General features: G+C 43.9%; 6 protein-coding genes across 13 annotated transcripts in view; 1 reads left to right on the top strand and 5 right to left on the bottom strand.

Moving 5' to 3' along the window:
- ralgps2 (Ral GEF with PH domain and SH3 binding motif 2) overlaps positions 1-12,862 on the bottom strand; it is a 96,491-nt gene extending 83,629 nt beyond the window's left edge. For all 4 annotated transcript variants that reach the window (XM_034293658.1, XM_010872025.5, XM_020048953.3 and 1 more), the window contains exon 1: positions 12,705-12,862. The gene's annotated coding sequence lies outside the window, so the exon portion shown is untranslated. The remainder of the gene's footprint in view (positions 1-12,704) is intronic.
- Positions 12,863-15,173: 2,311 nt separating this feature from the next.
- Positions 15,174-17,949, bottom strand: LOC105011741 (cytochrome c oxidase assembly factor 7). 2 transcript variants are annotated; one of them, XM_010872030.4, is made up of 4 exons: positions 17,882-17,949; positions 17,560-17,697; positions 17,218-17,358; positions 15,174-16,378 (listed from the first exon to the last, which is right to left on the bottom strand). In XM_010872030.4, exons 2-4 carry the CDS (start codon positions 17,663-17,665, stop codon positions 15,936-15,938), a joined length of 690 nt encoding a protein of 229 aa, XP_010870332.1. In that variant the 5' UTR covers positions 17,666-17,697; positions 17,882-17,949; the 3' UTR covers positions 15,174-15,935. The 2 variants fall into 2 exon arrangements, with proteins under 2 accessions (XP_010870332.1, XP_034149551.1); XM_034293660.1 differs by having other exon boundaries at positions 17,560-17,913.
- A 45-nt stretch (positions 17,950-17,994) lies between these two features.
- On the top strand, positions 17,995-25,970 carry zyg11 (zyg-11 homolog (C. elegans)). Its single transcript, XM_010872027.4, has 18 exons — positions 17,995-18,413; positions 18,588-18,753; positions 18,917-19,128; positions 19,235-19,552; positions 19,737-19,850; positions 19,965-20,081; positions 21,025-21,165; positions 21,440-21,616; positions 22,582-22,646; positions 22,726-22,825; positions 22,931-22,981; positions 23,083-23,244; positions 23,567-23,614; positions 24,189-24,386; positions 25,038-25,090; positions 25,205-25,302; positions 25,579-25,782; positions 25,864-25,970. Exons 1-18 carry the CDS (start codon positions 18,390-18,392, stop codon positions 25,878-25,880), a joined length of 2,265 nt encoding a protein of 754 aa, XP_010870329.2. The 5' UTR covers positions 17,995-18,389; the 3' UTR covers positions 25,881-25,970.
- Positions 25,971-28,952: 2,982 nt separating this feature from the next.
- Positions 28,953-41,939, bottom strand: echdc2 (enoyl CoA hydratase domain containing 2). Its single transcript, XM_010872032.3, has 10 exons — positions 41,504-41,939; positions 40,936-41,003; positions 37,336-37,423; positions 35,977-36,063; positions 35,600-35,692; positions 31,381-31,437; positions 31,093-31,280; positions 30,233-30,283; positions 30,105-30,152; positions 28,953-30,030 (listed from the first exon to the last, which is right to left on the bottom strand). Exons 1-10 carry the CDS (start codon positions 41,739-41,741, stop codon positions 29,953-29,955), a joined length of 996 nt encoding a protein of 331 aa, XP_010870334.2. The 5' UTR covers positions 41,742-41,939; the 3' UTR covers positions 28,953-29,952.
- Positions 41,940-42,433: 494 nt separating this feature from the next.
- On the bottom strand, positions 42,434-52,368 carry LOC105011743 (coiled-coil domain-containing protein 190). 3 transcript variants are annotated; one of them, XM_013134956.4, is made up of 5 exons: positions 52,001-52,368; positions 49,629-50,154; positions 49,186-49,382; positions 48,971-49,103; positions 42,434-43,534 (listed from the first exon to the last, which is right to left on the bottom strand). In XM_013134956.4, exons 2-5 carry the CDS (start codon positions 49,715-49,717, stop codon positions 43,000-43,002), a joined length of 954 nt encoding a protein of 317 aa, XP_012990410.2. In that variant the 5' UTR covers positions 49,718-50,154; positions 52,001-52,368; the 3' UTR covers positions 42,434-42,999. The 3 variants fall into 3 exon arrangements, with proteins under 3 accessions (XP_012990410.2, XP_010870339.2, XP_010870338.2); XM_010872037.3 differs by lacking the exon at positions 49,629-50,154 and having other exon boundaries at positions 49,186-49,385; positions 52,001-52,367; XM_010872036.3 differs by lacking the exon at positions 49,629-50,154 and having other exon boundaries at positions 52,001-52,367.
- Positions 52,369-69,253: 16,885 nt separating this feature from the next.
- The window catches only part of LOC105011744 (leucine-rich repeat-containing protein 52), a 24,279-nt gene continuing 22,953 nt past the window's right edge, over positions 69,254-70,579 (bottom strand). For both annotated transcript variants that reach the window (XM_013134899.4, XM_010872038.5), the window contains one exon: positions 69,254-70,579. This exon is cut by the window's right edge. The gene's annotated coding sequence lies outside the window, so the exon portion shown is untranslated.

The raw sequence follows: 70,579 nt of genomic DNA, 5'->3' as shown, positions 1-70,579 counted from the left end.
GCCACATGTCTCCGTTCACAACCTCACTGACACCATCCTCACTGCCATCTTCCAGTGGCTGGGCCCGGGAGAACCACACCCCCGCCACGTCTCCGTTCACAACCTCACTGCCATCTTCCCTCCACAGGCAGAGATAGTAAGGCAGGGAATGAAAGGAGCGTCTGTAACATCACACGACTCCAGTACACTTCAGATCTCAAAGGAGATAAGGATGCTGTGTTGAGTAGAACTCTGTCCCCTCTCGCTCTCCTCCTACATCATGTGGCTATCTGGGCGTGTGTGTGTGTGTGTGTATTGATTAGTCTGTCCTCTCTCTCCCCTTCTTCGTCACGTGGTTAAATCTGTGTGTATATTGATTAGTTTGTCCTCTCTCCCCTTCTACTTCAACGTGGTTATATCTTCCTGTGTGTGTGTGTGTATATTTAGAGTCTCCTCTCTCTCTCCTCCTACATCATGTGGTTTTCTCTGTGTGTGTGTGTGTGTGTGTGTGTGTGTGTGTGTGTGTGTGTGTGTGTGTGTGTGTGTGTGTATTCATTACACGGTCCTCTCTCTAGGTGCTCTGGATCTCACGTGCTCCAGCGCTCTATTAGGGCAGACAGTGAGCCGAGCATTTACCTCCTCAGGACTCTGGACCAACATGAATGATATCCATTTTATTTCTCGGTCTCACAGCACAATGTGCAAGTAGAAAGGGTGAACAGTAACGCACCGCCTTTAATATTTTTGGATGTTTTTTACTCCCAATTCTGTGTTGTGGGGGGGGGGGGGTTTCCTAGTTATTTTCACTCCCAATTTTATCTAATTGAAATCCACTCCATATGCCAATTTTACAGTGATGACTTTGTCATGTCACAACAACTTCACGGTAGGTTATAGGGGACTCAAGTAAGCAATAACATGGTATCATGAGGTCTCGGGAATTTCCCTGTCAGTCTTCAGTGTGTATGTCGACGGCTCAGCTGAGTCACACGCTCATAGTCTAATGAGGGAAAAACAACAGGTTGGAATATATGGGGAGATCAATGTAGAAGGGTGCGTGAGCAAAAACACACACACACACACACACACACACACACACACACACACACACACACACACCCCCCCCCAGGGTACGGAAACGGGACACATTAAACAGAACTTATCCAAGCCAGAACAACTACCGAAACACACAGACATGCATGCAAACACAGCGAAACCGTGGATCCTCTAAGCCAAGGTTGGAACTGCTGTTTGAAATAGCAGAACCAGACCATTTCTGGGGCATCGCAGACTTCCTGATCAGATACCCGAGTGGCAGGCAGTCACTGTTGAGACCCATGCCCAAAGATCCAGATAGTGAGATGTGGAATCAGAGCCTAGAAAGGGGGACCCAAAACAAGCCCCTCATAGCTGACATTCTGCATACCTTGAAAGCCAGGGTTTATTAGACAGGAAATGAAAGGTTCCCCTGAGAGAGCTGGATTTGAAAAGTCTACCCTGACGTCAGTAGGCCATCGTCTCTGTCCCCCCGTGGTCTACCCTGAGGTCAGTAGGCCATCGTCCCCGTCCCCCCGTGGTCTACCCTGAGGTCAGTAGGCCATCGTCCCCGTCCCCCCGTGGTCTACCCTGAGGTCAGTAGGCCATCGTCCCCGTCCCCCCGTGGTCTACCCTGACGTCAGTAGGCCATCGTCTCTGTCCCCCCGTGGTCTACCCTGAGGTCAGTAGGCCATCGTCCCCGTCCCCCCGTGGTCTACCCTGAGGTCAGTAGGCCATCGTCCCCGTCCCCCCGTGGTCTACCCTGAGGTCAGTAGGCCATCGTCCCCGTCCCCCCGTGGTCTACCCTGAGGTCAGTAGGCCATCGTCCCCGTCCCCCCGTGGTCTACCCTGAGGTCAGTAGGCCATCGTCTCTGTCCCCCCGTGGTCTACCCTGAGGTCAGTAGGCCATCGTCCCCGTCCCCCCGTGGTCTACCCTGAGGTCAGTAGGCCATCGTCCCCGTCCCCCCGTGGTCTACCCTGACGTCAGTAGGCCATCGTCCCCGTCCCCCCGTGGTCTACCCTGAGGTCAGTAGGCCATCGTCCCCGTCCCCCCGTGGTCTACCCTGAGGTCAGTAGGCCGTCGTCCCCGTCCCCCCGTGGTCTACCCTGAGGTCAGTAGGCCGTCGTCCCCGTCCCCCCGTGGTCTACCCTGAGGTCAGTAGGCCGTTATCCCCACATCAAGTAACAATTACAGATACACACCTAATAGAGGTTCCACAAGGCCTGCTGACACAGATCAATAGAACCAATCAACGCAAAAATTGTTTAGGCAACAGAATCAATCCATCATCAGACTTAAATTCACTGTTCCAGCTTGCCTCTGGTTGTGGTACCTGTAGCTCATTCCGATAACTCAAATAACAGATTTTTGTTAACAGATTGAGTGAAAAGGAATGTGGTCCATCTAATTGGCCACAATGCAAAATCACAGACATCAAACCACAGTGACAGTAGAAAACAGTACAAGATTTTGCCCATTGGGTTGGTGAACCTTTTCCACTTTGAGAGCATTTTGATTTGAGGTGCAAACAGCAACATTGAAAAATGGACCTTCTGAGTTCCATACCTCAAATTTCAATGACACATAATGAACATCTGTAAGTCTGTAAACAAAGAACAGATCAGTCAATATCGAAAATTGTCCGTATGTCTCAGACAAGGAAACAGAGACATCTTAAGCAGAGACATTGTACATGCCACCAGTTAAACATGTTTTCATCCATCTCAGTAACCCAAACAGGAGCACTGGTCATTAGTAGAGGGACCTTGAGAGAGAGAGAGAGAATAATTGCAAAGCTTGGCTTCTTTTTTGTGTACCACTAATGCACGTGTACAAATAAACCGTGAGTCAACATAAATGAATGTTTCACGCCACAAAGCACATTCCGTCTGCCTGGCTGTTCAGTTTACTTGGCCTGGGCAGCCGTTAGGCTTTTATCAATAGACTCTACTGGGTTTGACTAACAGAACAACGAGAAGTCGTCTCATTAATTAGCCGGCGATGTATTTTTGGACCACACACACAGATACACACAGACTGGAGGGCCCGTGGCAACGACTACTTGAGATGGCTACTGTCCACACACACAGCAAATATTCATCTCCTTACTCGTCTGCTCATAGACACAGAATTACCAAATGGTATTTTTCAGGACGATAAGGGCAGAGGAATCACTCACTCCATCTCAACGTAACTATTATAACATAAATAATAAAGCTCCATACAGCAGCCAACTGTTTACACTGCAGAGAGACAGACACACAGAGACAGAACATAAGAGGGCAAACCCAAGCGACCCCAACAGGCCTCGGGTCAGAAACACAATTAAACCCAAGCAAATGAGGACAAACCAAAATAAAACAGACAAGGAATGCCCACAGCAACATGCACAGACATTAAGTGTTCTCCACATGATGTGGCACAGCAGGAGAGAGACCGAGCTCCTGGTGGTTGGCTGAGCCACTCCCAGCATAAGTACAGGCTGACACGTCCCATCGCAGCCCAGCGTGGTCCAGGGAGGTCAGGCTGCTTTGGCGGTCTGGGTAGCCTGCCTGTTTGTTGTGGTGGGGGAGTAAGTCCGATCCAACCGTGCATGCGCACCTACACCCCCTCCAACACACAACCCAAGGACGCTAAGCAGAGAAGCAACATGAAAATCTGGGCTACCAGTTCACTCCAAAAAGTCAGCAGCCACCCATACAGAGTCTGTGCCTACGAACTGGACAATGAGGAGAAATAGCATTGAGGGAATCGGCTCTTTTAGGCAAAATAATCAGGTTTAAAAAGTCACGTTTTTTTCTTCCTTTTTTAACACACATGGAAAGGATGGTTTTGGTCCAGCATCCCAGGCTACTTTCAAGGTCACAACTCGGGTTTACTAGCTTTGACAGCAACATAATTTTGACCTTTAACTCATTTAGCACATAGTAGTGATTGTTCACACTTTCCCCACACTGCCCTCCCTCAACCTGACAACCAGCGTTTAAGTGCCATGCTCCACCAACTACGCCAGAAGAGGGAACCCATGAGTGGGCTGTCACCGAACCAAGTAAAACACGTGACAGACCCGCCCTACTTTGTGTCTCGGCATGTACAAGTCGATATGGACATCATCCGGGCAGAGTTAGCAGACGGAGGTCGGCAAAGGGAGCGCGGGCACAGCTGGCACACCCAGCCACGGGCGTACTGCCATCACAGGGACACGTTCTGGTCCACACGTGCAAGAACACACAGACCCTCCTTCAGCCAGGCACTGCTGTAGATACAGACACCCCATTCAGAGACACCTCACCCAGACGCCATCCTCTCATCACACACACCTAAACCTTGACACGCACTCACCCAGTCTTCCACAGATACGAGAGGTTCAAAACTAAAGAGGGGGCGGTTAGAGTGAGTTGATGCAGGACGATCAAAACATAAGAGCTGCATATCTGTTCTCTGTTGGCTTTGCAAGGTAGCAGCACATCACCCCGGGCAACAAGACGATGAACATGGTACCGGAGCCGAGAGTGAGACCGACACCTTTTGCTGCTGGAACACTGAGTGTAGTTAGCCTCAGTAACACAGGCCAGATAGAAAAAAGTGTGGGACGAATTAAGACACCCCAAATGTAGCGAAATGTGTCAGACAGCAGACGTTTCCCGGGGCAACGGGATAAACTGACAGGCTCGGAAAGAGAGAAAACCATTTCGCTGTTGGAAAGCTGAGCCTAGTCAGCCTGAATAACAACAGGCCAGATGGAACAGAGTGGGCAGGATGAAGACGTTCTTAACATCAAGTCCGTGGCATTGTTATCGGTAAGGTCTGATCGGCCAAAGCTTCGCTACATATTTTGTTAACAACATCGATCAGCTAGCTTACAATCACCATTTCCAAGGAGAGACCAAACTAGACCAGTGTAACTAAAGGGCTTGCTAACATTACAATACATTTTCCGAGACATATCAATGAAGACTGCAGACGCTAGATTATTTAGTTGAGTAAGCTTGCAGATTTCGAAAACTCGAGATGCCACCTTCCGAGGTAGCGTGCGCCACATTTCCAATAGATCCCCCAGGTGTTTTCCAACTGTGAAGGAAATAGTGTCATAACTACATTAAGTGTCTGTGCAGTACGCATGCATTTCGACTGATTTGACAAACACAATCCACCCTGGTATGTCTGGAAAATGCCGGTGGAAATTAAATCGCTATTGAAATTATTCCACAAACTAAGACAAGTCCGTCCAGCGATTACCTCTCACACACATGCAACGTAAACAAGCCCTAAGCATGAGACAGACCAAGGCGCTGACAAGCATGTCCCATAACACAGTCATTTCACAGATTTAATCTAGAGCTAATCACATTCCAGGCAATGGAAACAGATCAACAACAAAACAGACATAGCGGTGTCAACATGCCGCAGCCTTACGGCTCAGATTAACAGGTCACTAGGCTACTACAAGCCAGTAACTAACCAGCTACTAACCTAAAGCAACTTTCAATGGGCACCTACATTTGTACGTGCACACCAACATTATTCAACATAGATTCACAAGTAGGCTGTGTTAGGAGCCATGGGTCATGCTAAGGAATGTTTCAGCTGCCCCTTGAAGGCTGGAAGGTTGCTGTGGTAATGTCAGGAGCCACTCGATTAGAATGCTTGTGTCATATGCCTCTATTAGTTGCAGAGAAAGCCAAACACTGAACTCTCGTAGGTTTGATAGATTTTTTAATTAACCTTTAACAACACACACTGGAAACTGGTAATTTAACTCCTGTAGACAACTATGGGGGACCATACACCATGGGTGACATCGTTCCAACGAAAATTGCGGGACTTATCAATATAAACGTTTGCGTGAGAAATGGTTAAAATGACATTTTCTGAAAAAATATTTAAATATTGTTTTGTTTGCGTTGTTTTTCCTTTGAACAGGTCATCTTAAAACACCACAATATTTCATGTAATTTCATGTAATTTGACCACATCAGTTTATTTGTAATAATCAGAAACCATATAAAGCAAAATCAGCCATTTTCTTCTTTTATTATACATGCCTCATGTAAAACCATCATTTAATTTTTATAAACAACCAAGAAAAAAGGAAATCGAATTGGAAACTGATAATCAGATGTAAGAGGCACCATATTCATGGGGGCAGTTAGAGACGGATGGGCCATATTTTTTCAGAAAGCAGTGTTTCAGCAGATTTCGTTCGCAATTGTCGTTCTTTTACACACATTTTAGAAGCTAAAGAAGATGAATATGCACTGGAATGGCATTTAACAGCCGTGTTCCTTGGGTTTAGAGCAATGGGTACATTTCAATAGTACCTTGTCAGTCGACTAATTTACGCAAAACTAATAATTTGATAGACTTTCCAACCCTGTCGCTCAACAGCTTTAAGTAGTAGTCATGCGAGTGACAAATAATGAGGTCGTATTCAACATGCAGACTTTAGCACTATGTACTTTCTCATTTTGTTATTGTGTTCAATTTCATGCTGCATCATTTTGTTTCCTACAGGCTTAAAGGAATAATGTTGACCATATTGGGTTAACTCGAAGCTTTTCAACATGCGAATAGATATGGTCCATTCGTAGGTACATATTAAGGCCCTAATTCACAGACACAGATCAAGCTTAGTCTAGGACTAAAGGCACAACTTTATTATATATATTTTTTTAAAGAGGTCATTGGAGAATTTCACAGACCCAGTTCAAAACAGGACCTCTCCTTTTTTGCTCTGCCTAACAGCTTCCAAAGCTTTCTACCAGGGGACACCGGATGCTAAATTATCAGCACACAATAAAATGACTTTATCATTAGCAAAATAAATAGCAAATTCAATGTCACATTCAAAGAAAATCACCCCCTGCATTCACAGATCTACGCCCATGTGCATTTTGTTACATAAGAACACATTCATTTCAAATGGAATGCTGCATTTGCAGTAGGGCTGCATGTAATTTACTCCAATTTATGTAATTTACTCCAATTTATGGGTTATTGGATACACAGTTTATTATAATTATTATTATTATTATAATAAACACAATCAATCAATCAAATCAATCACATTTATTTATAAAGCCCTTTTTACAACAGCAGTTGTCACAAAGTGCTTTACAGAGACACCTGGCCTTAAACCCCAAGGAGCAAACAACAGTAGTGTTGAATTTCAGTGAATAGGAAAAACTCCCTAAGGTCGAATTTTAGGAAGAAACCTAGAGAGGACCCAGGCTCAGAGGGGTGACCAGTCCTCTTCTGGCTGTGCTGGGTGAGATATTAAGAGTCCAATTAGAATAATAAATACATTTCTCTGGGCTAAATCCAGAGTCTATTTGAATTTAGACTAGGTCAGAAGTATGACCAGGTGGACAAGGACAGGGACAGCAACGGGCCCCCCAAACCAGGTAATCCGCAGGTGTGGACCAGGACCTCATCTCCTTCTAAAATGTAAAACTGGAGGAAACTGAGAAAAGTTAGTAGTACATCCCTCATATCCCCCAGCACAATAATATAGCAGCGTAACACCTTGGAACTGAGACGGGGGGGTCCAGTGACACTGTGGCCCTACCCGGTAGAGGCCCCGGACAGGGCCCAACAGGCAGGAAATCAATCCAACCACATTGCCAGGCATCAACCAAAGGGACACCCACCAACCGCAACCCCCCTGAATGAGGGCCGAGTATTGCTAGCGGCGTACAGCCCAATTGCACAAGCGCGCAACAGAGAGTCAACAACAAGCCAGTGACTCTTCCCCCGAAAGGCATTGGAGGGAGGGCATCCCAGTGGCGACGAGAGCCCACCTGGCAAGACAGCAAGGGTGGACAGTATCAAGCCTACTGGTCACCTTCACGCCCCCGGGCCAGGCTACACCTAATTATAAACCGTGCTGTAGAGATGAGTTTTTAGTAGACACTTGAAAGTTTGCACTGAGTTTGCATTTCTAACCTTAATTGGCAGATCATTCCACAGGAGTGGAGCTCTATGAGAAAAGGCCCTGCCGCCAACTGTTTGTTTAGAAATTCTAGGTACAATTAAAAGGCCTGCATCTTGCGATCTAAGGTTACGTGTAGGTATGTATGGCTGGATCATTTCAGCAAGGTAAGTAGGAGCAAGTCCATGTATTGATTTATAGGTTAAGAGTAAAACCTTAAAATCAGCCCTAACCCTAACAGGCAGCCAATGTAAGGATGCCAGGAGAGGAGTAATGTGTTCAAATTTTTTTGTTCTAGTTAGGATTCTAGCAGCCGTGTGCAGCACTAATTGAAGTTTATTTATTAATTTGTCTGGATAACCAGAGAGAAGAGCATTGCAGTAATCTAATCTAGAAGTAACGAAAGCGTGGATTAATTTTTCTGCATCAGTTTTTGATAGAAAGTTTCTAATTTTTGCGATGTTTCGAAGATGAAAATAAGCAACTCTTGAGACATATTTTATATATTCTTCAAAGGAGAGGTCAGGGTCAAGGGTAACGCCAAGGTTTTTTACAGTTTTTTGGGATACGACCATGCAGCCGTCGAGGTTCACAGTGAGATCTGCTAGCAACGCTCTTTGTTTTTTGGGTCCTAAAAGGAGCATTTCGGTTTTATTTGAGTTTAAGAACAAGAAATTCTCTGTCATCCACTTCCTAATATCTGAAACGTATGCTTCCAAAATAGCTAATTTAGGGGCTTCTCCATGCTTCATTGCACACAGAGTTCATTGGTGCATTTAGTTGACATGCAGGCTCTACATGTGAGTGACGAAATGATCGAGGAACAGGCAAAAAAAGGCCAAAATGGAGAATTTGGTTGCAAAAAGAAATGCCTCGTCAAGTATATGGAAATACGTCGGCTACAGACAGGATGATGTTGACCAAAACACAACACGAGGCAACACGACCAATTTGTTTGAACATTTTTGGCGACACCACAAATCTTCATATGACGAGTGCAAAGCATCTCAATGCCGTCCAAAGCAAAAACACCAATTAACACAGACTCAATAACATTTCACATCGCCAAAGACATGGTACCAAAGAGGGTTTTGAAAACATGATCCGTTTGCTTGACAAGCGCTATGTAATGCCATCCCGCAACTATTTTTCTCAAGTTGCCATCCCAGAGCAGTACGAGAAATGCAAGACAATTTAGAGCGGTCAGAAGTGGAATATTATACAGCAACAACAGACTAGTGGTCCAGCCGGACAACGGAGCCCTACATAAGTCTGACCGTACACTTTATTAATGAGGACTTCCACCTGAAAGGTCGCTGTTTGCAAACTGCATTTTTCCCAAAGGGATCATACAAGCGAGAACATTGCAAAAGGGATGACTTAGCAGACTGGGACCTAGATGAGAGTTGTCTAGTCTGTATTACAACAGACAATGCAGCGAACATGGTGAAGGCTGCACCTGAACAAGGGGACCAGATTGCAGTGCTTTGGCCACAGACTGCATATTGGAGTTGGTAAGTTCTGCCCAATTGCACATTCTATTTTACTACTGTTGCTACATTATTACTGTTACATATTATTACCTAGCAACCTGTTCTGAAATATAACAAGTTTCATACATTTTAATTGTAGAGGATGCGGCTGGGGAAGAATGAAGGATACAGACTGTCAGGTTGAGAGCCAAAGCTCTTTCCGAAGACACCCCCTGTTTTTTCATATCGCAATATATATTGCAGAAAAACTCAAATATAGCAATGTCAGTCATTTCCAGTATCGTGCAACCCTAATTTGCAGTACATGAAAACTGTGCAAAACAACCATGGGAGCCAGTTATGCTTTAAAAATGGTTTGTACTGTAGAACCCTGCTGTACTGTTCCGACTCACCATTGGTCAGCACGACTGGGGAAATAGATGTTCTATCCACCAAAGCATAAATCGACCCACATATGGCTGCCGTTAACATGAGGCCTGGCCGCTCACTAGCCAGCAGTGGTGTGGGTGAGGACAGTGTGGGTGAGGACAGTCAGGGAGACACGGCGACAGACTAGTTAGGGTGGAACGGCACGCGTTGCTGTTATTGGTTTAAGAGTATCCCCTGCGTGAGACTGAAAACCACTTGAGACGAGGGAGCAGGACAATGTAAGCAAACCGTTGCGTTCAAAAGATGAGACACGGATCCAAGACTAAATGCATTCTGGTAATAACGCCATAATCAAGTAAATGTTGACTGTTGTGTGGCTGGAGTGTCTGCAGCTCTGCTCCATCCACCAGCTACCTTCTGCATAGGACCAGCAACGGCCAGCATAACAGACACATCTTTGAGCTATAGAAACCTGACGGAAGATTCTTTTTTCCTGTTATAATTAGAGATTTAAATAGCAGCTTGGAAGACGACCACAAACGTACTGCAGGCAGCAGCACGGTGGATTAAAGTAATGTGCCAGACGCTCACTCTGTGTTTGTAAACTGTCCTAACCGGGAGTGGAAAGAACAGGACATTTAAACGCTCTCCGATTGTCACTCAGATACAAGACCTGTAATCTGCTTTCTCTGTAAACAGCCATCTCACATTGTCTTTGATGACGACACAAACTGTTGATGCTCAAATGTCCAAGAGATCATACAGCAGTCCACAAACCAAAGAAGCTACTTTTTTGCTCAGGGAGTGGTGCACGCGGCACTGTATTTTAGCTAATCAAAATGGCTTTGTTCTTTTGTGTAACACATCTAACAAGTTTGCAGGTGGGCTTTTTCACAAGGTGCTGCCAGAGGACATTAGCAAGTCTTTGAACAAACCCACCTCCTCTTGTCTTTGGCATCACTTCTACTGTGTGAAACACACAGCCACTCCCACCTTTCCTCCTTCCACCAAACACACAATGCTAGATGGTGCTACACCCAGTCCCACTACTCACATCCTGTGCAACAGTTCAGAATGTACATTAAAACACCTCTTGAACCGTGTGGTTAATGCATGAGGCCTCATTCACCTACACCAGGGCTGCCAGGCGAGGGGCTTGGCGTCTGTGTTCTCCTATTAGGAATAAAATCTACAACCTGACATAACACATTATCAGACCGGTAAATGCATCTTTAACCAATTGGTGGTGACAACAGTTTCAGTACATAGGAGCACCTAAACCAAATCTATTATGATTTGTTGAGACAACAAAGGCTATTAAAGCTTGGTGGTCCAAGTCTAAGCACTAGTTTAGTAAACTCCTCTCTGTTCGTTCCATTCCCAGCGTGTATGGCATGACAACAAAGGAGGTGCTGGCTACAGTACAGAATGTCCCATCCAGGCTGAAGAGGCTACAAGCCCTAACGCAGCTAGCTAGAATGCTTCTCAGTTATAGATTTGAACCCATGCCCTGCAGGTCATATGTCAAGTGTTGAAACTGAAGCTCCCCAGAGCCATCCTAAATATCAAAACTGAACATTCCCCATGGTACTTAACAACTGGGTCAAAGAGCCAAGCAGTGCCAACGTCACATAATAGGCACTCAAAGACTCTGTTTGAAAAGAGGCGTGAGGAGAAACGGGCATTTATATCAGCGAGCCATAATGCACATGGGCTAACGCTGTTTGACAGTTTTTTACTGAGTTAACGGAAATCTTCCTGTGTGGGCATGACTAAAATGTGTTGCTATGTAGCCTCACTGGCGTTGCCCAGACAGCAGATATTTGGCTAGCAATATGTCAAGACATTGAAGAGAGCAATGAAAGATGCATCAACTATCTGCTAAACATCGATTGCCTAGCTAATGGTGTTGGAGATGTGCTTGATATTACAAAAAATTGATTCATTACCTACTGAACAGTACACGTTTTGAAATCAATTATATCGACCCACTCTCATGCTTTTAAACTGGTACCAAGCCCAAGGCTAGCTAGCCTATGCAGCATACGCCATTGGCATTGATGCTGACATATCATGATTTCAAAAAGCAGGCACCACAATGTTGATGCCAACCTGTCATGAAAGATTAATCAACTCCGATTGCAACCGCTGGCTAGCTTACGGGTGTATAAACTACAAGCCGTTCGAGTTCCATAAACAAGGTGATCCGATTTTATCCTATCATTACACTAGTGAATTATAACTATTGGTAGTTCGTGTTTAATGTTTGCATCTAATGCAATTTAAAGATAAACCCTCATGCATCACACGAGACACTCCTCGGAGCTGGGCGGGACGGGGGAGGGGGGGTCTGAGTCAGAAACATCCTTTGCCAAGCTCCGAGGCCGTTTTACTGGTCATTAGCTTAGCTGTAACGCCGGCATGCTCAGGACAACACACGCGCACAAAGCGCGCAAACAACGGTTAGCATGCTAGCTAGCTGAATAACACAAAAATAATCACCAAATAGATTTCTGATTAAAAGTACAGTTGATTGTCCGTTTTCAAATTAGACAACTTTGTAAACAGGAGTTGACTGACCTGACAAGAAAACTGTTACAATAAACAATCTACTGTACAGTATAACGAGCATAGCCATGTAATGCTAGTTCGCTGGTAACATCGTTGGTTAGCTACCAGTACTACAATGACAAAGAACACTAACGTCAGTTATTCAACTATTTCTTCCAACCGTCAAATGGGAAGGCTTAGCCAGACATCTAGGTTAGAATGGATTAGTACTGTACAGCAGTGGCTAACATTAGCTAATCTTCCGATCAAATGGATTTAGCATCAAGGGATGCAGCCAAACAAATCTGCAAACGTTACATCTTAACTTGAGAAAATAGATATTCACCAAACTGAGAAGAGTGCGAAGTTCCTCTTTTCGGGTGAAACACTTGTTTTTTTCGTTGTGGCAACTCGAGTGCATCAAATTGCAGACGCTCCTACAAAGGCGGTGTGCTCTGCAACAGCTGTGTTCTATTTTGAATGAGGGTAGAGCAAACACGAGCTAAAAAGGGGCGGTGTTTAGCTTGTTCACCCGCCCTCGCCTTTTTTGGAGTCGCAGCTGATCTAAAATCAGATTTACCTCTTCTTTCAGATTTACTGCAAGTTTGAGCTGATCCTGGATCTGGGACTATAGATACCACCCTGTGCCTTGTGTAGTGTGTGTACCAGAGAAGGCTGCCCGTCTGTCGCGTGGACTGGACAGCTGCTTGGCCCATCCGGGGGTGATATTAGTTTAAACAATCCCACATAAAAAAATCATCATTTTTTTAAATCGTTAATTGAAGGGTAGGTATTAGGGTAGTCGTTTGGTTAAGGTTCTTTCTCCCTGTGCTGCGTTGCTGAATTCAGAAATAAGCAAACAATAAATTAAATAAATATACATCAGTGTTGTCTTACTGTCCAGTTTTTATCTGTCTGGAGATTTAACTGATAATGTGACCAAACCTGCAAACACGCAGTGTTCTCTCCAACTCGTAACAGTGAAAGCAGTCATGTGTGAATGTCCCTGGTAGTTGTAGAATTTTACATTGCATCCATGACCTGAGTGAGTAAAACTGACCATATGAAAAAGCAGAAGAGTGTAAATTCGGCAAAGCGGGTTAGATTGAATTTAGTACTGAAACTTTGACCTGCTCTGATGAACACCTTGGGTGGATTTGCTACACCACTCGTTGACTTTGACTCCATCTTGTGGCAGAACAAATGAAAGTCACTGGCAGCAGTAATTTTACTCCATGGTTTATTATAATTTATTAACCACCTCTTTCTATTTAATTTAAAAATGTAAATCTGTATGCTTTAAATTAATGAAGAACAGTATGAAAGATGCTTGCTCACCTTAACTTGTTGCATGGCTCATTGACAAATTGTCTCAGTGTACCTCAGCACAACAGAAGTACTTATGATTGGGTCCCAGTTAACTTTTGAATCAGAATCAGTGCTTGACTTGGGCACTGATGATTTCAATTTTAGGCAAACAGTGTTCCAGTTCCTTTTTTAGGAAAAAGAGCCCTCTGGGATGTCTGGGATAGGCTACTTAATGGAACATATTAACACATTCATTTTGATGAACATACTTCTATCAGTTCCTGCACTTCTTTTATCCCAAGTCAAGCACTAATCAGAATATAGTTGGAAGTACATATGCTCACAGCCCAAACAGCAATAACCTCCTTGGGCAATAATCCTCCTTTTGAGCACATATACTCATGTTGTCCAAAGCAGTTGCAAGAGACCAGTTGATTCAGGGGACAACCCCACCAGGATAAGACTGTTATATGATCATAGGGACATCATACTTCTTTGTCTGACTAATTTTCCATGTTAGAGACTCATACAACAAAAATAGGATAGCTAATCCATCTATAGATTCAGAAACCTGGCAGAAAAATTGGTCATTACTTGAGCCTTTTATGTACCTCATATAAGGGTTCTACTACAACACAGTTCTACATAACACATCACTTTTTATGTGATTGCTGTAACACTGTCATGAAATAATTACATTTGTTGTGATATATGCTGCATAGTGTTATGTCTGGTTGTATCAATGCTTGCAGAATTGCAATGTTAACATAAATTGACAATTTCAGGAGTATTACGCAATAAACATAATAATTACAAACAGGCTGCAGTATGCTGGCATGATTTGCCTTGTGTTATACGTTTTGACAATCCTATAAAGCTGCCATGACCACTCGACATTCATAAAATCATACAATGTGTTACAATATAAATATCTTGACAGGTTATGACAACTTATCCCAGCTATGACATGACATGGCTATAACCACGTTTTATGATATGATAGTATGATTTAAAGAAAGTGTTACCATCCTTGTGTTTTATTCCGCAGCCCCTGAGCAGAAGAGGCAGCCTCTGCCTGCTGAAAATGTCACTGTTACCGCATATCAATGCTCACTTTGAGGACCCACAAAACTCAGGTGAAAGGGATTGGATAAAAGATAGTGTGCCTCGGCGAGCATTCACTGCTAGTCCAACAACAATGTTTAAATAGTGTTCCTTGTATACAGGATGCATATGGTTTTGTGTTTTTATATTTATGTAATGTTAACCTCTGCTTTTTTATTGTTGCCAGACATTACTTTATGGTCTAGAAAGTAGGGGCCAGTATCGTTACATCTGATACTGATGTGGATCACCATTCTCCCAAGTTGTGCAATAGTGTGGATACATAGATCGTTGCTCCCAGCAGGACCAGTTATTAAGGAAAAATGAACACTTGGTCTGAGTGGCTGTAATTACAGTAGAACCACTCGAATATAGCCAAAACATTTTCATTGCACTTCAAAAATCTAGTCTGTCAACTTTAATGTTTGGCACAAACCCAGCCATTCACAATGTTTTCATTTGATTAGGTAACTTTAAAAAGCCCATCAGCATTCGGGATACTAATGAGGCCTTATTGCTTAAATATAGCATCAGAAGGTTGGATATTGCATTTCGTCTTGGTGATCATTATCTGCAGCTGGCTCTGATCCTAGTTTAATAAAAAAGGCAGGAGAGTTAGCTCATCCTTGGTGGTCAAATCCTCAACCTTCTGGCCTGTAACCCTTAATGGCATACTCAAGTAGTGAAGTCAAGAACAGGGGGTCACGTGGGGGAAAAAAAACATTTACATTGGATAGGGTTGTGTTAAAACAAAAAAAGACATCTGGACTTGGACAAGACCTCCCCCAGGTAATAATAAGCTGTCCATAAGGTGTTATTCTAAACAGATTTTTATTCAATCTAGTTCTTCTCAATGCTTCGGCAGATATGCCTACTAAAAATGTCATCCATATTTAGATCAACAATCTCATAAGGATTGACAAAATAAGTAAGTCCTCCATCGAGAAGAAATAACAATGTATAACAGGATAAACCAATCATAGAAAAGTTAGAGAATCATTCTTCAAACATTTACCAGCACTAAGCAGACATGTCTATGTATTGTGTCAGGCTCACACCCAAACAATACAAAGGCATGCCCTACTGAACCTGCTCATCTCATAAACACATTAACCATTTGGTACGATATAGATTAATTTCACTGACTTTCCTCTGAGCGACCCATTCATTCCCCAAACTTGAGCTGCCTTTCTTTCTCTTGAAAGTGCAACTCTTTGGCTCTGTTCTTCAGTTCCTCTGCCTTCTTTTCATCTACCGGCGCCCCGTCCCCTAGTTTATACATTCGGCTGGCATTGGCACAGCCCCAGACATGACCCAGCTCACACGCCCTTGTAGCATACCTCAGTGCCTGGCCCATGTCCTTACTCAGGCCGGGAAAGCCCTCGATAAACATGGCACTGAGGTTGAAGCAGGACGGAGCGAATCCCCCCATACAGGCCTTCTCATAGTACTGCCGGGCCATCTTCGGGTCAGGGCCCTTCTCCATGGCTCGACCGTCATGGGCAAGGAGACCCACATTGTGACAGGCGTCAACTGACTTCTTACCGCCAGCGCTGCAGGCCGTCATAAAGCAGGAGTAGGCCATCTTCAGATCCTCTGCAACACCCCCTGGTGGAGAGATTTAGAACATTGTGAGCTTGAGCACTTGGACATTGAATGAGCTCCAGTTTTTAAGATCTTGATTATTGTGACACTTCTCCACAGTCCTTCAGCCAACACACTTTATTAACAATTTGCCTTCTAAACTAAATACCATGATTCATTGTTTATTGGAGTCAAGTGTGTTGGCTGAGGCTGGGGAAAATGTGTGCCACCAATGAGGCCCTCGGGAACTGGTGTTGCCAATCCATGATATTAAATTAATTCAATGTTTGTGTGTGTTTCTGTTATGACAATCCAAATAGTATTTTATAAACATAATTTGGAATTCAGCTTTAGCACAACAAAATCATCTTTCAAGTTGACCTTCCTGCCTCTAAGAAATGTGAATTTTCATTGGCTTTCCCAATACATCAGACTGTTACCGTGGCTATTTCATGGATAATAAATCCACCTACAAAAAAAAGTCAGAATGTTGAATAAAACAAAATGTACCAGTTATCCATCCACTGGAATGTACTAATAACACACAGTTTTGGGGCAATGGTCTGTTCACGGCACTATCTGCTTATATACCTGGTCTGAAGATATACCATAGGCTACATTACTCTCCCAGTTAGAGGGTAGTACTTGAGGTACATTTCACTCAGCATTGGGATTCATTCTGATATACATACAAAATCAACAGTCCTCAGTCCAAGTGTGGATGAAGTTCATTAATGCACAAGTACTTTTCATGAAGTGTCCATACATGTTGCACTCTCAGATTCTGAAAGGGCCTATCTCAGGCTTTACTTCTGTAAACTGCTCGTGAATGTGATTACGTTGAGATTAAAGGAGTTATTTACCTTTGCCTTGGATGTGGTAAGCCCCAAGCTTGTAGCAGCTTTCACCATGTTTATTCACCTCACAGTTGTATTTGAGAATCTGCGCGGTAGATTCAAAGTTTTTCTTAACTCCCTCCATGTAGTCAGCAAGTCGTTGACACCCTGACAACAGATTACATTAATGCATAATGTGGTAGACACAAGGTGGAGTATAAAGCTTACGAAGCTTCTAGGCAAAATTGTATTTTGTTGTTGCGAAATGAATACACCCCTGCGCCGAACAGCTCTGACATGGAGCAACCCCAACAACAGCCTATATGTACTTCAGCACCCCTACATGGGACAGCTCACAACGTGCCTTACCTTCAGGGTCCTTCTCTCTGTAACACTGGTAGCTGAATTCAACACCGATATTATCCAAATACTGTTTCACCTCCTTTTCATCCTCAAAGTTTATGAGCCCAGCCATGATTCGAACGGAGCAGTGTCTTCAAAATCAGTCCGAAAAACACACGTGTTGAAAAGTACCCAACTGACCTTGATGTTGAACTGGTGAGGTAGCTAATAATTTCAGAAATATGCTATGGTCCGAATTAATAACAATGTTCGAGTATTTAGAGATACCATAAACGGACAAGCAGTCTAACATGCATAAAAAACTGTTTTATTAAAAATGAGCTTTTACATTTGCTATAGCATGAATGGTTTTAGCTGCCTCCTTCCTGCTTTTAAATTCTGAACTGAAAGGCTTCCGTAATCCCGCCCCCTCGGACGGCGAAGAACATCCTGTGTGATGACCTTTGTTTACTGTCTGTCAACAAAACATTTTTTTCGTTCCCACGGGCTAATTTTCACCTTTGCACAGGTTATATGTTGATTCGGGAAAGTGTCAGCCTTGTTAATTAACAGATATGGTTTGAAAATGAAATCGGAAAATGATCTCAACAATCTTTCGTTATTCTTTTGCCGGAACATTCATTTTCTAGTTTCTTCGGTAACGCGTTAGCTAACTAATTTAGCAACCTACCGCTACCGCTAGGTTATTGACTGTCGCAATAACAATTTTCAGCAAGATTAGCTAGATACGGTGAGTAGGCAAGTTAAGCAAGACTAGTCGTCTTAAGTAGACAGCGATACTTTTCTTTGCTCGGGATTCAAGCCTTTCTGTCTGTTTTACCTGACACTGTGTGAAAATGGCCTGCTATTTCTTGAACATGGTGAGTTGTATGTAAATTTATAAATGTAACTACAATACAGGTACCTACCTCCTTCTGGATGTAACTATCTGCTGTGTATTTCAGATTTAGTTAGTGACCATGCATGGTATGGCTACTTTTGCGTTTGTAAGTGTTTAATGCCGATCTATGATTGTGCATGTGTGTGTATTCCAGGACGAGGCATCCCCTGCCTCTCTGACGGACCTGTGTCTGTCATACGTCAGTGGGAACCTGGAGAGGTTCTGTGTGAAGCATGCTGACGGATCTCTCTGTCTCAGAGATTCCCTGCTGTTCCCCCAAGAACTAGCTGACCAGCTGCTGGCTAAGATGGCCTCTGAAGGTGAGTAAGGAGAATGATGTAGTCGGCAGTCACATATCCAATCATAGCTGGATCATTATTAGAACCCAAAACTCTCATATTAGAGTCTTCAGCAGATTGGGGCAAATTGAAATCCTTGAGTGATTCCTCCCCTAACCCCAGTTAAAAAGTGTGTTGTTTTCAGGTCTGCTGAATGACAGTACAGTGGGGGTGTTCCGTAGCTGTGAGTACCTGCGCTTGCGCCGTGCCCGTATCCGAACAGCTCGTATCTCTGCCGAGGCGTTCCAGAGAGCTTTGTGTCCTCACCGCCTGCTGGAGTTAGATGCTGCCAGGGTCAATGCTGACCTTACCATCTCTGACATACTGCAGGGACTTGCTACCAACAAACACTGCCAGGTAGAAACACATACACACACACAAACACTTGCTAAATGTTCCCCAATAACAGAGAGTCAATCCGGGACAGACACCCACCAACCCTCTCCCCTTTCCCCCTGCCCAGGAGAGCTTGCAGAGGCTGGTCCTTACAGGCCTTACCATGTCCACTCTGGAAGAACCACTGCGTCACCGCTTGAGCTCTCTCCGCGGTCTCCGCTCTCTCTCCCTGGCCAACGTCGACTTCTACGACTCCGGCCTGGCTGATGTATGCTCCCTGCCCCGTCTGGAGAGCCTGGACTTGTCCAACACCTCAGTGACCAACCTGAACCCTCTACTGGGCCTCCGGGAGAGACTGAAGGCACTGACACTACACCAGCTGAAGAGGCTGGAGATGAGCACCACACAGGTTCTGGCGGTCATCGGACAACTGGAGGCTCTGCAGGTGGGTTAGGACTTCTGTAAAGCTGAGCTTCCGTATTCATTTCCTCAACTGTGGAGAGCGTGGTTACTTTATTGTGGAGTCAAGTTTCCGGAAATGTTTTTGATTTGGGTTTAATTATAAACCCAAACTTGTGTGTGTGTGTGTGTGTATGCGTGTGTGTGCTTGCGTCTCTGAACTCATGCAGCACCTGGACATTAGTGATGATAAACAGTTCACTTCAGACGTGGCTTGTCAGCTGCTGTGCCAGCCTGGGATCCTGCCTGCTCTGATCTCTCTGGATGTGTCCGGACGCAAACAGGTACCTGACAGATCAGTGGACCTTCAGACTACAGTTATGGGTAGATTTATTTTATTGCAGAAGTTCCTGTGAGTGTAGAGTGTATACGTGGTGTGTGTTTGTGTGTTACTTCAGGTGACCGATGTAGCGGTCAAAGCGTTTGTAGAGGAGCGTCCGGGGATGACCTTCGTTGGACTGCTTGCTACAGACGCTGGCTTTTCCGACTTCCTCAGTGGGGAGGGTAGCCTCAAGGTGAGTTTGGCAACCCCCCCCCCCCCCCCCCCCCCCCCCACACTCACTCTCTTTCTCGGGCCTGTTGTTTTGTTTGTAAAGGAAGCAGCATACTGAGAGACATGTATATCTGATACTCTGTTTTTCTTCTTGTTGTTTACTGATTAATGTACCGTAGAGGGAGATAGCGTAGGTGTGGGCGATATGGATGGTTGAATTAGTATGCCGGTTTAAATATGGATAGGCCCATACCATATGTGCCATGGTTGGCTAGAGCATGGATTTTGTAGTCAAAGAAAATCGTGAGGTTGTTGCAGAAATGTTGGATAAACCTTGATCAATAAGAGATGCTATATAATACTATATACTATAGTGTATATATACTAGATTCTATATAATCCGGCTAAGGATTACACACGATTCTCTTTCAATGCAAAGAAACTCATGCACCATAAACAGCAATGATAAGTGGAAAAATAGTGGGCAGTGCGGAGGAGGACTGTCCCCTGTTCCCCAAAGACATGGTCAAGAATTGGTTAGAAATAAGTGGCCTTCCTCTATCATTTGGAGATGGTTCCAATTCAAAACGTCAGATTATGAGAAGTACTGCAAAGTATGTGGTAATACATGCAACGTCTATCACCACAAGAATCAGGGAAGTGGTGGTGTCGGTATTGTTTTAGTGAAATATGGCCTGATATACAAAAGAACTGCACAGAAGAAACCCAATAGTTCACTCTTAGTAGTTGCCATCCTAGAGTCTTGAACCCTTTTATTGTAATTAAAGGAAGAAAATGACTTGAATGTACTGGGATATGCAACATTTATAATATACCGTCATATGACTTCCAGGCTGTATCTCCCAGTCCCCCTAACTAGCACTCAAGGATTATTTGGCTCTTCCTTTCATACCTGCTACATTCCAGTGCATTTTGACTTGATTTGTGTCGTCTGTTTATGGCAGGTGACAGGAGAGGCCAATGAAACTCAGATTTGTGAGGCGCTACGTCGCTACAGTGAGCGGGAGGGCTTCGTCAGGGAGGCTCTGTTTCACCTCTTCAGTCTTACACACATCATGGAGAAACCTCGGCCTGACATACTCAAGGTACAGTATACACACACACACATACACACACACACATACACACACACACATACACACACACACACACACAGGGGATTCTGCAATTACCTCCATTCTCCACCCTCACACTAATGATTTCCAGAGTTTTCAATCGTCCACTGACAACTCATTTGTTTCAACGCTTTATTTCACAATCCATCTGACTCTTCTCCCTCTTCTTTCCTATCTCCCCCCTCTCTTCTCTCTCCCCTGTCTCTTCTCCTTCCCACCTCCCTCCTCCCTCCCTGCCTTGAAGTTGGTTGTCCTGGGGATGAAGAACCACCCTGCCACCCTTAACGTCCAGCTGGCAGCCAGTGCTTGTGTGTTTAACCTGACCAAGCAGGACTTGGCAGCGGGCATGCCTGTAAGACTACTGGGCACCGTTACTCAACTGCTGCTGGAGGCCATGAGGACCTTCCCTAACCACCAACAGGTACAGACACACACACACACACACACATTTATCCCTTATCAATGTAGGTGGCACAAAGATTGCCTTGACTCTTCAGTGCTTGAAACTCACTGAACTGTGTAGAATTTTAACAACCAAGAAATGACAGAAGATTATGTTTGACCCTGAAAAGGGAAAGGGAGGGTGCAGTTTTTCCATTTGACCTCGAAAGCCGGGATGACTTCTGTTGACCAATAGAAATGTTCTCATGGACCTATAATCGTTTCTGTTAAATTACTATTGTGAAACTTTATCATTCCACTTTTACTGCAGTTATATTATGGACAATGCAAAAAGTAAACACAATATCCCGTTTAAATAATTTATTTGAATGTGCAAATAAAATTAGCATTGAAATAGAAATCAAACATTACAAGAGTTGTTTTGTGCATCGACATTCATTAATATAAACAGTACTTCAATCTCCACACAGCAAGGCCGACCTTGACCTCTGACACACAGCAAGGCCGACCTTGACCTCTGACACACAGCAAGGCCGACCTTGACCTCTGACACACAGCAAGGCCGACCTTGACCTCTGACACACAGCAAGGCCGACCTTGACCTCTGACACACAGCAAGGCCGACCTTGACCTCTGACACACAGCAGTATCTCACTAGCTTCTTTTGTTCTTGGTCGGTCTGAAATCTGACGGCCGTGGACATCCAAACTATGTACATTTCCTAGCTGGAAGTCCCTTTGAAAAAAATAATCTGTTAAATTACTAAAATATGTGTACGAATATAAGTACCGCAATTGTCATGAGGGGGTGGTATTTCAGCACCTTTTCTGCTCTGTGTAACCATCACACACTACATAACCAGGTTCTATACCTGTCTCTACAGACATCCAGTTCATTGACTTACAAACACAGAATGGCTTAGAGCTGCTTGGTTGTGTGCTGTTTTGTTTGTTCTCTGACCTCAATCTTGGATCCTCTCTCCAGTTGCAGAAGAACTGCCTGCTCTCTCTGTGCAGTGATCGCATCCTGCAGGAGGTCCCCTTCAACAGGTACCCACAATACAGTTATTTTGACTGGATGACTGTGTGTGTATGTTTGTTTGTGTACCATTTGTACCATTTGTTGCAGGTTCGAGGCAGCTAAGCTAGTGATGCAGTGGCTTTGTAACCATGAGGACCAAAACATGCAGAGGATGGCTGTGGCTATCATCTCTATACTGGCTGCCAAGGTAGTGGATGTGTGTGTGTGTGTGCGTGTGTTGTTGCCAACTAAAGCAGTATGATAAGTGTGTGTGAGGTTTGGTCCTTACTAACGTTTGTGTGTTTGCGGTCAGCTGTCAACAGAACAAACAGCCCAGCTGGGTGCGGAGCTGTTCATTGTGAAGGTAAAACAGTGTTCCCCCAACACGTGCTGTTCCTCCTTCACTGACCCTGCTGGTCATGGGCTCATACACTTTGGCCTTCCTCTGTTCCACCCCCTCTGCAGCAACTCCTTCACATCGTGCATCAGAAAGCGACTCAAGGCATGGTGGACGCCACCCTTAAGTTCACACTGAGCGCGCTCTGGAACCTCACTGACGAATCACCAACAACCTGCCGTCATTTCATAGAGAACCAGGGACTGGACCTGTTCATTAAAGTACTGGAGGTAATTCATGACAATCACATTCTCTCTGACCCCAAGGCATTAGGAACCTCATTTCTGAATGGGTTGAGGGTTAGTTTAATTTGGGATCTTTAAGATGCCCATGTCCTAATCATAATACCTACTCTAACTCGTTTGAAATATCAGCTTCAGAGAGGGGATGTCTGTAGGATTTCCCAAGGATCCTTTAGATGTTTCCCTGTCTGAATTACAAGCTGGGGCCCTTCACGCCTCTCTTAGGGCTGTGGGTGTGTCTATCTGTGGACTATGGGCTATCCTGAGTCTTATTCAGCCTCTGTCCTTGTTTTCTTTTCTCCATTTGCAGTCATTTCCCTCTGAGTCTTCCATCCAGCAGAAGGTGTTGGGTCTGCTGGTAAGTCATATTGAACCTTTGACTGAACAACTGTCTGACAGACTGATCTCCCTCACTGATTATTTTCTATCATGACTTATGGTCCTTTTAGTTCTAACTTTTAAGAACAGCAAAATCAGCAACAATTATAGATGCATTTGAATTCAATGTCTTTAAGGGATTGATAAAAGACTGAACTAGAATAGATAATTCAGTGATCAATATAGTGTTGTACCTTGACCCAAATAGCCTTACACAATAAACAGCTCTTCCAGAAGCAAAATACAAAGACTGTGAGTCTTTCTCTTTAATCAATCCATCCATGTTAGTGAGATAATATTTAACATTTTCATTAATGAAGAAATAAAGGAGTTGTTCACTTTTTCTTTTTTATTCTTTAAAATATTCCCCAGAACAGGTTTAGGAGAGTCAAACATCAAGATGCGACCTCCTATGCATATCTAGCCAATCACACCACAGCAGGACCAAAGGCACTGAAAAAATACCTAGTTTACTTTGCTTTTGAATGGTCCCTTTTGAAGTGCTTAGGAACCGTAGAGGACATGGTTGTGATTTGTTTGGCTCTTTTCTCTAGAATAACATAGCGGAGGTGGGAGAGCTTCACGTGGAGCTGATGGTGCAGGGCTTCCTGGATCACATCCGCTCTCTGCTTCACAGCCCTGAGGTGGAGGTGTCCTACTTTGCTGCTGGTATACTGGCCCACCTGACCTCCAGAGGAGAGGCTGCTTGGACGCTAAGCAACACACTGAGGTCTGACCTGTTAGAACAACTGGTACGTGGGGCGTGTGTAAATATGTGGGCGTGTTAGGATGTGTTCCCATACAGTGCATTACAATATTCATTCCTCTCAGACCTCCCATGTTTGGCTTTACAAAAGTGATTGAAATCACTTCAATTGAGCTGCCTTTTTTGTAGTGGATAGAGACAAAAAACTGTTGAAGATATTAAAGTTGAATCTTACAAATGAATAACAAAAAATATCGATGCTGAGTAAGTATTTTACCTTTCTGCAATGCACATTAAATGCAAATAAAGGCCCACAACGGACTCACATTTGGGCCTAAGATTGTTCGGTTTAGCAGTGATAAATTCCTGAGGAGCACAGAAAATGTGTGTACTGTTCAGGCGTAGCAGACATGAAAACCTTCCAAACTGCTGTTTTCAAGCAGAAAGATAAAAATGAAATGTTAAAGGGAGTTATGAAATCTGGACAAGTCGAGCATGTATACTGTTTTATTTTGAAACATGAACTTCCAGTCCTCGTGTAAGAGGTCACTGTTATGGCGTATCAGCCTGCTTTTCAACTCTTCATACTTTTAACAATCTAAGTTCACCCTCTGAGCTGTCCTGGAGTCAGTTAACTGTTATGCCACCTGTTTGTGTGGGGTGATAAGTTTGTCATGTTGGTCCTCTCCCCCATCAGCACTCTGCCATCCTGAAGTGGCCGACACCAGAATGTGAGATGGTGGCCTACAGGTGAGACCCAGGGAACGTGGCGCTACGCGGCCATGCACCAGGAGACAGTAAACCAACCAAATGTAGCCACCGTGTTAATTCTCTCCTCCCCTTCTCCTCCACCTGTCACCGTAGGTCGTTTAACCCTTTCTTTCCCCTGCTGGAGTGTTTCCACACCCCGGGAGTTCAGCTGTGGGCAGCTTGGGCCATGCAACATGTCTGCAGCAAAAACGGTGAGAGACATCCACACATTTGTTTTTACTGTTTTGGTGGGGACCAGAAAAGCAGTTCTCATTTTCTCATTTCCTTTTCCTAAATCTAAATAGAAATGTCTTTCTTAGTTGAACGATCATTGTAGGGACTTCAGTTCCTATGTATTGTTAGGCCTGGAGTGTACACACACAAACACTCCTAATAGAGCCTAACATAGTTATTTCTGCCTGTTGTAAGTCTGACCTGTTCTGCACTGTGTTCGTGAATGCAAGTGTAATCCTTGTACACGCCTGCAGCCCCTCGATACTGCAGCATGTTGCTGGAGGAGGGAGGGCTGCAGCAGCTGGAGAAGGTCCAGACACACCCCGACACCCACGCCGATGTTATGCGATTGGCCGAGAGCATCCTGGAGAGCCTGCAGCGCCATCAGGCTCGTAGTGGCCGGACCACGCTGTCACAGACGCACGTCAGCCGTCCACCGCAACCACACACACACAAAGGTCAGACGGACACACACTCACACTATTCTGGTTTCAGAACATGTGAAATGTCATTTTAAATGTTGTGTTGTTCTCCTCCAGAGAGCGATGCGCCCTGATCAGCCTCGGCTGCCGACAGGACTCCTGGGAAAGCGTTTGAGCGAGTGGGTGTGGCAATAAAGGTGAATGTCAGAAATTCCTTTTTTGCACATGCACTAATGTTATTTATTTTTTTCATTTCATTTTGGTTCCCACGTAATAAGGAAATTAAGATTTAATAAGAAACTAAGAAAGGCAAGATTGGTTGGGTAACAGAGTCTATAGGATTAGAAGAACTAGTGAAATTAGTGTGGCTCTACAGAGTTTGTTTACTTGTGGCTGTTATTTGTATTTTGCTGTTGGACTCTGGAAGGGCCTATCCTACTTCACACACGTCTTTAACAGTCCGACTACTTGACATCGATTAACCCCATCAACATCATTTTGTTTTACCAGACACTTGGATTTATGCCTGGCGCATAATGTTTGAATTCAGACCCTTAAGCTGGAGAGTCCAACCCCTGTGATTGGCTAATTAGCCCAGATATGCGTTTGGTAGAGTGATTTTCTAGCATGCTAAAGTTTGTCGGATTGTTTTGATTGTTCCTGACTGTTATTATCAGGACACAAGTATGTTTATATTAGGATTATTCATATTCATAGATGGAGGTCCATAGTACTGTCTATATAATAATTATTTAGTGCATTTACAATAATTACAGACCTCACTCACATTGCAAAACTCTTAGTACTATGAGCCTCCAGGACAGGATTTGAGTTCCATCCATCCATCTTCTACCGCTTATCCGGGGCCGGGTCGCGGGGGCAGCAGTCTAAGCAGGGATGCCCAGACTTCCCTCTCCCCAGACACTTCCTCTAGCTCTTCCGGGGGGACACCGAGGCGTTCCCAGGCCAGCCGGGAGACATAGTCCCTCCAGCGTGTCCTAGGTCTTCCCCGGGGTCTCCTCCCGGTGGGATGGGACCGGAACACCTTCCCAGGAAGGCGTTCCGGAGGCATCCGAAAAAGATGCCCAAGCCACCTCAGCTGACCCCTCTCGATGTGGAGGAGCAACGGCTCTACTCTGAGCTCCTCCCGGGTGACCGAGCTTCTCACCCTATCTCTAAGGGATCGCCCAGCCACCCTGCGGAGAAAACTCATTTCGGCCGCCTGTATCCGGGATCTTGTCCTTTCGGTCATGACCCAAAGCTCATGACCATAGGTGAGAGTAGGAACGTAGATTGACTGGTAAATCGAGAGCTTCGCCTTGCGGCTCAGCTCTTTCTTCACCACGACAGACCGATACATCGACTGCATTACTGCAGAAGCTGCACCGATCCGTCTGTCAATCTCCCGTTCCATCCTTCCCTCACTCGTGAACAAGACCCCTAGATACTTAAACTCCTCCACTTGAGGCAGGCACTCTCCACCAACCTGAAGTGGGCAAGCCACCCTTTTCCGACTGAGGACCATGGCCTCGGATTTGGAGGTACTGATTTTCATCCCCACCGCTTCACACTCGGCTGCAAACCGTCCCAGTGCATGCTGAAGGTCCTGGTTAGAAGGGGCCAACACGACAACATCATCTGCAAAGAGCAGAGACGAAATCGTGTGGTCCCCAAACCTGACACCCTCCGGCCCCTGGCTGCGCCTAGAAATTCTGTCCATAAAAATTACAAACAGAACCGGTGACAAAGGGCAGCCCTGCCGGAGTCCAACATGCACTGGGAACAAGTCTGACTTACTGCCGGCAATGCGGACCAAGCTCCTGCTTCGGTTGTATAGGGACCTGACAGCCCTTAGCAAAGGACCCAGGACCCCATATTCCCCAAGCACCCTCCACAAGATGCCGCGAGGGACACAGTCGAATGCCTTCTCCAAATCCACAAAACACATGTGGATTGGTTGGGCAAACTCCCATGAACCCTCCAACACCCCGTAGAGGGTATAGAGCTGGTCCAGTGTTCCACGGCCCGGACGAAAACCACACTGTTCCTCCTGAATCCGAGGTTCTACTATCGGCCGTATTCTCCTCTCCAGAACCCTGGCATAGACTTTCCCGGGGAGGCTGAGAAGTGTGATCCCCCTATAGTTGGAACACACCCTCCGGTCCCCCTTCTTAAAAAGAGGGACCACCACCCCGGTCTGCCATCCCAGAGGCACTGTCCCCGACCGCCACGCGATGTTGCACAGGCGTGTCAACCAAGACAGCCCCACAACATCCAGAGACTTGAGGTACTCAGGGCGGATCTCATCCACCCCCGGTGCCTTGCCACCGAGGAGTTTCTTGACCACCTCTGTGACTTCAGCCCGGGTGATGGACGAGTCCACCACTGAGCCCTCATCCTCTGCTTCCTCAATGGAAGACATGTCAGCGGGATTGAGGAGATCCTCGAAGTACTCCTTCCACCGCCCGACGACATCCTCAGTTGAGGTCAACAGCTGCCCACCTCTACTGTAAACAGCGTTGGTAGGGCACTGTTTCCCTCTCCTGAGGCGCCGGATGGTTTGCCAGAATCTCTTCGAGGCCAGCCGATAGTCCTTCTCCATGGCCTCACCGAACTCCTCCCAGGCCCGAGTTTTTGCCTCCACAACCACCCGGGCTGCAGCCCGCTTGGCCTGTCGGTACCCGTCAGCTGCCTCAGGAGTCCCACAAGCCAACCAGGCCTGATAGGACTCCTTCTTCAGCTTGACGGCATCCCTTACTTCCGGTGTCCACCACCGGGTTCGGGGATTGCCGCCTCGACAGGCACCGGAGACCTTACGGCCACAGCTCCGAGCGGCTTTGAGTTCTCTCTGAAAATAGGAATTATGTTGGGAAAGTATTTCCCCTGTGGACACAATGGCAATAAATCTACTGGTCATTATAACAATAGAAAACATTTATAACTTTGTACGGTATGAAGATTTATTTCTTGAGTATGTTTCTGTTTTGCTAATGTGTGTGACTCACACATTAGCAGTATGGTAGACTGTGTGTGAGTGTGTTTTATTGCTAGGTTGTGTGTTTGTACTAGTGTTAGTACAAGGAGCATGTAAGGGGCTGTGAGGAATATACAGTATTGTATAGATTTTGTATATATCTGGATGTGGGTATATGAAAAATGAGTCGTTTTGACGACGGGTAAAAATGTTTTGCACGGAAACCATTTAATACATTTTGTTATTTTGTTTATTACAAATTTAGTTACAAAAGTAATAAGACTGATTGGGCAATTATGTAAAACAGTGGTTCTCAAACCATTTTGGGACTCCCAAATATATGTATTTTAACTATTCCAGATTGAACACTAATAATCAAACTCTTGATTGGTGAATTTGGTGTGCCGGTTCAGGGCTACAACCAAATATGTTGGGTCCCTGAAGAGGTTTGAGGTCCACTGGTATAGACATGTCTGATGAGGACATGGTTGTGGTGATTTATATTAATGCTATAGGCTACTGCTCCCAACTACTCTACATTCTCTATGCAATTGAGGCATGACACTACAATTTCTTGGACTGCTGTCAAATTTCCATATGCTAGATTTCATAAAGCCTACACATTGTGTGCTTGCTACTGCTGCATGGTTCAAACTACCCTTTTCTGGCATCCAGGGAAACAAAGAACAAACTAAACTTTAAAGTTAGCATTTTCTACATTTTACTGGTACCCATTGGCACAGTGTCTGAAATGAGATCAGCATCTGGGTTTTATGCCTCACAGGTAGAACTCTAAGGTGCAAAACATTGGTTCTGCCTCTCTTCCTTGCCCCCCTGAGCAGTTGCTGAACTCAATTTCTGCCACTAGGTGCCACTGGCTACAGTAAAAAAAAATGTCTTCACTATGATGTAAGCTGTGAAAGTTTAGTGTTACGTCTGTATATTCATTTATTGTGAAAGAAGGTGTCCTCTTTTGATATGGGTATTCTAACTGGTAATAGGCTGGATCAGTCCACTTGCATCTGCTAGGCTGAAAAGGCTATTTTGCTGCTGCTGAGGGAAATCTTTCTTTCCAATGTTTCTGAAATAAAGAATGGATACCCCCCAATCACCATAGCCCTGTATGGTTTCAACTTAATCTCACACACACACACAATCATATTTCTAATATAAGATATTAGAAGAAAAAAAAAAAAACACACAGCATCAAAAGAGGTAGAAACACATTCCGGTTACTCTCCAATGTAGCGCGGGGGTCTCTTCTCTAAAAACGCAGCCATCCCCTCCTGTCTGTCTTTCGTTGGGATCACCTGGAGGGTGAGAGAACATTTACCACAACAGTTTGACTCGGGACTGCAACACATTTGACCTTCTGACCCCTTACCCTGGCGTAGCACATCCTCTCTATGGCCATGCCTGATGTGATATCCACCTGATGGACAAACAGAGCAGTTACAGACATGCCGCTCACCTGCAAGCAGATAATCAAAGCGACAACACAAGGTAGCATACCTCCATCCCTCTGTTCATGGCCTCCTTAGCCATCCTCACAGCGATGGGGGCCTGGAAGAGAGAGTTTTAGGCTGAGAAGGACCACCACAGACATGGTCACTTGATAAGTAATTATTTCTAGAAATAGAATGAATCCAAGGGGAACCTCCATTCAAGTCAACTGTCTGTTCTACTTATTATGCCCCGATGCAGTTAATCCGATAACATTTCGGCAATTCAGGAAGATATTTTTGGAAAAACGTGAGACTTGCAATAACTCCCTAACATAATGCCACGGTTTTAGCTCAGCCAGCTAACTGCATTTTGGCTGTATAAAACAGTCTGTAAACATTTGCACTTTGTGCTGTCTATGTTCCATAGTATCCAGTGGTCAGTTGGTTGGTTGGCGGGGGCGGCTGACAGTGGTTTAATCAGTCCATTGCTCTGTATGCTCAACAGTACAAGCTGTCAGTCACCTATCACTGTGAAATGAAGAAATAACTTGTACACTTTTGTTCTAAAACATCCTCAGATAGGAATACATCGTATGGCGCTGGTCTCTTTTAGGGTGATGTTATATGGGGTATGTTTCTAAACTTGGCTGCCAAGCTGCCCCTGTCAACGGCCAATGAGATGTACTGAGAAGAACGTGGAGCGACAGGTCCCCAGCGTGATATGGAGAGAGGAAGGAGCTGAGATTTTGGGATGAAGGGATTGGGTATAGGAAAGCAGTGAGGGAAGGTGCAACACACGAGTTGAATACCTGAGGCGGTGTCTGACCTGTGGCTAGGCTGAAGGACAGCCACTGGGCTTTTCCCCTGTGTGTGTGTGTGTGTGTGTGTGTGTGTGTGTGTGTGTGTGTGTGTGTGTGTGTGTCTAACCTGTGGTAGTATCTCTCTTGCCAGAATCAGCGCTTCTTTATAGGCAGCATCTCCGTCTGGGCTCTGCTCCGTAGCTCTGTTGACCAGTCCTATTTCCACTGCCCTCTGTCCATCCACTTTCTTGCCAGTAAATATGAGCTCTTTGGCTAGGGCAAAGCCCACTGCTCTGGGGAGACGCTGACTGCCCCCTTCAGGTGGGAGATGGAGGACAAAGACAGAGACTAAACTGAAAAAAGGCAAACGGAGCATAACATAACTGATGTGATGGGGAGTGTGTGTGCGTCTTACCAGCCCCTGGGAGCAGCCCCCGTGTTGTCTCAATCAGTCCCATCTGTGCAGAAAAGGCTGAAAACAGAGGACAGGCTTTGGGTATAGACTGACTGATGTGCCTATAAGAGTGAGGCTAATGTGTGTGTACAAACACAAACAGCTCACCATGCCCCCGCCTCAAATCAAACCATATTTTTCTTTGGATTTAGTAGTTTCATATCTAATCAAATATTTGTAAGTTGCTCTGTAAACAAAAAGTGTGTTTCAGATATAAGCAAATCTGTTGGGCTGTTAGATATTAAAATGTCTAACAATTATTGGCCATATGCCAAATCATACTGAGCATTTGACCAAAATAAAAAAAGAAATAGGGTGAAAACATGAGTTTTAGTGGCATTTGGTTGATCTTTGGTGCACTACAATCTCCTACGAAAGTCACATTTATAGGTTTATGAGGGTAACATATGCTATTCCTGTCATTTAGCAATATATTCCCATTTCATTTTCAAAATATAAAATTGTACTTGAATAATCTGTCATTTACATTTCTGACTGAATCTTTTACATCTACTGTATGGTACAGTCGACCTTAATGTTTAAAGAAGATGAAAAGGCAAGTAAATTACAGTGCACATCTGTTAACAGGAATTTACAGACCTGGACACTTTTCTAGATGAACTTTTTAGTCATTTAGCCGAAGATCTACTACAGAGCGACTTCCAGTTAGTGCATTCATCTGAAGACAGAGAAGTTGGACAACCACACAACTCAGTGATAGTAAGTACACTTTAAGAAATGTGGTGATCAGCAGTTAGTGCTTAGAGAAATAAAAATATAATAATATTTTGTGTGGGGAGTGGTGGGAGCTGAGGAGTTTTTAGATCAAAGAAGGAGTTTTTAGAGAAAGTAGCCAGTCGAGAGTGTGGAGGAGCAGGGTGACATGGGAGAATATGGGAAGTTTGAACACCTGGCAGACTGCAGCATTCTTGGTAAGTGGATGGGGTTTGCACAAGCAGGGACAGAGCAAAACCTGACAAATCAGGTCTAAGTGTGCAGAACCCGAGAACCCCAACCCTGAGAGGGTGGAGGAGGTTCTAATGCCGGTTCAGTGTTGAAGGCAACAGGTAGATACTGTATATGACAATGAAAACCACTTGGGCGGAGCAAAGAGACTGACAATTAGGAGATGGGTGAGTGACGCTGTAGTGATATGATGTGTCTTTGGCGAAAAAACAGAGAGGAACATTGGTAGGAGGAAGTGAAAGGATGATGGATCTGGAGGTTTCGGCTGAGAAATCCTCTGAGCCTCAAACAGCACATCTCAAGGATGTGCCAAGTCCAAATGTAGCAAACTCTTCTAAATAAGATCTGTTTCTTTCATTCTTTTTTTTTTAATGGTCTGAGGTTGCTTCTCTTGATAGTGACAATATACTTGCTGGTCCCAGGAATAGATTCTGCCTTATCAACCTTCCACAGTAGAAGTTAAGTTGTTAGGGAGTCACAGAACAAGAGTATTTAGAGTATTAGAAGAGGGGGGGAAAAGTATTTACCTACATGCTCAAATACCCACTGCATGGCAAAAGATCACTCAATTTGTTACAAAATTCACTGGGGAAATTATTTGGAGGTTTGAAATGTTTCAGGAGATCACAATCATTTTGCTTCCAGGAAGACAGATTTACACTCCTCCAAACTGTTTAAAGAACTAGGGTCTGTTTTAGACATACTGTAGGTATTCATTAAACTGTCAGGATCTGCCAATGTCATTGAAGTAGGTCCCCTGTTACAAAAGTGACATAGGGGACCATAGGAACCACTGATTCTACACAGCTGTCTGGCCAGTCGCCAAACTAAAACATGTTGGATGATGAGCATTCTCCTTTTCTAGTAACTACATTTATTTATTTCTGAATGCCTGGAACACTTTGATGCAGCCACTCAGTAACTTTAAGTTTTTCCCAGGGTAAAGATATAAACGGGGGAAAAATGTGAAAACAGAAATAAGGAAGTGTGCACTCCACCACAGGTCACTGCGAAGGTTTGGCACTTGACAGTATTCTGCACTTTCTTTGGACTGTTAGAAAATATACAAATGTTGAATATGCTTACTGGATGACCACAAAACTTTGAGGGAGCATCCTGGAGGACCAGCTCTTTTTTGACGGGTAATCCTGGAAATAAAAATGAAGGGATGTGCCCTATGAGGTGGAAACAGCTTCTGAGAAGCCAGTATCCTGTGGGGGCAACAGAGGACAACAACTAGACCTCCAATAAAAAGCAGGACAGGAAGGACGTCTGGAGTGAGATTCTCCATTTTGTTGACTCAAGCTGACTCGCATTCAATCGTTCTTTTGAGGTCAGCAATTTGTCTGATTATGCAATGCAGATGTATTGGCAAAGATGTTAATTTTAGCGTTCAGCCCAGCAATAGCCATGTAGACTTCCTCAATGAGGGCAGTGTACAGATTTAAGGGCAGTGGATAGATAGGCCACTGTTATAGCCTGTGTGTTTAGTCCAGAATGGTAGCAATATGCTTCAGGTGAAGTTTTCTTGCCCCTTGTAGCAGTCTTACCAGTGGACATCTCTCCAAAAGATGTATTATGCATTCAGAATAAATATATTCTGAGAGAGCATTACAAGCAACCGTGGATTTAATAAAGATTATGGAAGCGAGGCTCTAGTGTAACCTAGATGGCACACCAATTCACTGGAAGTTCAATATTATATAATGTGAAAGTTTTTTTTTCTCCCTCTCTAATAAAATATGAAGGACTAAAATATAGTTGCATTCGTATTAAGGCAAGCATACAATTTGGGTAAACAAATAAAGTGTAATTTCTACTCCGAAGATAAACGTCAACTGCTCTGCGAATCGCCAAATTAGGTTTTTGGGTAACCGTAGCTTACAGAGCTTTTGTGCACATGTCCAAATTCTTGACCACATGCAACAAACTCTGATTGGTCAAGCAGTGACGTTTGGTTGAAAATTGGTTTCTTTGTTTTGGGTAGATTCTGGCTTAATAAATACAACACTGCCCACTAGTGCATGCATTAGTGTTACAACTATGTTGGCAAGCACCTATGTGAATATCTCCGGACAAGGCCCGCTCATGCTCACACAGATGTTGTCGCTGAGCTATGTAAAGGTCTTTACGAGTTACATGGACTTACTCTGTGTGAAATGACTACACCTTCGTCATTTGCCAACATATATAGAACATCTCAGACAAGGTCCCTCAGACAAGTATTGCCTGGTAAGCATAGATTAAACCAAATATTAAGCTATGGAAGCCTCATAAAAAAGGTGATGGGAAACAATAACAAATCCGAACATTGAATATCTCTTCAAGCATGGTTAAGTTAAGTATGCTGTGGATGACGTTTTAAAGCTGAAGTACGTAACTCATCTAAAAGAAATGTCTTCAACCGACCAGGTGAGTTCCATTCTTATCTAAAAGAAGAATTGCCACATCAACATCACCATATAATGCATTTTGCTCCTTGAGTTCAATCCATCATGGATAGGCCAATAGCATCCAACTGCAGACCCGCATCTGCCTTTTGATCTAAAACATCTAACATTCTGAACTGCTTCAATTTTTTTATAAAATTGTCTCGCTGCTTGAGCAACAAAATGAGAGTAGTCGCTTATTTTTTTCAGCCTCAGCTATTTTTGATACGTCAAACTTCCATTTTGCCGGCCATTGTGCGAGCCAGCCACTTTTTAGCAGCAGAACATGGTATACAGATGTTTGTCAGACGCAGGCCTGGGACCATGTGATATGGTAGGAATTCACCCAGAATAGCGTGAATAGAATAGCGATGTGTTAATACAAAAAACTACGTACTTCAGCTTTAAACAACTGAGCTACAAGAATGAAAGGAAACTATCTTAGGGAAGTCAACATGAGGCCAAATTAAAGCAGGAACAGAGTTCAAATACAGTGATGTGAGAACATTGAGGATGGATCAACCACACTGTAGTGAATCTAGTTGGTCAAAGTAAGCATTTGTTGAAATGTGTTCTAAGCCGCAGTCGTTTAAATATCTGAAATGTCAAAGTGCTTTCACTGTGTAATCATCCTAGCCTAGAAATTGGTTTGCAACATCAGGTGTTTGTACAAACGCTGCTTCGATACATTCTGGGGGAAAAGTATCTTCATTTGTCAATAAATAGGGATGGCTCACTGTTGGAGGTGAGAGGCTAAGTTAGTTAAGAGTTCAGAGGTCACTGACCAGCTGTACGAAGGTCACAGGCGAGCGCCAGTTCCAGACCTCCTCCAAGGGCAAAGCCATCCACAGCGGCAACAGTCGGCATGGGCAACAAGGCTGCCATACCAATGAGATGTCAAGAAAGAGGGCATGTGCAGAGATCAGTAAATCTAGGTATAGTTACAGATTATGAACAGAGACATGCAGACACAATACAATGCACAAATTCAAATTACTCTCGTTATATTTGTGTTAAACTCTTGATCTGTGTAGTCGAGAGGCCAGAGGCCTATTAGACAGAGCGAGAGAGAGATTTTAGGGTGTTAAGTGAGATGTACTAGCATGAGAACAGGCTGAAGGCGGAATAAGACTGAGCTTATACACACAGTCACACTCCTTACCAATCTCAGTCATGAGTGAGCGCAGGCTGTGAACAAACAGATCAGATTCGGATTGGTTCATCTCAGCTCTCTCCTTGAGATCAGCTCCTAAGTTACAGAAGACATCACAAACAGTATGTAAGTATGTATGTATGAATGAATGATTGTGTGACACACACACACACCAATCAGCCATAACATTATGACCACCTGCTTAATATTGTGTAGATCCTCCTTTTGCCAGCAAAACAGCTCTGACCCGTTGAAGTATGGACTAGACCTCTGAAGGTGTGCTGTGGAATCTGGCACCAAGATGTTAGTAGCAGATCTTTTAAGTCCTGTAAGTTGCGAGGTGGGGTCTCCATGGATCGGACCTGTTTGTCAAGCACATCCCACAGATGCTCGTTAGGATTGAGATCTGGGGAATTTGGAGGCCAAGTCAACACCTTGAACACGTTGTTGTGTTCGTCAAACCATTCCTGAACCATTTTTGCTTTGTGGCAGGGCGCATTATCCTGTTGACAGAGGCCAATGCCATCAGGGAATACTGTTGCCATGAAAGGGTGCACATGGTCTACAACAATACTCAGGTAGGTGGCACATGTCAAAGTAACATTCACATGAATAGAAGCACCCAGGGTTTCCCAGCAGAACATTGCCCAAAGCATCATACTGCCTACACTGGCTTGCCTTCTTCCCATAGTGCATCGTGGTGCCGTGTGTTCTCCAGGTAAGTGACACACACGCACCCGGCCATCCACGTGATGTAAAAGGAAACTTGAATCCATTGTTCTGTGGTCCAGTTCTGATGCTCACTTGCCCATTGTAGGCACTTTCGACAGGGGATTGGCGTCAGCATGGGCACCAAATATACGCAAACAACTGTGATACACTGTGTGTTCTGACACCTTTATATCAGTACCAGCATTTACTTTTCATTCATTTGAGCTACATTAGCTCGTCTGTTGGATCGGAACCACACGGGCCAGCCTTCACTCTCCACATGCATCGATGAGCCTTGGCCACCCATGACCCTGTCGCTGGTTCACTGCTTTTCGTTCCTTGGACCACTTTTGATAGGTACTGACCACTGCAGGCCGAAAAACACCCCACAAGGGCTGTCGTTTTGGAGATGCTCTGACCCAGATGTTTAGCCATCACAATTTGGCCCTCAGATCCTTCACGCTTGCCCATTTTTCCTGCTTCTAACATCAAATTTGAGGACAGAACATTCACTTGCTGCCTAATATATCCCACCCACTGACAGGTGCCATGATAACGAGATAATCAGTGTTATTCACTTCACCTGTCGGTGGTCATAATGGCTGATCGGTATATATGTGCGCACACACACACGCTCACTCTAAAATCAGTCCAAACCTGCACAAAAGACCCCTGGTACCAGACTCCTGAAGACCACCACCCTTACTGCTGAGTCACTTTGCAGGGAGGATACCAGCGCTTTCATCTAGAGACAGAAAAAGGGGAAGACTGAGAGACATAACTTTCAAAAAGATCTGCTATTAACCTGAATTATCAATGATATATGCATGTGTACCAGAATTCCTGTCAATGAGGTGAATAGATTTTGCACACTCCTCACTTAAATAACAACACACAGCCATTAATGTCTAAACCGCTGGTAACAAAAGTGAGTACACCCCTAAGTGAAAATGTCCAAATTGGGCCCAATTAGCCATTCCCCTCGCCGGTGTCATGTGACTCGTTAGTGTTACATAGTCTCAGGTGTGAATGGGGAGCACATGTGTTAAATTTGGTGTTGTCGCTCTGACACTCCCTCATACTGGTCACTGGAAGTTCAACATGGCACCTCATGGCAAAGAACTCTCTGAGGATTAATACAGGTAATGAATGGAGAACAGGAGAACTTCTTAAAGAAAAACTAACAGGTCTGTGAGAGCCGAAATTCTTACTGGTTGGTAGGTGATCAAATACTTATGTCATGCAATAAAATGCAAAATAATTATAAAAAAATCATACAATGTGATTTACTGGATTTTTAGATTCCGTCTCTCACAGTTGAAGTGTACCTATGATACAAATTACCTGTATTAACTGCACCTGTTTGAACTCGTTACCTGTATAAATGACACCTGTCCACACACTCAATCAAACAGACTCCAACCTCTCTACAAGCTGTGTAAGGACATCAGGGATACAATTGTAGACCTGCACAAGGCTGGGATGGGCTACAAGACAACAGGCAAGCAGCTTGGTGAGAAGGCAACAACTGTTGGCGCAATTATAAAAAAATGGAAGAAGTTCAAGATGACGGTAAATCTCCTGCAAGATCTCACCTCATGGGGCATCAATGATCATGAGGAAGGTGAAGGATCAGCCCAGAACAACACGACAGGACCTGGTCAATGACCTGAAGAGAGCTGGGACCACAGTCTCAAAGAAAGCCATTAGTAACACACTACGCCGTCATGGATTAAAATCCTGCAGCGCACGCAAGGTCCCCCTGCTCAAGCCAGCGCATGTCCAGGTTCGTCTGAAGTTTGCCAATGACCATCTGGATGATCCAGAGGAGGAATGGGAGAAGGTCATGTGGTCTGATGAGACAAAAATAGCTTTTTGGGAGTACAACCCCAAGACAGAGCTTTTTCGGAGTACAAACCCAAGAACACCATCCCAATCGTGAAGCATGGAGGTGGAAACATCACTCTTTGGGGATGCTTTTCTGCAAAGGGGACAGGACGACTGCACCGAGGGGAGGATGGATGGGGCCATGTATCGCAAGATCTTGGCCAACCACCTCCTTCCCTCAGTAAGAGCATTGAAGATGGGTTGTGGCTGGGTCTTCCAGCATGACAACGACCCGAAACACACAGCCAAGGCAACTAAGGAGTGGCTCCGTAAGAAGCATCTCAAGGTCCTGGAGTGGCCTAGCCAGTCTCCAGACCTGAACCCAATAGAAAATCTTTGGAGGGAGTTCAAAGTCCGTATTGCCCAACAACAGCCCCGAAACCTGAAGGATCTGGAGAAGGTCTGTATGGAGGAGTGGGCCATAATCCCTGCTGCAGTATGTGTAAACCTGGTCTAGAACTACAGGTAACGTATGATCTCTGTAAATGCAAACAAAGGTTTCTGTACCAAATATTAAGTTCTGCTTTTCTGATGTATCAAATACTTATGTCCTGCAATAAAATGCAAATTCATTACTTAAATCATACAATGTGATTTTCTGGATTTTTGTTTTAGATTCCGTCAATCGCAGTTGAAGAGTACCTATGATAAAAATTACAGATGTCTACATGCTTTGTAAGTGGGAAAACCTGCAAAATCGGCAGTGTATCAAACACTTGTTCTCCCCACTGTATATCATAATGAGAACAGAAATCAAATGACCCTGATCAAAAGTTTGCATACCCTTGAATGTCTGGCCTTGTTACAGACACACAAGGTGACACACACTGGTGAAAATGGCAATTAAAGGTGAGTTTTCCAAATCTGTGGATTTTTTTAAATTGCAATTAGTGTCTGTGTATTAATAGTCAGAGCCTTGGGGAGCAGAAAAGAACTGTCAAAGTCCTGCGTAACAAGGTAATAGAACTTTATAAAGATGGAAAAGGATATATCCAAAGCCTTGCAAATGCCAGTCAGTACTGTTATTAAGAAGTGGAAGATTCAGGAATCTCTTGATACCAAGCCAAGGTCAGGTAGACCAGGAAAGATTTCAGCAAAAACTGCTAGAAGAATTGTTCGGGATACAAAGAAAAACCCACAGATAACCTCAGGAGAAATACAGGCTACTCTGGAAAAAGACAGTGTGGTTATTTCAAGGAGCACAATACGACAATACTTGAACATAAATGAGCTGAATGGTCGAGTTGCCAGATAGAAGCTATTACTGCACCAATGCTACAACATAGCCTGGGTTACAAAACGCCTCACAGCTTCTGGCACACTGTAATTTTGAGTGATGAGATCAAAATAGGGCTTTATGGTCACAACCATAAGCGCTATGTTTGGAGAGGGGTCAACAAGGCCTATAGTGAATGGTGATGGCTCACTGATGTTTTTCAAGGGTGTGAGCTCTAAAGGCACAGGGAATCTTGTGAAAACTGATGGCAAGATGAATGCAGCATGTCAGAAAATACTGGCAGACAATTTGCATTCTTCTGCACGAAAGCTACGCATGGGACACTCTTGGACTTTCCAGCACGAAAATGACCATAAGCACAAGGCCAAGTTAACCCTCCAGTGGATACAGCAGAAAAAAGTGAAGGTTCTAGAGTGACCATCAGTTTTCTGACCTAAATATCACCGAGCCACTCTTGGGAGATCTCAAACGTGCGGTTCATGCTAGACAACCAAAGACCTGGAGGCATCTTTTCAAGACCTGGAGGCATTTTGCCAAGACGAATGGGCAGCTATACCACCTGCAAGAATTTGGGGCCTCATAGACAACTATTACAAAAGACTGCATGCTGTCATTGATGCTAAAGGGGGCAATACACAGCATTAAGAACTAAGGGTATGCAGACTTTTAAACAGTTAATAATTTTTTTTGATGCCATGTATTGTTTTCTGATTGTGCCATTCTGTTATGACCTACAGTTGAATGTGAATCCCATAAGAATTAAAAGACATGTTTTGCCTGCTCACTCCTGTTTTCTTTATAAATGGTACATACATGACCAATTCTCCAAGGGGATGCAAACATATGAGCACAACTGTGTGTGTGTATACAACTCCAGAAAAAATTAAGAAAGAGGTGCAGTGGTCTCTTAATTGTTTCCGGAGCTGTGTGTGTGTGCGCGTGAGATATATATATATTATCAATTGGGGTTAAGTTTCGGTTTGGAGTGCAGGTTAGGTTTAAACTTAAAGTTTAGGTAGGGGATTGGGGCAAACTTATTTAAAGGTACAATTATATATTTTTGGGCCTCACGTTGATAGGAATTTGAGCTTGTGTGGTTGGTACATGTAAGGCAAAACAGAGGTTAAACCCACCTGAGCGACAAAGACACGACCCAGAGCATTCCTTGCCTTCTGACGACACATCAACACCTCCACTATACCTACAGTGAGAAAGTCACCTGTAATGCCTCAAAATGATGACGCATGACATTGTGGTGTAGGTGGGGTATTGCTTATGCATTTTCCAAGCAGCTACACAAACCCAGGTGCAAGAGGTGTCACATTCGATTTTAGCCATGAAGAGAAGGGTGTCTGTGTGTGTTTAGGCCAGGGGCATATAAACAGGTCAGCTTAACTGTTAATTATTGAACAGTTGACTGGAGGGAAATGGTTGTCAGTCAACAAAAGTTCCTGAAACACAATCCTCCCTATAAGGTTTCAGTGTAGCTTACTTCTTAACCTCTGTCAATAACGTCAGGAACTTTATGGTGATGCAGCTCTCTAACTTCATGTAGCTTTTTGTTGTTTTAGAGTAAGCTCACCTAAACTACCTGTCAATTGCTCTGACTATTCTTTGCCTGGTCAATCATTATGCAATCTACATATTACATATTACATTTTACATTAAACTAAGCAAGATTCAATGTTTGTTGTTCCCTACCAGTGTCCTTCCCATCTAGTCGCTTCAGATCCACTTCCACGGTCTCTGAGGCCTCGGTCTGTATCCACCGGCAGTGTGTAAGAGTGTATCCCAGGACAGAGAATCGCCCGCCGGGCAAGGAGTCCTCTTCCAGTCGGTGTAAATTTAACGAGCTTGTACCTCCAACAGACGCTGGGGATAGTGCACTTAAACCATGGAAATGAGACCAGCGCCTCGCTAATCTACAAAGGAAAGCCATGGTTGTTCCCCGTATGTATATAGTCAAGCGTGTTCTATATCGTTTCAAAGAACAAGGAAGTAGCCTATATCCTAATTTGTGTTAAATTGAATCTCCGGGTCAGTTTACTAAAAAAAAATATCCTTTCATTAACGCAAAACGGATGTTGGATCAGTACATGTAAATAACCCTAGCTTCACGTTTTACGTTTATTCCGCATTCTTTGGTGCCTCCTACCGGTTATTGTACCTGTAAGGTCAACCTCTTTCATTTCGTAGTACAAATATTTGCCTTGGATACTGACAAAAACACGTAACATCTGTTAAAACCTGTTTGAATCTGATGTTTTTTAAGATGTATTATATTTTGAAAATGCAATACGAAATATGACTTAAATGTGTTCAGGGTCAATGACTGGCAATGTAATGTTGCTGAAAAAAGAGCGTTATGGTTTTTAAACGATATTAGAAACGATAATCTTAACCTTACCCTACTCTGTATGCCTAAACCTAATCTAGACATAATGCCTAAAGCCTAAACTTAAAAGTAACCTAGATTCTAACACAACGCAATTGTGCATTTTGCTATAAAACCTTAGCCAGGACATCCCATTTTTCCTACTAGGGACCAATTTTTCAGGTTTTACTGTCTTTCTGGGCAAATCTGGTTCCAACATGTACACAGACCTGGATCACACAGACACACCAGAGGCATTGACTCTAAACATCCTGCTCTCTATTTTATTTTGAGATCAAGTAAGAGTTATTTACAGTACAGGCTACTTTACAAAGATAATTTGAATGAAATACATAATTTGACACAAAAGGCATGGACGTTCACATCAAGCAGGCCTCAAAGGTAGCTTACATTTGCCGAAATACATTGAATTATTGAAGAGGCTCATTAGATAGAGTATATTGTCAGTTTGACACAGAACTGGTGTAATAGAGTAATACCCTATACGTAGTCCAGAAATAGTTGCACTAAATTAAGGATTTTATGGTTAGAGAGGTTTTCATTATATTACTGTGGTTTGGTGAACCACTTTAGAACATGATGTTTAACCTTGCTTGAGAACTGGCTCTATCTGTCTTTTGCTTAATGGACTAACACATTTCAGCAGCAGCTTTCAAGCCAGCTTGCACATCACATGCTAGCGTGGTTTACCAAACCAATTCAGGTATATCATGGTCCCAGGTTATAAGGAAACCTAGTCAGTTGGTGACTCTCGCAGGAACATTTGTAAGTTTTACAGGGTTTGAGAGTCTTACAGGTCCTATCAGAACCTGTGGGTGGAGCTTGTGTTGCCCCTGGCAAATATCTCAGTGATTGACAGCTCCCTCTCACAGGGGGGTCGTCCTCGATAACGGATGTAGCGTGCTTTACGAGCCTCGGCCAACGATTGGCCAAAATCCGGCAGGAGGTGGAGCGTCCTGGGCTGACCAGCCAGAGCGAGGGAGTCAGAGGCAGCAGGAGGGAGAGGACAGGGGGACGGAGCAGAGGACGGGGGAGGGAGGTCTGGACAACACTCTCTGTCCCCGTCGGGACTCCCGTTCTCTTCCTCTCTGTCCTTCAGTCTCATTGACCTCGTCTCCCTCCCCCTCACATCTTGGCTCTCCCCTCTTCCTTCCAGCCCAGTGATGGTCAGTGCTGCTGCGGGTTGCAGTTTGAGGTCGGGCAGGCAGAGTGGTGCCATGGAGCTACCTGCACCGTGTATCTGTGTGTCAGCAGAGTCGGAGCTGCCGAGGAAGTCATGGACCCGAGCCTGCAACGCAGCTGGACCGGACAATACCCCATACAAAGACTTCACTGACCTGAGACAGAGAGTGGTAAAGAGAGGGAGGGAGGGAGAGAGAGAAAGATGAGAGTCAGTCAGTATGTCAACAAGTTTACATTTAAGTTGTTTATCAGACACTTAGCAACATACAGTAGTGAGTATGTACATTTTCCTACTTTTTTGTGTTGGCCTCCTGTCCAAACAGTCGATCATCACGTGGGCGTGATTTAATTTTGTCATGTCATTATGCGTTATGTGATTCCCTTTGTGTTTGTCCTAGCATTGTCCTACCATTTTTTTGTTTTGTTTTAAGCCGAATCTTGCGAACCAGGCGATACAGGCTATTATGGTAAATTCAGTACCAGAATATGTCATTTGCTGTATTTCTTCAGAGACGGGGTGCCGTAATGAAACTGACATCACTAAGACGTCTGTAAGTATCAGTGGTATACATCAATTGAAAGTGGAGAGCCAGGAGAAGACGATGGTTGGAAATAGAAACTAATAAGTTACTCTGGTTTGTCATGAGTAGTCTCTAGTTTGTCACGTGAATGTGTTTAGTTTTGCTATGTCACCAACAAGCCATGCTATCAACCAAAAGCTAAGCTAAGGAGGCAGTGGAAAATCACCCTAATTGGGTGCACTTATAAATACATTTTGTTGTAGGACACCCACAGGCTGCTCTATGATGGTAAGGGTAAGCACAGTACTTTGTGCCTGGGGAGACCGTGTCTGTGTCTACACATTTCGCTGCTTGTTGGGCTCAGCGGTCCCGTTTCGCCTCACTCATACGCTTCTGTGCTTTCCACCAGGAGAGGGAGTCAGAGACGCACCTGGCTACGACTGGGGGGTGATGAGTGGGGTGCCGGTCCTCCCTTCTGTCTTCCTATGGGCAGGGGGCACCCTTTACATCCAGGTGCTCCCGCCCCTCAGCATTCACTTGCCCCTGCAAGTGGTTTCCTTCACTGTGAGAATCTCACCACAGAATACCCCTTCCTTCTGTCCTGCCTAAAACCCTTCAATTCTGGCCTGGGGGCTTTTTCTAATCGGTGGCGAACGTGTGGTCCCTCTGTAGATCCTCGCGAAGGTGATGCTTGTGAGCAGACTTTTGTTTGGCTCTTACAACCACCCGTCAGTAGTTCATTACCCAGCAGTCCCTACCCGTTGGTGGTTCGCTACCCAGCAGTCCCTACCCGTTGGTGGTTCGCTACCCAGCAGTCCCTACCCGTTGGTGGTTCGCTACCCAGCAGTCCCTACCCGTTGGTGGATCGCTACCCAGCAGTCCCTACCCGTTGGTGGTTCGCTACCCAGCAGTCCCTACCCGTTGGTGGTTCGCTACCCAGCAGTCCCTACCCGTTGGTGGATCGCTACCCAGCAGTCCCTACCCGTTGGTGGATCGCTACCCAGCAGTCCCTACCCGTTGGTGGATCGCTACCCAGCAGTCCCTACCCGTTGGTGGATCGCTACCCAGCAGTCCCTACCCGTTGGTGGTTCGCTACCCAGCAGTCCCTACCCGTTGGTGGTTCGCTACCCAGCAGTCCCTACCCGTTGGTGGATCGCTACCCAGCAGTCCCTACCCGTTGGTGGATCGCTACCCAGCAGTCCCTACCCGTTGGTGGATCGCTACCCAGCAGTCCCTACCCGTTGGTGGTTCGCTACCCAGCAGTCCCTACCCGTTGGTGGTTCGCTACCCAACAGTCCCTACCCGTTGGTGGTTCGCTACCCAACAGTCAGCTGCCTTGGTTTCAAGAGTGAGACCGAAGGTTCTTGCCCCTGAGCAGGCTTAACTCTTGATGTTGTTGTGATGATGATTCAGGCCCCTGGGACTCCCTCTATTGGGTCCGTCTATGCGTAAGAGTTGCAGGTCTTTGACACTTTGACGTGTTGCCCGGTCTGGGGTGTGATGACTTTCCAGAAAGAATATTGTGGCGGTGAAATTGCTATTGTCTTGCAGCCTTCTGGGCAGTCTTTGTGAGAGTTGTTGTAGCAACGTCTGGTCGTGCTCGACACAGTGTGTGGTACCGTTCAAACCTTTCACGGTCATATAAGCCTTTTGGTTTTATCTTGTAGACAGCGTTGTTAGTGGCCCTGGCTTCAGCCTGGCATGTTAGTGTTCCACACACATTCAGGCCGTCCCTCCCGGATTTCATTTGCAATCGGTGACTCCAAGGTAGCACTGCGCCCTGTCTGGTTTAGTGCCATGTTCATATCGGGGCCAGAGTTCCGTTCCGCCCCCCATTTGCATCTGCTGACCATCAGTGTGCATGGTTGTGCCTCCACATTGTCTGGATCGGATGGTGGGGGGGGTTCTAGTCCAGTGACATTTCTGTGTCTTGTAGTGGTCTGTACCTAACGGGTTGTGGAGGCCATTTCCATGGCGTACGGTACCAAGGGTCTACTGCTGCCTCCTGGAGTGTGTGCGCCCTCCCCTGGGTGTCCTTTCTATGTTTGTCTGTGGCTAAGATTTGCTTGGCAGCCGTGTTGTTATTTCCACATGACTTTGTACAGCCGCCTTTATGTCCCCGCTGCTGGACAGGTTCCTTGGTGCTTTTGGTTTCAGGAATGGGTGCCCTGGCATCCTGGAGTCGCAATTTTTAGAACAACTGTTGTGAACTTGTTTTGTAAAATGAAATTAACAAATGATTGAAACAACTTGTATTTACATTTTACAATAAGCGTATGTTCCATCTAGCGTTGTTTTTGCCTGGAAACCCAGTGTGAACTCCTCATGGGTTTCATTATGCCTGCTAAGTGCAGTTAACCAAAGATAGAAAGGAGTCCAACTCAGAGAGGCATACTCATTTTGATGTTATTCTTCCAGGTGTGGTTATCGACCTGCTCCAATGAGGGGTTGCCGTAGAGGAAGAGATCACACAAGCTCATTATTTCAAGTCACAACAAGTGCACTAAACAAACCAGAGACCTGTACTGCTCCACCTGGAGGACCAATAGGGTGGCCCTACCAGGACAAATAAAATGAAGAGGGTCTGTCTCCCCGCAGGCTGTCTGGCTTTCCATTTTCTTAACCTTTCACATTTACAGGTTAATCAAGAGAAAATAAAAAAGCCCGTAGCTTGCTTAGAGACACAACTTAGTCATTTTATTGATTAAGCTATAGAATAGATATTGGGTATGAGCTGGGAATGTTTTAATTACGATTTTATTTCGAATGCACACACATTTCTCTATCTCTTCCTGACAAAGTCTTGTGTTTTCTCACAGAGACTATCTCTCTCCAGAGGATAACACTTACGCCCGCTGTGGCAGAAAGCTGTGTGTGTGTGTGTGTGTGTGTGTGTGTGTGTGTGTGTGTGTGTGTGTGTGTCTGTCTCAGAGCAAGGTTTTTAGTGTCCCGTTATCTGCCCCCCGGATTAGCATAATTAACCAGCTAGCTTAAAATCCTCATCCTCCAATCATCTCACTGCAAGGCCAAATTGAGAAACTGGGCTGTGAACACGAAAAAAGCAATAGCTCACATGCATGGACACACGCACGGACACACGCCTCAGAGAAAAACATGCAAAACAGACAGTCAGGTACGCAAACCATCCCTCAATCCTCCACTAACACGCACACAGAATGCTCCCAGTCTCAAATTACAGCAGTTCACACTCACACACACTCTCATCCTTCAGCTTAAATCATGAGTATATGTGCATGTGTAAAAATGCAGTGACAGTGCAAACACGCTTGGATACAGTTCATGCATGGAAGAACAGTGAGACATTATACTGGAAATAAACATGATCTCGCATGCACAACCAACTAAATTTGCTGGGCAAACCATGAATCGCATTCTCTTTAAAGGTGAAATTACAGAGCTGGATGTAATCAGTTGAAAAGGGAAATGTGTGTGAAAATGTGTATTGAGGCTGGGGGGTGGTATCCTGGATGTTTAGATTTACAGAATGTTGCACTAGCCCTGCTGTAAGGTGATTTAGCTAATCAACAAATTCAGCAGAGAATTAGAATAATTTTACAACAGAGTTGAAATAAAACAATGCAGGAGGGTATAGCTCTCCTGAAGAAGGGTTAACTTGATCTTTAGACATGGATCTGTAATCAACTGGTTTGACTGGCCAAAACAACTTTTCATACTTTTAATCATTACTGTCTATTTCCCTTGCCATAATTACGTTGTTTTTTTTTGCAGAAAAAGAGGAAACTAAAAGCAGAAGTGTTGGTTAACCTTCGATTACATGATTCCTTTTAAAATCCAACTAACTCCTCTTGAGGTCTATCCAATGAACTTTACACAGGAGATAGTTGTTGGGACTCAAAAGCACAGGTGCTGGCAGGTGTCACCTTAATTAGGGAGGACGGAATAGACTGGAATGGAATGACCGAACTTGGTATCAAATACATTGTTCCCATAGGTTTGATACCACTCCATTCTCAATTCTGAACAACATAATTAGCCATCCTCCCCTCACCAGGATTCAATGGGAGGAGTTTAGGATTAGATTAGCCCTTTCAAGCTAAAATTATACTGTTGATTATGATGGCAGGAATCCAAACCGACTTTTTAGGCTTTTTTTAGGCTCATTGATTAGTATCAGATCTTAAGACCTGAGAGGAGGAGTTCCCCATACTGGCACTACAACACTACTTCCAACAGTCTGCCCTTCCATCCAGTGACCGACCAGTGACCAAACCAGCTCAACCTTAGAGCAAAGCCAACAATAGGATACAGGGTGATATACCCCTGGTTTGCTCCATGCTTGTGCCCAGAATCCAAACAAAGAACGTTTATTTCCTTGTAGTTACGTTTTTCCAGATTGACTGCGCAATTAGTCATTCATTTGACCTACTGGCTGCAATTAAGTCTACAGCAGGATTAATACGCTCTCTTTGGGTACAGTGGTGCCAAGGGCTTGCTCTGACAAATGAGACTGCATAGCACAGAGGATACAAATGCATGTTCGGAACTGATAACTGATCACATGGTGTTAGAATTATTCCAATTAGATGATTATTGAATGCTGTTGATGGTCAGAGCTTCCTAGAACCAAGAATTAGGCTACACAATTAGCCTCCACTGACATAATCATTTGGGGCTGCTCTGGAAGCACTTCACAAACCAATATTGTGCTTATCACCTTAGCCCTTCGGCACTCAAGCAGTTTAAAATGCCTGTTAGCTTCACAGAAATGAATTAAACCTGCCAGAAAACCTAACCTGGTAGAAAGATTGAGCCTTTATTTTTGTAAAAAGCAAATAAATAAAATAAGAACTGATTAAATTACCATTACTTAGAGGCCAACAGCAAACTGCTTCGTAATGCTGTGATCATAATAACAAAACCCAATATCACTACTACAATATATCCTGTTCAATTCTCACAGGATAAAGAGCTTGGTGTTGTTTTGTTCTGAGGGAGATTTCTCTATTTTCTCTCAGTCTGGCCGAGACAGAAAGCTCATCTACAGTTGTTTAAACGTGTGGTAGATTTCTGATGTGAAAAGAATCTCACCTTTGTTTCTGTGGCTCTTTGATGGTCCGTGGAATTGTGGGTAGTGTAGTCCTATAGTGCATGGAAGGATGACTGGGGTCAGGGTTGAGTTTTCGCACAACCAGAGGGTGGAGGCTCCTTTTCCAGGAGTTACCTAGGGGTCGCACAGATATGTGACAGCAAGTACACACACTAATACACACAAAAACACATACACACCCACGCAAATCTCTTACCGCTCCTGATATTGAACAGGTCTCTGTGAAGCCGCAGTTGTTCGGTGGTAAGTGTGTTGAGGTGGTAACTTGTGGCCAGCTCCAGTCTCTGTAGCCCCCCCTGCAGGCGAGCCTGAGCCCTGCGCTCCTCTCTCCTCAGGGCCTCGGTGGCCTGCCACAGCCCCCTGCTGCTACCACCATGCATGGCACTGTAAAACCTGCTGACATACACAGATACAAATACCTGAAAATACTGTCTGCAACTGGGAAACTAAGAGAAGGAAATACAAATGTAAACCTTAAGGACATGAAGTCCATGGCCAGTTTATTAGGTAAACCACCCAATTCAGGAAAATTTATTACTTATAAAGCATGGCCATGGCATGCTATATAAAGCAGACAGATGAGCACCAACGCATTCAGTTACTGTTTGATTAAACACAAAATTGTACAAAAAAAATAACCTAAACGTGGTGTGATCTTCTCTAAGTGCAGTATAATCTTCTGTTTGCGTGGTATGATCTACTAGCACAGTATCAACTTCTGTGACCATGGTAGTGATCTCCTACTAGAGCAGCATGGTCTTCTGTGAACATGGTATGATCTTTTCCTAGCGTGGTTATGATCTTCTGTAAGCATTGTATGATCTTCTAGCACAGTATTATCTTTTGTGAGCATGGTATGATCTTCTTGTAAGTGTGGTATGATCTGTAAGCGTGATATGATCTTCTGTGAACGTGGTATGATCTTTTGTAAGCATGGTATGATCTTCTGTGAGCGTGGCATGATCTTCTGTGAGCGTGGCATGATCTTCTGTGAGCGTGGCATGATCTTCTGTGAGCGTGGCATGATCTTCTGTGAGCGTGGCATGATCTTCTGTGAGCGTGGCATGATCTTCTGTGAGCGTGGCATGATCTTCTGTGAGCATGGTATGATCTTCTGTGGCAGGCGCCCCGGTTCCAGTACCTCCGAAATGGCCACCCTCCTGGGCTGGTGCAACAAACAAAAAACATCTAGTCAGCAGTCAAACACAAGGCAAAATGTTGGATAAAAAAAACAATTAAAAACTATTCGGACCCTACCAGTTCTCCGTCACGTGGCTGCAGTGTATTTTACCATATGAGTCTATGAACTGGACAAAAACAAGCATCACATCTTTCATAGCAACAAAAAATGTATTAACCACTTACACATCTTTCACTTTTTACTCACTGTTGGGGTATCCTATTATTTATAAACTACTGACAGATCCCCCCCAAAAAAACATTTTGGCTCCTATTTTACCTCACGAAGGGTGCTTTGGTTGCAGGTCACACTAATCGACAGCCATTCTTGCTATCGTTCCAAACAGGCATTTCTTGTGTTGTGCTGTTTCTATGCAGGGCGGATATTAGATCACCATGTCTCATTGTAATCATTACCCATCATTGTACTCCATGGAATCTGACTCACTCCAATGGGCTGTGTGCGCGTGGCCCTTTCTTACCAGTGTTGGAGTAGGTGTGTGTGGCATTAGCATAGAGTGATGGAAAGAGAGAGAGCGATGGAGAGAAAAATATAATTTTGGAGTGTTTTTTGGATAGAAGAGAAGTGTGACTGTTGAACAGAGATAGAGAAGGAGCCGGAGATTTATGCATGGCCTTAGTTTGATCAAAGTGCTCCAGTGTGTCTCCAAACCAGTTTCTCATTTTCACCTAGCACAGCCTACTTTGGTCAGGGACTGATAGTGAGACTGATGATCCATCAAATCTGTTAACTTCATGGCGGTGTGAGCGCGTGCACACATGTTGTGTGTGTGTGTGTGTGTGTGTGTGTGACCGCCCACAGTATTTCACATTACAGCTTCCCCCAAGTGCACTCAGGGTATCACACATTATCACAGCAAGCCAGACCCATAGGCAATAAGCAGCTCCCTCTATCTCTGTCACATGCACACAGTAGACATCCACCCCTGACACATCCAGAGCTTGAACCTGCAACACTATGGATGCAAGGTGACTGCTCTACAACCCTTTATTGTCACATAGGAAGGCTACAACAGTAAACAGTCCTTAGGACACAATCACCCAAGTTTCTCTGCTTCTTTCCAGGGGAGGAGAATCTACTTGAAAACAGTTACTTGCATATATTTCCTTTGGTATCAAAGGTGAACACAATTCACCATCAATCATCCTAACTTGTGAGCAGAGGCCGTCATTAGATGTTAGTGACCCACTATAACAAGCAATTAAGTCTCACACAGAGTTAGGGCACCTGCGGGAGAGAGTAAATTAGCATTTTTTTACGGCAGAGCGGCAGTTGAGATGATCATCTTTCATCTCGTTTACGTACAACCACACGCACGCAGAAAAAACAAACGCAAACGGGTTATGGGGTCCATTGTAGTATTGCAGCACAATTATGTTGGACTCCCACGCCACAATCTGGGAGCTGGATACAGCTAGAGAGCACTTGCAGGAATATGCTACACTTAAAATGAACCCGTCACATACAATCACTACACGAACTCCTACATTATAACACGAAGCACAAGCGTAAAACAATAATGTAAATTCTAATAAATTATGAGAATAACACATGGTGCTGTTTTTGTAAATCAATTTTACACTGCGTGACAAATTGGTCAAATGCAGACATCTCGATGTTAATTCCCACAGCAATGGATAGACAATTTACATTTTTGTAAGGGGAGACCTAATTCTGTTGAAATTCCGAACTTTAGAAGCACATACAAACTTAAAGAGGCGCACGTTATAAGTTTTAGATTACTTTTCCGCAACACATGGTGATCAAATGAAGGTCCTAGCTAATCTGTAAAAGGTGAAGAAACGCTTACCGTACGTCCGCAGTAACCGTCGTCAACCAATCTGCTGTTCAAAAATTATGCTATTACGCGCGGCCAAACTATCAGAATTCCTCCATATTCACTTTCTAACGAAAGCAGAGATCAGAGAAGTATTTCTAAATGTAGCAGGACCTCCTTTAGCGTAGACTGCCAGTAACAAATCACAATGACAACGTTTCTGTAGTCAACACGGATGACACACGATTGTGGAGTAATCTTATCCGTAAAGTTGGCCTACTAGAAGAAACCGTTGTTTTCTATAGCTTTTGGAAAGCACCATGTCCGACACAATGTCAGTAGTGATTGTGGGAGAACGACGTGCACCCCAGTACCACCCATGACGTTACCATGAGTAACCGGGTCTAGGGACTTCGCTATTTACCGAATGTCAGTTAGGTCACCATGGGAACTCGGTCACTAGAGCAAGAGGTATGTATAGTCATGCTTAATACAGATTTGCAAATGAATGGCCTTGTTTTTGCAAGAGACTATAATTGTCTGTAAAGAAGATTTTCTGCACTTTTTTGCAATGACTTATACAATGTATGTAATGTGAATATAATATCTGAGTGAGAATGACATTTGCAGTGTTCAGTGAGTTCAGTGATTCTAGTTTTGGTCTGGATGATAGTCAGGGATTGGTAGCTGGCCTCCTGGGTCCGCCCTTATCCGTGAACTGGTTGTGTTGAGGCTGCTTGCAGGTCCAGCCCTGGCCATATGGCATGTCCCCAAGTGGACCTGCCCTGCAAATCAGCATGGACGGTTGAATAAGCTCCATTGATATAAGGGTGGGACCTCTTGACAACTACTGTAATTACTGAGGTGTTTCTCTGTAATCTGGGTACCAGGTTTGGATCTGGTTATATTCTGACCCCAGCAGGGGGTTTATGGTTAATCAGTGATGGGATGACCAACTGTCCTTTTAGCACTTTGGGGATGGATGATCCATTTGATTAATAGCGCAGTCAGTAAGTTGTTAGTTCCAGAAAATCATTGCCATGGTACACAAAAAACACGCTGCACAGCTCTCTAACCCTGCTCTCATGTCGGATCAATAGCGAGGGAGGCCAATATGAGAAGGAAAGGAACCAGAGTCTTGGACAGCCTCCTCTCCCTAATCTTCTCTTCTATCGATCTGTAAAATGGCTGTTTTTAGCTGCTGCCTCCAGCACCATACCTGACCTGTTCAGCTCTGAACTACAATCCATCACTCTGCTCCCTGTAATGTGAGTGTGTCACGAGCGGAAAATGAACCCTGCTCTGGACATACATTACGTGAGTCTGTGTGTGTGTCTCTGTGTGTGGGCGCGTGTGTGTGTGTGAAAGAGAGAAGGGTTCAGGCAGAGAGTGAAAGATAAAGCAACTCAGCAATGTTAGAAGAACATAAAGGTGGCAACAACAATGTGTTGGTTCAGGGATGGTGCATTGCCCAATCACTGGTAGAAGTTAGCATGAGGAGGGTAGCAATTAGCATGTTGGAAGCTGCAGTATTTTTATTAAAGACATACAGAGAGAGAGAGAGAGAAAGTGGGCCAGAGATGTGTGTTTGGGCTTTAGTTGTGCTGACTCAGGCAGACAGAAAGAGAGAAGAGGCAGAATGGGTGGGAGGAGGTAAGGAAAAAGAAAACTTTAAAGTGAGTGCACCACAGGATGCTCTGTGCAGTCTAGGCAAACACCCACACACACAAGCACATTTGCATGCACATGTGGGCACTATGCATGCATGCACACACACACATAATGTGAATCCCTCAGAGGTGCCACTTTTGCTCCTTTTGCTTTTGTGTGTGTTTCTGAGTGTGTGTGTTTAATGCTCACCATTATATCGTAAATGGCCGCTATATCCAGCCTCCTTTGGGATGAGTATAACTAGACCTGTACCTGAAATAGCAGAAACTGCCCATCCATCACCTTGCTGGACTACCCCTGACTCAGTGTCTTTGTGTGTCTGTGTGGGTGTGTGCACATCCCCACAACAACAATAATCCCAAAGTATAGTAAAACAAGGAAAATGTCTGTTTCAGTCATAGGGGATAGGTTTAAGGTAAAAGTTATATTTGAGCTTATGGTTAGGGTTTGTTTTTTGGGGGGTTAAGTTTAGTGTTAGGAGTTGGAGGTTACAGTTAACATTAGTGGTTGTGGTTTAGGGTAGGGATTAGTATTAGGGTTGGGGGAAAATGATCTTGAATCAGGGCAATGTTTGGGGCTCCCTGCAAGGCCGGTATCTCACTTTGACCTACACTCTTAACCCTTTTCTCTTTTCTCCAAATCGTGGTTGGTATGAGTAACTTTCTGATGTGGGCCTGAGGATAATCACTTCATGCGACACAGTAGTTCAAATGTGTGGGCAAAACAAACACCCTGAACCTCCTAATAATCTGGCAGTTGGATTGAACTTGATACTTAGTGACAATGTAAAAAATAAAATAAAATGTTTTGATGAGGTAACTAAACAGTGCATATTTATTTCTTTGTCACTATTTTTTACGTGCTTTGGAAGCATTTATTTTGGAATGAATCTGCTTTAAAACAGTTTGTTCTTGCCATAGTGTCTCATCCTGTACAGATGTTGAAACTCATTGCGGTGTGTTTGTCTTACTTTTTTGCCTCAGCTTTGATCTAACTTTATAAAATTTGCCAGAGCAGCCATTTTTCTACTAGTAGAGCAGAGACTGTGTAGACAATTATCACATGCGCTGGAGCTTCTGCAAACTTTTGATCTTTCCCTAAGGCATACTAAAGATAGAGAACATGTTTGAACCTTCTAGAAAAACCCGCTATTAAAAACATGATTGAGATGGACATTAATTATTCAAACATAAACAGAGGAAAATTGGGGCACATGCAGAAGAGTAGTTAAAATAAGACAAAGAGAAAGAAAGGGAAAGAGAAAGAGAGTGAGGAACAGAGAGGCATGATTAGACCTCATTAAGGGCACAGTGACGCAGAAAGTTGTGTGTGTGCATTTGTGACAATGCTTGCATGCATACGTGTGTTAAAGCATGCAACTCTGTGTGTTTTTGTCTGTGCGCTTGTGTCGGAGTGAACCCAGAAAGCTCTTGGGAGGGCTAAATAAGGGATGTAAGGAGATTGAGGTGGGGAATTCTCACTCAAATTTGTCCAATTCTGGAAAGGTTCCGACACGAATCAACTTAGAATAGAACAAAGAGGGAGGCATAGAAAAGGAGAAAAGCAAGGTGTACGTGCACTTGCGTGTGTGTGGTCATGAATGTGTGTGTGTGATAGGGGACAAGGCAGGTACAAGGCAGAGTGAGGTTGGTGGGTGTGTTGAGATGGAGAGGGGTGAAGCAGATGAACCACAGGGACCCAAGGGGAGTCCACGATAATGAGTTGGAGCTCCCTGTAGGACTCAGGCTTTATAATAGGACAGAGGCCCTATAATAAGGATAACAGACATGGTGACTATGAAGATAGTAAGGATGATGTTTATGTGATGATGATGATGATAGTGAGGACAATGATGATGGCAATGATTTTATCTATTTAACAGTTATTTAACCAGGTAAATCATTAGAGAACCAACTCTCATTCTCCAGAGGCAAAGGCATTCAAACACAAGACCAGTACACAGAACCACATATATAATGTAAAAAAAATGAATAATATGTAGATACTGCCAAATCAACATTAAATTAAAATAAATACAGTGGGACACATGTACAGATGGGGATTCAGCAAATGCGGTTGTATGATAAATGCCCAATATATTTTTGAAGGCATAAAGCAAGATGAGGCGTATCAAGTTGAAGGGGCTTCTGCAACTCATTCCAGTCAGTGGCAGCAGTAAACTGAAATGAGTATTGACCAGAGGGAGAATAGGCTTTAGGTGTAACCAGGGTGATAAATCTTCTGCAGTGCAGGTTACAATTATTAAAGCAGATGTTAAGAAGTGAACTAAGGTAGAGAGGACATTTACCTACAATTTGGTATCAGTGAGTTTGGTGTGAAGTCTGAAGGGAGGGCCAGTTAGCCTGGGTGTAAAGGTCACAATGATGAGTGTTGAAAGGGGCAGAGGTTACAAAGCAGAGTGATAGATTACATCTACCAAGATTTCTGTAGGTGTTGACTTTGATCCTGTCCCAATACCCGCACTTGCACCCCTCAATTGCGCATTCTCACTAAGGGGTGCAAGATCATAGGGTGTCCCAATTCTGTAGTGTTGTTCTCCATGGATCACTGCCCTCTTGCGCACTTAATGCACCCCTTCCACAAGTGTGCATCAGACCTGACTTTGCTATAGGCTATTACCCAGAATCCCTGTATTGTTGTGACGTTTCGAAACAGCTAACCAATGGGGAAGCAAAACGGTTGTTTTGGCACAGGTAGGACAACCAGGATGAGTGGCGACCATAGAACTGTCCCAGTTCTGCTCTTAACAGCTTCAGGCCCTTGCACACTTACGCTGCTAAGTGCACTTTCAACAAGTGTGCACTTAGTGGAAGACCTTAAGGCGTAGAGTGGATATTGGGACAGGACCATACTCCAATTTAGTCCCATCCAGGGCATGGATGTTTAGGGGCAAGGAGGTTGTGGAAGGCTTAGATCAAAAAGTATACATTTGGGGGTGTTGGGGGGGTTGTATTAAGGAGTAGATGGAGGTGTTTAAAGCTATGTTAAAGGGTTGACAGAACAGTGTTGTGTGAGGGGTCAAAAAGAATGGAACCTTGTGGGACAACAATAGAAAATACCAGAGGAGTGGAGAGCAGGCCCTTAGATATTATATTTTATGGTCAGATAAATCATTTCAAATCAGGATAGACCCTCTGAGAAAACAACTTTGTGGTGTCTATTAATATGGATTCAATGGTTGATGGATTTAAAGGCTTTTGCCAAATCATTAAAGACAAAGGCACAGTACTTTTATAAAGCAGATATTATGTCATTTCGGACCTTTAGAGATGCTGAGATGCACTGACGGCCAGCTCTGAAGCCTGACTCAACCGCTGACAGAACACTGTGGGAATCCAGGTGAAGGGTGAGCTGTTAAATGTCGGATTTCAAAAATGCCTGTGATGATGATGGGGTGATTATGATTGTGATGATCTTTATGATGACGATGACCCAAGATGACGATGGTGCTTGTCTATGGAGCAGCACAGGGAATTGCCCCTCCTTACCATTAGGACAATTCAACTCTGGTTCTGGTGGGGTGAAACACTTTTCATCATCACCTTCCAAATCTGAACCCATTCAAACATAGGACCTTAGATATAGACAACTGCCTTGTATCTGTGTAAGGGACACCAGGTGAGTGCAATTGCTTTGTATCTATGTAAGAGATACAAGGGTGGAATAGCCCAATTCTACATCCCTTTCCAAGCCATTTGTTCTGCAGCCTTTGGTCTCTTGGCCCTATGAGTGGGCATCACTGCTTGAACCATTCTTGGCACCTCAATGGTGGAACCAGCTTCCCCTTAAAGCTAGGACGGCAGTCTCCCTGCCCAGTTTAGGAAAACAGCAGCAGATATACTACTGGCGGCTGCTGAAAAAACTACAAACCCGATTCCAAAAAACCTGATTCCACTGTACAAATTGTGAGTAAAAAAGGAACGGAATAATTTCCAAATCTCATAAACTTATATTTAATTCACAATAGAATATAGATAACATATCGAATGTTGAAAGTGAGACATTTTGTAATTTCATGCCAAATATTGGCTCATTTTGGATTTCATGAGAGCTACACATTCCAAAACAGTTGGGACAGATAGCAATAAGAGGCCAGAAAAGTTAAATGTACAGATAAGGAACAGCTGGAGGACCAATTTGCAACTTATTATGTCAATTGGCAACATGATTGGGTATAAAAAGAACCTCTCAGAGTGGCAGTGTCTCTCAGAAGTCAAGATGGGCAGAGGATCACCAATTCCCCCAATGCTGCGGCGAAAAATAGTGGAGCAATATCAGAAAGGAGTTTCTCTGAGAAAAATTGCAAAGAGTTTGAAGTTATCATCATCTACAGTGCATAATATCATCCAAAGATTCAGAGAATCTGGAACAATCTCTGTGCGTAAGGGTCAAGGCCGGAAAACCATACCGGATGCCTGTGATCTTCGGGCCCTCAGTCGGCACTGCATAATGGAAATCACAATATGGGCTCAGGAATACTTCCAGAAAACATTGTCGGTGAACACAATCTACCGTGCCATTCGCTGTTGCTGGCTAAAACTCTATAGGTCAAAAAAGAAGCCGTATCTAAACAGGATCCAGAAGCGCAGGCGTTTTCTCTGGGCTATGGATCATTTAAAATGGACTGTGGCAAAGTGGAAAAAGTTTTCTGTGGTCAGACTAATCAAAATTTGAATTTCATTTTGGAAACTGGGATGCCATGTCATCCGGACTAAAGAGGACAAGGACAACCCAAGTTGTTATCAGCGCTCAGTTCAGAAGCCTGAATCTCTGATGGTATGGGGTTGCATGAGTGCGTGTGGCATGGGCAGCTTACACATCTGGAAAGGCACCATCAATGCTGACAGTTATATCCAAGTTCTAGAACAACATATGCTGCCATCCAGACGTCGTCTCTTTCAGGGAAGACCTTGCATTTTCCAACATGATAATGCCAGACCACATACTGCATCAATTACAATGTCATGGCTGCACAGAAGAAGGATCCGGGTATTGAAATGGCCAGCCTGCAGTCCAGATCTTTCACCCATAGACAACATTTGGCGCATCATAAAGAGGAAGGTGCGACAAAGAAGACCTAAGACAGTTGAGCAACTAGAAGCCTGTATTAGACAAGATTGGGACAACATTCTTATTCATAAACTAGCATCTTGTCTCCTCAGTCCCCAGACGTTTGCAGTCTGTTATAAAAAGAAGAGGGGATGCCACACAGTGGTAAACATGGCCTTCTCCCAACTTTTTTGAGATGTGTTAATGCCATGAAATTTTAAATCAATTTATTTTTCCCTCAAAGTGATACATTTTCTCAGTTTAAACATTTGATGTCATCTATGTTGTATTCTGAATAAAATATTGAAATTTGAAACTTCCATATCATTGCATTCTGTTTTTATTCACAATTGTACAGTGTCCCAACTTTTTTGGAATCGGGTTTGTAAAACTCTCCCATTCTATCCTTACTCAACATTTGTAGAGTCCATCCTCAACTCCTGTTTTCGGTCTGTGTCTGCCAACTGCAGGGGTAAATTATAATGCAATGTATGGTCTCCAAGAAAAATAAGAGTGAAGGAAACATCCATGCTGACCCCTCCATTACACTAAGCCAAATTATCCATGAATAGCTAAAAATAAATAAACAATATAATATGTGCTTCCAAATAACCCTGTTATCTATCCCCACAGGATGACTGACCTGCCAGGCTCACATTTCCCCTCAGGATGACTGACCTGGCCGGGTCACATTTCCCCTCAGGATGACTGACCTGGCCAGCTCACATTTCCCCTCAGGATGACTGACCTGCCCGGCTCACATTTCCCCTCAGGATGACTGACCTGCCAGGCTCACATTTCCTCACAGGATGACTGACCTGCCAGGCTCACATTTCCCCTCAGGATGACTGACCTGCCCGGCTCATATTTCTCCTCAGGATGACTGACCTGCCCGGCTCATATTTCCCCTCAGGATGACTGACCTGCCCGGCTCATATTTCTCCTCAGGATGACTGACCTGCCAGGCTCCCGCTTCCCTCAGGATGACTGACCTGCCCGGCTCATATTTCTCCTCAGGATGACTGACATGCCAGGCTCCCGCTTCCCTCAGGATGAATGGGTTCCAGGTCACTGGTGGGCTGCTCCAAATCTACAGCGGCATGTTCTTCATCATCTAGATCTCCTCCATCTCAATAATCTCATGACTGGCTGTCTCTCCTGACACACATATAATGATATAGACAAGAAAATAATTAGATGGATGTGCTTACCAAGACCGGGCTGTTCTTTTAGATCAGTTCAAAGGATGAAGAGGGGAGAAGAGAGGTCAATGCTGGATGGAGGTGCAGCCCTACCATTGTTTCTGCCCTGGTGACACATCCAGCTGTCAGGATCAATTGCATTTCCTTGGAGCTGGCAGCACATCCTAGGCCTGCTGTTGTTCTGGCATTGGCTCTTCTGGTCCGGTCCTCTCCTCCCTATAACACACAGCCTCAGGGACACATCACATGCTGACAAGGGGCCACAGCACACACACATTTGTTTTTCTAACCTCATGAGGAACAGAATTTGATTTCCTATTTTCCTAATACCACAACCCTAATTCTAACCCTATCCCAGAACTTAGCCTAATCTAACTCTAGCCTTACCATCAATAACTTAACATTAATGCCTATACTAAACATAACCCTAATGCCTAACCCTAAACCTAATCCCGTAATTCCATTCCTAACTCCATTTGTAAGTTTTACCATAAACCAAACCTTTTTTCAATGTGTAGTTAAACCAGATTTTCCCCATGTATAGTTTGCAGATAATTCAGTGTGTTCTTTTGGGTGTCCCTATTTTGCTATACTTGTGAGGACCACAAATATACAACAAGGATAGTAAAACATTGGACAATTTTTAAACAGTGGTTAGATTTTTGCTGGTACTTGTAAGAAATAAAAACACTTTTTCTGGCATATGGGTTAGGTTTAGGATAAGATAGGAATTTTAATGGCAACCTTTTCCCCCGCAAAGAACAGAGATGATTTACATGTGTGTGAGGATACAGGGCCAACTGCAGTGTCTGACCCATTCTAGCCCAGATTATGTGAGTTCAAAACAATACAGGTACTACTGAAAAAATAAGATATTAATTACAGGAGAAAGAGTGTGTGTGTGTGTGTGTGCGTGTGACTACCAGGTCTGCCTACAGCAGGCTATTGAAAGCAAGACCATGCTCATTGAGTCTGCATTTAAAAGTTTTTTTTTAATTAATTAATTCAATATTCTTCACTGGTCAAGTAGTTCATTCATAGCCTTGTTGATATTTTGGAGAATTTATGTAGGTGGATTGCTTTGTTTGCTCTAGGGCACAGGTGTTAAACCGATTCCATAGAGGGCCAACTGCCTGCAGGTTTTCACTCTTACCTTATACATGATTTATTAATCAGTTCACTCCTTCATGGGTATCATATGGTCTGTTTCTGTAGTGGTCATTGGCTCCCATAAATGTGTGTTCTGGGTCTCTGTGCTAACGAGGAAGGTAACGTGTAACATACCGCATTATAAGTAATCCCTTACTAGTTATTTTCTTAAATAAATAACGTATTACTCAATTTCCCTCAGTGCAACCAACGCAGCATTACGTAGCATTACTTTTCATTAGTAGCAAGTGGGAATAAGGACGCAAAGATGGCGGCACCAGCTCTTCCAGATAAAGGACATGATACACATACCAAAGCCACTCGCCCAGCTCCCATTAATTTCAAAACGATATGGAGCGTCGACTAGCGATTTGTGCAGTGGAAGGTTGAGCTCGAGTGTTGTCAACTCTCGCGAGTCAAACAAGCAACCGCAGCTTCAAAAACAAGCACAAAACAAGCCTAATACTGTTATAGCATGTTAAGGTCAATTAATGAGCCTGCAGCATATTAAACAGAAGCCACTCAGAGTTTGAAAACATAAAACATCAACAAGCAAAGAATTCTTTACAAAAAAGAATCAAACGTCAACAACACGTATGGAGGGCAGGCACCATTCACTCATCTCTGATCCCCTGCAAGCAGAATATGAGAGGAGACATGGAAAATGAGGGAAAATACATACCATATGTATCTACTATTAGTATGCTTATATACACTCACCTAAAGGATTATTAAGAACACCTGTTCAATTTCTCATTAATGCAATTATCTAATCAACCAATTACTTGGCAGTTGCTTCAATGCATTTAGGGGTGTGGTCCTGGTCAAGACAATCTCCTGAACTCCAAACTGAATGTCAGAATGGGAAAGAAAGGTGATTTAAGCAATTTTGAGCGTGGCATGGTTGTTGTTGCCAGACGGGCCGGTCTGAGTATTTCACAATCTGCTCAGTTACTGGGATTTTTACGCACAACCATTTCTAGGGTTTACAAAGAATGGTGTGAAAAGGGAAAAACATCCAGTATGCGGCAGTCCTGTGGGCGAAAATGCCTTGTTGATGCTAGAGGTCAGAGGAGAATGGTCCGACTGATCCAAGCTGATAGAAGAGCAACTTTGACTGAAATAACCACTCGTTACAACCGAGGTATGCAGCAAAGCATTCGTGAAGCCATAACACGCACAACCTTGAGGCGGGTGGGCTACAACAGCAGATGACCCCACCGGGTACCACTCATCTCCACTACAAATAGGAAAAAGAGGCTACAATTTGCACCAGCTCACCAAAATTGGACAGTTGAAGACTGGAAGAAGCCTGGTCTGATGAGTCTCGATTTCTGTGGAGACATTAAGATGGTAGAGTCAGAATTTGGCGTAAACAGAATGAGAACATGGATTCATCATGCCTTGTTACCACTGTGCAGGCTGGTGGTGGTGGTGTAATGGTGTGGGGGATGTTTTCTTGGCACACTTTAGGCCCCTTAGTGCCAATTGGGCATCATTTAAATGCTACGGCCTACCTGAGCATTGTTTCTGACCATGTCCATCCCTTTATGACCACCACGTACCCATCCTCTGATGGTTACTTCCAGCAGGATAATGCACCATGTCACAAAGCTCCAATCATTTCAAATTGGTTTCTTGAACATGACAATGAGTTCACTGTACTGAAATTGCCCCCACAGTCACCAGATCTCAACCCAATAGAGCATCTTTGGGATGTGGTGGAACGGGAGCTTCGTGCCCTGGATGTGCATCCCACAAATGTCCATCAACTGCAAGATGCTATTCTATCAATATGGGCCAACATTTCTAAAGAATGCTTTCAGCACCTTGTTGAATCAATGCCACGTAGAATTAAGGCAGTTCTGAAGGCGAAAGGGGGTCAAACACAGTATTAGTATGGTGTTCCTAATAATCCTTTAGGTGAGTGTATACGAGCAGGCTATGTTATGCTTTTTTTTTTTTTATATAAACTGTAATATTAGATTCTGCTTTGCAGTATCTGCGCAGAGCTTTACTATCATCACGAACCACTTGATGTACACAGTCTTTGTTGTACTTTTTGCCATATTTGGACCACTTTGTTGGTGGCATCGTTTGTGGAAATGTATCTGGTGCTATGTCTTTAATGTCATGAATGAGGACTCATCATCACTGCTGTAAGTGTCTATAATATTCAATACTTATACCATACTGTTCATACTCCCCATCCTACTCTTTCAAAAATTGCTGCTAGTTAACATTGTTATGTATATTATTGCCATACTTGTCATAGGCCTACCTATAATTTCAATACCACCACCAGTATTGCTGCTAGTTTACAGTACTCTTTCTAAGCTTCTGCTTGTATTCAGTGTTATGTATATTATTGCTTTCTCTTCTTGCTATATTTTTGCTGTGTATGTATTTTTCTTCATAATTCTTACTAAGTAGTTGTAGTGTGCTATCACCATTCATTAGCTTATTACACTCATATGTATCTATAATATTCAATAATTCTACCAAGGTGGGGGCAGGAAAGATCCACGTGGGGATTTGTGACCAACACATGAATTTAGAATCAAAAGACTTCTCTTAAAGTAACTAAGTAACTAAACGCCTTTCTTTCTACAGCAAGTAAATAAGTCACGTAACTTTATGGGGACTGTAACAATAGTAACTGTAATTACAGATAGCAAAAAATATCCGTACGGCTTCTTTTTGCCGCCGGCCCTAAACTGTCGGCTATAGGTGCGTCTGGTTGGCGGGGATCAGAGCCTTTGATCTTTTTCAACGGCTCTGGCGGGGATGAAACGTTTGCTGCCGAATACGTCACTCCCATTTCTTGCGAGACGCCGCCTGCTTCATTTTCTCTGGCGGTTGCCCGGGTCTAATGGACCGCGGTCGTCCGGTCGCAAGCAGCTTTGAAATACGAGGCTACTATCAAAATCGACCAGCCATGTTGGTTTGGACACACATTCGCATCAGTTCGTGGCTCAATCGCGAGTTACTACAGCCTGCAGTTTGCTAGCTAGCAAAGTCATCCACTACCATCGTTTAAGTAAGTACATGTTTCCTTTTTGTGTAACGCAATGTAATGTTTACATTGTTTTTAGTTTATATATTTAAAATCTGTAGTCATCTTTGTTCTTGCCTAACTAGTTAAGCTAAAGTAGCCTTGTTTAAGCAATGTTGCTAGTACATGTAGAAATGTAACTAGCTACAGTAGGTAGCCAAAGCTTTACATCTAGAAAGACTAAGTTTAACTTTTGGTGTTTTCTTGCAAAAATAACGATGTATATAGGTTGTTTAAATGAGTTTGTTTGCCTGAACAAGTATGCTGCTAGTCCAGTTGCTAGAGTGGCTAGTACATACTGTTTTGCCTTTGTTATAGTACACACTGTGGCTAGCACGTTTTGTGCTGTGTTGCTACTGTACTGGATTTAAGGCGATTGTGATTTCTAATTCTCTGAACTGCTGCACTTTTTATGTTTGAGGACAATTGTGTTCACTTGAATCACTACACTGAATGAATACATTTTATTTGTAACAATTTCACTGTTCCACATTTGGCTGATAATCGATTCCAGAAAACCAGGAAAAAGTTGAGCCATCTGTAGACTTCAGAGCTGGTATGTAAAATGTATTGCTGTGATGCTTAATTTGTGATCCTGCAACTAAACTATACCCTTTGTTAGATTTTCAAATTTCTCAGAACCAGGTTTCTCCCCAGACTCCACTTCTCAGAGCCAAGAGTTTGAGTACATGTAAGTGATGTTTTTTGTCTTGGAAACTATTGCTTCTATTTAAGATGAGGAATCCTTTTATCCATAATCTGTTTTTCATTAGGGCACTTTACTTTCTGGATGCAAGGTGTCGAGGTGTGTTGTACATTCCATTAGCTTTGCACAGTTCAATTATTATACTAAATATGCAATCTCTGCAGTGAAATTAAAGCTGTTATGTTTGTTCCCCCAGCTCATCAAGTACTAAGCTTAAAACCCCCAGCAGCAAATTTACCCTGGCAGCATAAGTGTGAAAACGCTGGAGGTATGTAATACCTTGCGCTAAACTGTTACATTTAAGTCCAATTAATTAAATGTATGCAATAACTTCAAGCATATTTTTACTTCAATGATTATCAGTAGGATGTCATCGCTTTGTTATTGGCCCTTGGACTCCCCTGGCATCTCGTGTACAGCATGAAGTTTTCAGCTATGAAGGTATATTCTAGGCCTATGTCTTAATGGCCAGTTTTTTAACAATATTGAAAATTGTGCCTTTAGTTTTTTAATTTATTTTATTTTTTAATGTAGATTTCCAGGGACTCCAGAATGAAAACCAAGCTCTTTAGGGCAAAGAACCAAGCTCTTGAGGGAGGGAAGTTGGGACAATGTTGAAGACGTTTGCTTGCACTGGGCAATCAGATGCCACTTGCAAACAACACCTGTGGTTGTTGGTTTAATTCCCACTGGGGCCACCTGTGCATGTAGTAGACCTAGATATACATGTCGTAGTTTAGTATTTGAGGGACCAGGACTGACTACTTTATTCTGGGAACCCCTGTAGGTGTGTCACGCGTTTCCTGAAAGGAGCATCTGACCGTGAAGGCAGAAAAAGACGCTGCACAGCTGAGAGGGACCCACAGCTGACCCCTTAAACCTAGGCTGACTACTGACACCCCAGAATCACTGACAACTGGAACACTTTTTTTTTTATCCTGCCCTCAGTAACATCAAGAAGCCAGAAGTGCCAGACTACACTCACCCAATCCACACTTTTCACTGGGGATTTTTTTTTTTTTGTATTTTAACTTAAGTATTGGCTTATTTCATTCCGTCAGTGCTTAACGATTCCATTATAGTTTGTAAATCCTATTTCATACCTATTACTTGATATTGCACATAAACTAGTACCAAAATTCTACTTTCAATTCCATCAGTGTGCTTAACTGTTATTCTATTAAAAATAGCTTGGAAATCCTATTTTATACCTCTTGATATTGCACATTACCTGGTACCAAATATTCTACTTACTCTGTTTTAACATTAGCTTTTTTCATTCCGTCACCGTGCTTAACTGTTATTCTGTTGTTAAATATAACTTGTAAATCTTTGTGCCACAGGTCAGCATTGCAGTTATAATGGTCTGTTCCACTGTTTTTACCTCAGTATTTTTTTATATACATGACAAGTTTTGTTTATCACAGATAGAAGAGACACAGATCTTATTGAAGCACAGTGTAAATCTTGTGCCCCAGTTCAGCAATGCCATTATAATGGTCTATTCTACCTCAGAGCTTTACTCTAAATTATTACCACTTATCCTATTGTTAGAAATGGCTTGAAAATGTGATGCTATATCGATTTTATTTGGTATCCTGCACATTCTTTGGTACCAAAAATCCTCATTACTTGTAATGTTTACTGGTAATTATTTTCATCCCAGAGCTGACCTCTTTATATTATTAACAATTCTTTTATAATTTATAAGTGTTATACATTTTTTTTACCAAAATGTATTTGGAAACCTGCATGTTCTGTAGTGTGTATTTTTATTTTTTCCCCTGTTATTTATATTTCAGTGATCTGACACATCTTGTTTCAGTGACAGTTACTGTACTTTGAAATGTGGAATTAAAACGCCAAATGGAAATTTGTCTGGTTTGATCAATCATTATTCTTGATAAACTGCATGCTATAAAAAAATATATATATACACACACAAGCGGCAGATCGCTCGCAAATAGCGTTTGCCTCCGACGGACTTTGCCAAATCAGGTCCGCCTTCGGTATAACGGCGGTTGGCCCGCGGGCCGGCCGCGGAACGAAGGCGGCTTGCCCCTTTTTAAAAGCGGCTGCCGCTGGCGGTGAGCTTGCAAACGTGTTTGCGATTAAGACATTCTGACGCTTCTACTGTCTCCGGAGGACCGCTGCTGGTCTGCCGACTCATTGCTATCTGGGTAGTTACTTTGGAATGTAACGTTCCCCAACACTGCTGAGGGGGCATTTTTTTATTAGTGAGGGGGATATCTAATAACTGTGCAGCCCCCAAGATGATTAAGAGAAACATTTTGAGGTGGAAGTAAAGCCAGTCCTGACGTGTGACCAATTTTGCACCCCATTGGCGCCGGACCTGTGTGCTTTGGGTTTTAATTTTTACATTCCCTGTCCAACCATTTGTTATTGTTTTCAATTTTATGTAATTATTAAAAAGTTAAATATGTTTGCTGATAGGTCAGGTACACTATTCAGGCTTTCTACTGGTTTTCTAGGTAGGTTTTACACTACTTTCCATTCATAGTACTTAATAGTATTCCGTTTGTTGGGTTTTCATGTAAGTTGGTTATGATTTTGTGGTCAGAAAGCAGTGTTAATGATCTGACAGGCAATGCTCTGAGAGACTCTAGGTTGAGGTCTGTAATAGAGTAAGTCTACTGTTGCCGAAGGGTGAGCTGTAGATCTACCTACCATAGAACCCCCTTCTATCCCTACCATTGACTATGCACACCCCTAGTGTGCCACAATGTCCAAACTTATAACCTGTTTTTGTGGAAGGAATGCTGCCACCTCCAGGTAAGTGTTGTCCTCCTGTGTGCTTAGGGTGTCTATAGCTACGGGAAGTAGGGGTGCTGTGGATGCTGGAGTCCCCCCATTGTAGCCTTGGTACCCTGACTAGATTAGCTCCTGTCTACTACCAGTATGTGCGTGTTGTTTGTCTGACCATCAGTGTGATGCATGTCACTACCGCAGATGGGCAGGCGTCGTCCATCCGTCCGAGATTTGTGATCGGATGTAATCGGTTATGACGGTTTTGCTTTTTGTCCAATTCTGGCATTTAGTTAACCACAGACTAGTACATGTCCGTAGGCCTGTTAGCGATTGACCTCTGTCTACAGAACAGAGAAGCTGCAGTTACAGTATGGGGATTTGATCTGCAGGATATAGGTGGTGTAACAGAGCTCAGTGTGATGCGTGGCAAATTGTCAGGGAGGAAGCGTTACCGTTAGCAACAGCACGTTTACATGGGTTTCAATGGAGCTGTGATCCAGATGTTCAGTTGAGCTCAGCTCAGTGACCCGGGTAGCTTGCAGTGCAGTGAGTTTAGAAGTGGTGAGTGTTATGGATTTAAGGACATGTACCTTAAGCTTGCTCCACAGCTAGCTTGAGATGTTGCCGAAGGGGCTAAATAGTTGGTACGTTCTGTACAGCCCAAACAGTTGGAATGTTGTCTAAGAGGGTGAGCATGTGTGTTTCAAAGCATGGGATTCGAGTTCAAGCCCATTGTGGGGCAAGGTGAATGAAGCAATACTGTTAGCAACTGCATGTGATGTCGGTTTCTGTTGCACACAGGACTAAAATTGACTTTACTAACCAGAGTTCAAATGTGCCTCTTTTATTAATTTAGTAGAGTAGATTAGCTCAGATTTATAACAGTATACCAACCCCTGAATCTCTTTCCTTTTTGACACTTGATGGTTTGATGGATGGGACTACCAGCTCTCGGTGTCCTACAGAACATCTCTTCTATACTGTTTCTTGTACAATAAAACATTCTGTATTTGTTAACCAAGTCTGTGTTTCTGCTCTTAAATCCAAAAAGGGAATGGCCCTCAGGCCTTGTATGTTCCAGGATGATATTGTAAAGGCATTTTGTTCCATAGTGTCCAGGGTTGTAATTTATGTGGTTTAGCTTTGGACCATTAACTGGGACCATTAGTTCTCTCCCTCTCTCCCCCTCTTTCAACATATATAATAGGGCTGAACATTGAGTTGGCAGCCTAGAGACAAACAGGCCTTGGCTCTGAGTTGGAGCATGATGCAGCGGTCCAGGCTCCCGACTCGGGACCCACATGACTCTTGGCCATGGGAATTCATGTCCTGGCTCTGACAAGTCTCTGTACCCTTTCTGTGTCTCTCTACACACAGTGACTGTCTCCTAGCGTATACTTTCTACCGGACTGCTGTGAAAATCATCAAATTCAGTCCCTCCCCTCCCCCCATTTCTCTCAAACTCTTTAGTAACTGGGTGTTGGCGCAGAGGCTAAATCAATCCACCAAAGCCCTCTGCTCACTTGCTCCTCTTTTCCTCCATCTTTCTCTCCCTGTTCTGTCCCTCCATCCCCACATTTGTTGGATGTAGTGGTTGGGTCACTTTCGATATCATAAACAACAGATACCACAAAGAAATAAAGGGAAAAATGCAGTCGTTCATAAACATCAGAGTAAATCCTTTAATAATAGTAAAAGATACAATATGACTTAATATAAGTTACTGCAGTTTGAATTAGCCAGAACCGCTGTAGACTGTCCTGGGTCGAGTCGTACAGCTGTGCAGTAGTATGTTTGTGTTTGTGTGTGTTCATTGATAGTTTCTACTGGTAAGTAAAGATTGTGTGTGATCAGGTTATGAACTTGCACTGAGCCAAAATGATTTGATATGGCTGTCAAATAACCGTTTTGATGCCTGAAGCTAAACTTGTTGTTAGTGTGTTTGTGTGTAAAGTGTGTAAAGTGTGTAAAGAACACACTACTGTCTTCCACCTCCACATGCCAACCTACCCGATCCTTTCTCTGCTGCTTTGTCCCCTGCCTGTCTGTCCACCTGTCCATTCGGAGGTTCAACCTGTACAAACCCAATGTGCTACTTCCTGACAAGTTAAGAACACTTCTACGTCAATGGACGTTGGTTTCACAGTTTTATTGCTAACGTACATTGTGAGATGGTAGCTCCTCTTGACTCTCTTATTCCCTCTCTGTCTCTCTTTTTCTCCCCTCCTGTCTCCCGTCTCCCTCTTTCCTCTACTCCTGATTGGAGGATGAGGAACCCGAGAGGATCCCCGCTGACGTCTGTATGATGTTGTGCGGCGTGGCCCGTGCCAGACACTTATGCTGTGTCAGGCGTGTCACGACAGATCCACAGCAATAATGCTCTTCATCTTCCACCCACGTGCGTGGGGGGATGTGTGTGTTCATGTGTGAGCAGGTGGCCTAAAAAAAGATTCCTGGACTTGTGTGGATAGACCCGCCATTTTGGGATGGATGTGTGATAAATTGTTCGCATGTGCATAATCAAAACATGTGATCTGATGACATGGGGCACACATCGGCACATATGACGCGTAGTACGCCATTTTCAGGGAGCATTTTTGGCTCAACAGAACCACTTTGTGCACCAACCAACAGCCACAAATCCAGGAGTGCACCTTTAGACCGCCTGACCATTAACCCAAAGTTTGCTGGATCGAAGCCCAAGCTGACAAGATGAAAAATGTATCAGTTAACCCTAACTGTTCCTGTTAGTCACTGTGCATATGAGTGTCTGCTAAAGGAGTAACATTTTAATATTGCGTGTGCTCACTCTGGTGGGACGAGTCATAAACTTATTGCATTAGATAGCTGGTTTATGTGCTTCATATACTCATGCTCTGATACTGCCCTTGGAGCAAACACACAGACACAGTTGTGTTGTTTCCGCCCCCAGTTAGAAAGAGTGGGAGAGACAGAGAGAGGGAGGAGTGAAGGATAGGAAGAATGACTGT

The sequence above is a fragment of the Esox lucius genome, chromosome 8 (genome assembly GCF_011004845.1).
Source record: "Esox lucius isolate fEsoLuc1 chromosome 8, fEsoLuc1.pri, whole genome shotgun sequence".
Classification (NCBI taxonomy): domain Eukaryota; kingdom Metazoa; phylum Chordata; class Actinopteri; order Esociformes; family Esocidae; genus Esox; species Esox lucius.
Note: the sequence above shows the minus strand (reverse complement) of the source record. Positions and strands in the feature narration are given on the sequence as shown.

Coding starts and splice junctions, on each gene's coding strand:
- zyg11 (XM_010872027.4), top strand. CDS start 18,390: ATGGCCTGCTATTTCTTGAACATG. Junction 19,851..19,964: donor ATGTGTCCGGACGCAAACAG/GTACCTGACAGA, acceptor GTGTTACTTCAG/GTGACCGATGTAGCGGTCAA. Junction 25,091..25,204: donor TGTGAGATGGTGGCCTACAG/GTGAGACCCAGG, acceptor CTGTCACCGTAG/GTCGTTTAACCCTTTCTTTC.
- LOC105011743 (XM_013134956.4), bottom strand. CDS start 49,717: ATGGTCACAGAAGTTGATACTGTGCTAGTAGATCATACCACGCAAACA. Junction 49,383..49,628: donor GAAGATCACACCACGTTTAG/GTTATTTTTTTT, acceptor GTATGTCAGCAG/GTTTTACAGTGCCATGCATG. Junction 43,535..48,970: donor AAAGAGCCACAGAAACAAAG/GTGAGATTCTTT, acceptor TCTCTGTCTCAG/GTCAGTGAAGTCTTTGTATG.
- LOC105011741 (XM_010872030.4), bottom strand. CDS start 17,665: ATGGCTGGGCTCATAAACTTTGAGGATGAAAAGGAGGTGAAACAGTAT. Junction 17,359..17,559: donor CAGAGAGAAGGACCCTGAAG/GTAAGGCACGTT, acceptor ATCTGTTGTCAG/GGTGTCAACGACTTGCTGAC. Junction 16,379..17,217: donor TTACCACATCCAAGGCAAAG/GTAAATAACTCC, acceptor TCTCTCCACCAG/GGGGTGTTGCAGAGGATCTG.
- echdc2 (XM_010872032.3), bottom strand. CDS start 41,741: ATGGCTTTCCTTTGTAGATTAGCGAGGCGCTGGTCTCATTTCCATGGT. Junction 35,693..35,976: donor CTCACTCATGACTGAGATTG/GTAAGGAGTGTG, acceptor TTGGTATGGCAG/CCTTGTTGCCCATGCCGACT. Junction 31,438..35,599: donor CTGTGACCTTCGTACAGCTG/GTCAGTGACCTC, acceptor CTCTGTTTTCAG/CCTTTTCTGCACAGATGGGA.